This window comes from Spermophilus citellus (assembly GCF_964194105.1).
Source record: "Spermophilus citellus genome assembly, chromosome: 13".
Taxonomy (NCBI): Eukaryota; Metazoa; Chordata; class Mammalia; order Rodentia; family Sciuridae; genus Spermophilus; species Spermophilus citellus.
The window spans coordinates 62,613,550-62,685,638 of record NC_138193.1 but is presented as its reverse complement, the minus strand read 5'-3'; the positions used below and the strand labels follow the sequence as shown (position 1 = coordinate 62,685,638).

Sequence of the window (72,089 nt, the reverse complement as noted above, 5' to 3'; positions counted from 1 at the left end):
CCTGCTGCCTCAGCCTTTGAGTAGCTGGGATTATAGGTGTGTACCACCACACTAACTTGTTTTTAAACCAATTTTCGAATTCTCTTGTTATCTTTCAATTCTATCCCCAAAACATTATACCTCAAGAGACCCTGCCACTGATTCAGGAGAACTTAATCTTTTGTTAATTAAGTTAAGACAGGAAACGCTGTGGGAATCTGGATGCTAATCCAGGTTGAACCCAAAGAAATGCCAGGGCGATGGGTAGCCCATGGTAGATGGTAGATCATGTGTACTTCTGGGTGTCAAACCTGCCAGACATGTAACTCATAGGTATCGCAGTCACACCTCCACCTGCCCACACAAGACCTTTTTCCTCTCTCACCCTCTTTCCTTCTGCCTTGGTGGCACATGTCACACACATACACACATGCACACATACCCTCAGTGTTGTGCTTTCCTTTGTTAACTCTTTCAGTAAAGCTTTGGTTTTATAGCTTGATATGTTTCAGTTAAATTCTAGTCCCTTTGGGTCATTGAACTAGTAGAGATTTTCCTCTACATCCAATTCTTGGTTCTTCTGATGGAAGCCTGAGAAGAAACAACAAACATGAACAAAGAGACAAAGGGCAAGAACCAGTCCCGAGGCCCATTTTATTATATAACAACAACAAAACTGGAGGCTGAGATGACTTGTTCTTTTTGACATTAATAACAGTCTGGAGGAAGTTTTGGTGACACGTCAGGGATTAATACTGCTAGCTCTCTAGATGAGTATCTGCTCTATGAGCACCACTGGTCTTACTGGGATTCCTCAGCCTCCGCCGCTGTGTTTGGCTTGCTTGCCCACATTGTGCAACCAGAGATCAGCTTTGCAATGGCTGATGAAAACCAAGGCCTAAAACTAAGGAGTTCCCACAGGAACTTGAGACTTCCTATTGTCTGAAGTTGCTCACCCCAGAGGAAAAGGGTATTAGATTAAGTGAAAGGTGTTTCTCAGAGATGGCCCCAGAGCTGCTTTTGTTTCCTTGTAGCCTCAGGCTGGGTCTAGTGATCCACTGTGACTAAAGAGAATTAAACAGCACTCTCTCATGAGCTCCAACCAAGCCAGGGCCAGAACACTCATCTAGCCCCTTGTGGAAGATTATTGAGTCATGAGATCCATGGTTGACCTTATTCTCTACTTCTGGAGGCCAGCCACGGCTGACAACCTGGGATTTCCACCTGGGGATTCTGAGGGACAGTCCTGGGGCTTCCATAGAAACTGGCCTTGTAAGTGTTCCCCAGAGCAATTCTGAGTTCTGGGGTCATCTCTGATGCTCCTCTTGTTTGTATGTGGTGCTGAGGATCGAACCCGGGCCGCACGCATGCCAGGCGAGTACGCTACCGCTTGAGCCACATCCCCAGCCCTCTGATGCTCCTCTTGGTTCTCTCAGGGTCCTGGGAACCAATGAACTGAGCTGACTGTGAGATCTTCTTCTCCATGTTGCTGTTAACAACCCAGCCTAGGCTCATTATCTTTCATCTACACTTGAACTGAAGGCAGTTTCCATCTCTTGAGTCAACTCCAGTTCATTGCCTTATGTTGAGAAAGGGTTGAAGTTCAGCAGAAGAGTGAGATTGGCCATTAACAGTGGTTGCTGAGGGCCCAGGAGAACTGCAGCCTGCATTCTTGGTATTTGCTAATCCTGATCTGTCAGCCTCTAATTGGTACTTACCTCTGTTTCTTTCCAGGAAAAGATTAATCTTCTAGAAGCGTTCTTTGAGAACCACCTTATCTATTTCAAGCCCACTCCATTTTAGCAACTTGGACTAATTTTACCTCTGTGATCTATCAAACACATAAATGCACATATATAATTATATATATACATATAATTATGCATAATTATGTGTTATGTGTGTAGATGTGTCTTCTGTCACTCTTTTACCTGTAACCTTAGCCTCTTTGTCCCCTTCATTTTGGTGTCAGACTCACAAACCCCTCTCTGTGGATTAATCTAACCATTTTCCTTATGCAAGGGATCCTGAAGACAGCCAGAAGAATGATCACTCTTGAGGTCTGAGTTCTAAACCACCTGTTTCCTTGGTCCTCAGCACATCAACCCTCTCACAGGCCCCCCATCACATCCTCTCCATCTCCTGTTTCTCCCAGCTGCCATCCTAATTTTTTTTAGAGAGAGAGAGAGAGAGAGAGAGAGAGAGAGAGAGAGAGAGAGAGATTTAATATTTATTTTTTAGTTTTCGGTGGACACAACGTCTTTATTTTATTTGTATGTGGTGCTGAGGATCGAACCCAGCCCACGCATGCCAGGCGAGTGCACTACTGCTTGAGCCACATCCCCAGCCCTGCCATCCTAAATCTTCCCCACTATGTCCCAGTCCCCTCCCCAACCATGACCACCTTCTCTCAGCAGATGATCAAGGTTTCTGTTATAGTCAACACAGGCTACCACAGACTGGAGGAGTTAAACAACGGACATTTGCTTCTCACAGCTTTTGAGGCTGGGAAGTCCTCCACCAAGGGTCCAGCATATTTGGTTCCTGATAAGGTCTCATTCTCTGGCTTCCAGACAGTTGCCTTCTCACCATGTCCTCATGTGGTTGAGCAAAGAGGGCTCTGATTCCTTTTCTTATAAAGGCACCAATCCCATCACGGGGGCTCACCAAACCTAATTACCTCTCAAAGGCTCCACTTCAAAATATGATCATCATCGGGGGAAGCAAACATTCAGTCCTTGGAAGCATCGATTCCATGAACTCCCTCAGCTCCCACCCTCAGAACTGCAGGTGCTTCTATAGCCACATTCACCTTCTGTTACTATCTGGATTCATTGTCTCTGCTCAGCAAAGAATTGAAGAACAGGATACACAGATCACAAGCAAGCATCAGGTTTATTGCAAAAGCGATGGTAACAGACTTCTCTGAAGAGCAGGGGCCCTAGAGCTGGGAGTCTGGTGGGGAAGTTTGGTTTGTTCTTTTTATTGTCTCTAGAATTTCCTTATCTCCTCCTCTGTCCACGCTCTCCTCACTATTATTGATTGGTGCCCCCTGTGTCCATGCCTCTGTTTTAGTTTTTCTATGGAATCCCCTGCTTTGGGGCATGGTGCACAAGTGTTTTTCTGATTGGGTTCCCTGCTTATGTCCATGAGCACTTTTGTCAAGCAGGAAGCTGACCTCATTAGAAGTCCCTCTCCACACTCCTTTGTTCTGGCCCTGCCCCTGACTTCCTCACTCACCATTTCGCCCTGGCTGCCTACCCCCTTTTACATCTCCCTCACTCCCAGGCCTCTTCTCTATTTTCAATGGAAAAGCTGCCTGTCTCCTGCCCAGAGCCAATCTCTCTTGGGCCTTTGCTCTCTCCATTACTGTGTTCTGGATCCAATCTGTGTTCTGGATCCAATCTCTCTTGGGCCTTTGCTCTCTCCATTACTCCTTGTTAACACCCCTGTTACAGCAGGGAAACTTGGTCAGGAATCCCCCTTCTTAAGTAAATAACTCTCTCCTCAACTTGTCCCCTCAGACAGACTCCTGCCCACTGTGCATTTCCTCATGACTCTGTTCACATATGTCTTTTCTGAAGGCTTTGCAGCAGACCCTTCACTTTTCTTGGCTTTCTGGACACCATGTCTTCTCGGTTCTCCTCTTTGCCCTGTGATTAGTGCTCCTCCATCTCCTCCCTTTAAATGATGGAGTGGTCTGGAGATTGAGCCTGGGTCTGTTCCCATGCCAAAGGTTAATCCCATAAGCACCACGGTGTACTCCTGTCCTTTCAGACCTGTTACCAGGTAAGGAGTGGGCATGGGCAGGTACGCCATTGTCACACCTGAGGATTCAGAGGATGGAGAAGGTTAAGAGAGGAAAAAGGATAAACATCCACATTCCACAAGTGCTCCATCTGCACTGCTGCCTCTGTGGCATCCTTTGCTCTGGCCAAAGAATCTGAGGAATGCAAGTTTCCCATTTGAGTGAGGCTTCTGTGTTTAACTGCAAGTATTGTCATGAAAAGGGCACCTGAATACCTGCTTGCAATGACTGCAATGTCTGAGATCACCTGCCTGACCGTCTGGGACCTGGACATATGAGGGACCACCAGGGCCTTGCTCTAAAGAGGGTCTGAAGGAGAAAAAAGACCTTTCTCCAAGATCTGGATTGTGTTCGGACCCTCACATAAAGGAGAAGAGCCAGTAATGATACTTCTTTATGTGATGGAGACTCACTCTGAGTGCAAGGATTGGCTCAGAATTTGCTTGGTTCTGTAGCTGGTCCTGACTGCCCTCTGTCTGCTCAGTTCTCACCCACACCATCCTTCCTCTTAAAAAAAAAAAATGCCTGCCAGAAGACTCACCACTGCATTCCCAATATGCAGCCAGCCAGGGCCAGGGTCTGGCTTCTTACCTACTTAGTAACCACTTAGCCAGAGCTGTGTTCCCCTCCATGAGCAGCAGCTGAATGTCCTCTGTGCCCCATGGGCTGCAAAAGAGTCTCTTGGCTTCTGTGAGTGTGGGTGTGGCTGGGGACTACAGAGGGTTGGGATTCAAAGCTTTCTTTACTCTACTCTGGTTTAACACCTTTCTGGTCCCTGCCTACTCTATCCCTTCTCTCTTTATTCATCTCTGATTCCTTCCATTGTTATTTCTCCCCAGCTTGCTCCTCAAGCCATTGCTCCCATCTACTCTTGGACAAATGTCTGTCAGTATCACACAGCTCTAATGTGCCTCCTTTAATCCCATGTGCCCTTCTAGCTATGTCCCAATTTTCTCTCCTCCAACAAGAAAACTTCTGGAACAATTGTGCTCACCTGTTATTTCCCATTCCTAATTCCATTCATTCCTGTACTCACTGGGACTTGTCTTCTGCCTGCAATGCTCCAAACAGCTCTTCCCCAGTTTGTTGGATGAGACTGGTCCCAAGGTCACCAAATAGAGCTATAGATCTGAGACTAGCACAGTGATGGCTTCCAAGGCCTGCAGGGAAGACCTGGCTCTACGGGGGACAGAAAGCTCAGCCCCTGGCAGTAATAGCTCAAGCAGCCCTCTTGGAGGTCTGGTGAACACTGGCTTCCTGGGAAACCAGGTGGTGCCTGAAAGCAAATACCTCTCTCTAACCATCCTGGACCCTCAATGTCTTCCCCTGGGGCTGATGAGGCCTAGGAAATAAGCTACCCACGGAAGCCCAGAGTTAAAAATCTGAAAATCTCAGTGACCCACTGGAGAAGTTTCACTTCCTTCACAGAACGTGGATCTGGCAATAATAATGCCTTGCTTCATAAGCCACATTCCAATGTGAGAGCCTGGAGACTGTAACCATTCATTTCCACATACAAGTAGTCTCTCCAAGTCCTTTGTCAAGCCAGGGGGTCTCTCAAGTCCTGCCCACACCATCACTGGGGGTCATTTTAGAAGATGTTGTGCCACAGCGAGGCAGATCCCAAGATGTGAAAACGCACTCGGACCCACCATCTGAGAAACCAAAGCGCTCATTTTCTGAAGTGCTTTAGTTGAGTTTGGCCACCATTGGCCTCCTCTGTGACTGAGCCCAGTGTGAAGCTGTGAGTCACCCACTGGGTCAGGGCAGACACAGGAGAGAACAGCAGGGCTTTTTACCAAGCTCAGATTTATTGGTGGAAGGAATGTGGCATCTGGTTGATGCTCCTTGTACCTCGTAATTTTATTTTATTTTTTTGGAGAGTGGGCCTTGGGAAGAAAGGCCACGGTTGTTTTGATGGAAGACGAGTAGTCATAGCCCGGCTCCCAGTCCTCTCAGTGTGAACACTGAGACTTTGTCTCTTTGTCACCACTTGATGCTACAGTTTCTTCCAGAATTTATCCTCTGGGGAGAATCCTTTATTTCCTTTACTTCCCAGCACCCCGTGGCCTTATGGGGTGCAAACAGAAAAGGAAAGACAGGTGCATGAAGAGCTGCCCACCCAAAACGAATGCAACCCAATTCCAGGTGACACAGGGGCCCTTTGGAATGACATTTATTGTTTTTGTTTTCTTCCTTTGAGATTTGTTTTCATTACCCAGTGTTTCCCTAAGTGGATGAAACCTGAAAAGTATGGGCATTACACTTTAATTGGGGCCTGTAGTATTCCAACAATAAAGAATTTCATAGATTTTTTTTTTCAAATATACAATTGGCAGACAAGAAAAAAAAATCTTTTGCTCAGATTTTTTCACATGTTGATGCAGAAGGGCAGGGAATGCCATTGGGTTCCAAATAAAATATGCTTAAATAGGGCCAACTGGTAGACTATTAGTTCTATTCTTTAACTTCCTACAGATTATGGGAACCCTGGTAGGTATCACCATGAACCTCATTCTTGTTATTAAAAGTATCACCCCATGGCACTCTTACTTCCCTTTTTAACTTACTAAGTGGTTTGAAACAAGAAAACTATTCTTTTTTAACAACAGAACCTCCAAAAAATGATTTTTTTAAAAGCCAGAATGTATGTGACATGTTATTACACATTATCCATTTGTGAATTAGAAGACATCAAATGGGAATTAATTTGCCTGCTACAAAGTTAGAGAAACAAATTAAAACCCCCATTTTATATTCAAGATCTAATTAATTTATCAGCTATTTGTCTCATCACTTGGACAAGTAAATTGCCATTTGTAGAAATTATATGGTTTGGGTCAAATTTCATTTTTTATGTAATTTTTAAAAGTCATTTTAGTCAATAGATTTGTAGCTATTTTTTTATCTTCTGTCAGTTTTTATTGTTGTCTTTGGAACTCTGAATGTACTACTGATAATTAAAGTGGGCTTTAAATTGTACAAGTCATTTATCTTAACAATTTATTGCTTAGTATCTACATGTATCTAGAAATTTAGAATTGACTGAAACTTTTAATCTTAGTATGGACTCTTCACTATCATGTGTAATCTATATTTTGTGTCTTGATTTCTGTAATGGGAAAAAGAAAAAGAAAAAATGATTTGATGTGGGCCCAACACCCCAAATGGTCAAAAGTAAACATACCAGGTATAGTGGCACATACCCCCAATTCCAGTGATTTGGGAGGCTGAGGCAGAGGGATTACAAGTTTGAGGTCAGCCTTGGCAACTTAGAGAGACCCTTTCTTAAAATAAAATTTAAAAACTAGTCTGGGGATATAGCTCGGTAGTAAACTATACCTGGGTTAAATACCTAGTACCACTAAATATTTAAAAAAAAAAAGTAAACTCACACTGACATGATCAACCTATAAATGCTTAAAATTTGCCTGGTTCAATTCTTTCCAATTCCTGGAACACACATGAATGCTATATTAAAACACATACACACACTTAAAAATGGTTCTACTCAGAGCCTTGGAGGATAAGTAAGTAATAAAGCTACTAATAATCTGCTCAGAACTTCTGTTTCCTTAAAAGCTCATGAAATACTTCTGACCTATTTATTCCTACCATACCTGCTTATGTTCTAGAATCAGGGCATCAGACTTGTTTTGGTCTGTACATTTTGCTATTGAGGGGAGACTGTTAGTCAGCTTTCTGCTGCTGTGACAAAATACCTGAGAGAAATCAACTGAAAGGAGAAAAGATTTATTTTGGCCCACAGTGTCAGAGGTTTCAGTTGATGGTCGTTGGACTCTGTTGTTTCTGTGCCTGTGGTGAAGTGGAACATCCTTGCAGGGAGCCCACAGTGGAGCAAATCTGTTCATATCACAGTGGTTGGGAAGCAGAGAGAGGAGAGAGGGCAAGGGATCAGGGTCCCAATATACCCTTCAAGGGTATGTCTTAAGTGACCTACCTTTTCCAACTAGGCCCCACCTCTTCAAGTTTCCACCACCTCCCAATAATGCCACTGGCTGGGAACCAAAACTTCAACACAGGAACTTTTGGGCTTATTCTGGATCCAAACTATAACAGAGACTGAGTGAAGTCTGAAACCAGAATTGTCAGATCCTTGTCACTTGGTAAGGTAAACAGACTTCGCATTGCTCCGTAGGATTGCAGACAAAGCACCCAAAGGCAGAAATGCACCGTGAAAACAGCCAGTTGTGGGAATCGATGGATCCCAGTAACGACTTCCTTTCCCCTTATGAACGACTTCTTCAATTCTACTTTTGCTTCTTGGCTGTGTTTCAGTGTTGGCTCCCAGTTCCTGCTTGTTTGACCCCACAGTCTCTAACTCTATCGACTGCTATAATTATCCACTGGGTATATTCTGTTTCTCTGGAGAACTTGAGCTGACACAGCATGGAGGGGAGGTTGGCATTGAACAAATGGGATAGGATATTAATTCTGAAATATTTACTAGTGTTTTATTTTCCTGTTACTTCTCCTTTTTGCCCATTAAGCCAAGCTGCTTGGAACCCAGGACCCATTGCTTTAAGGTAAATGTAGTAGGAAAAACCGAATCTTTCTGGCTTTGGTTTCCCAAATCCTGAGACTCCAGCCAGAGACAAAATATTTGGAAGATGTGAGGTTTGAGGAGAGCAGGATCTCCTCTGGACTTGTGAGGGGATGGCAGGGATACCCAGACCCATGGAAAGGAAGGCTGAGGGGACATGAAGAGATAGAGATGTTGTCAATTCTGAAGATCCAATAGTGGAGGTGACATAGGCCAAGAGAAATCAAGGCCCTGCCTGGCTAGGGAATGGCTATTCAGTGGACCATAAATGACCAGACAGGGATCTGTGGCTCCCCCCAAAGACAAGAAAACCATAAGGAAACTGCCCACCACTTGTGAAGGGGCAAAGAGACCAGGAATTCATCTTGGCTATGATCTCCCTGGCTGGGGGACCAACAATTAGGAGGACAAAGGAGGTCTCAGTGGACCAGCAAGTCAAGATTGGTGGACCCTCGCCAACCCTGTGACATGATACAATTAACCCGTCTAGGAAGGCAGACTACATCAGAGGAGGAAGGAAGGAAACTCCAAGTTGGTTGAGATGAGTTTCCACCCTTCCAAAGAACGGGAACTCAGTGGCTTAGGAACATCATGTGTTGTAGTCACCTGAATTATGACAAGCAGCATATAAGAGTCGGATGGTTTTGGAGAACTGAAACATGGCTATTAGGGTGGTTCCCACGAGAGAAAGGAAGGTAGCCCAAGGTGAGGTGGGCAGGTGGGGAAAGGGGGCCAGGCCTCCAGGGCTCTGTAGTACAGGTCAGAGAATTTAAATTTTAAGTGACATGGGAAGCAGTTGAAGGATTGGAAGAAGTTCTTGTTTTTCAAAACTCATTATTATTTGTGGTTTGAGGAATGGATGGGAGGGGTCCTGCATCCAGACTAGGAGACAGCTAGCTGCGAGTCTATTGCGGTCTCCAGGTGACAGAGGGGTGAATGGATGGATTCTGGGTGTATTTTAGTGATAGAATGAACAGATCTCGCCACTGAGTTGGATGTGGGAGGGGCAGGAAATTGAGGGTCGAAAAGAACTCATAGGTTTCTGTTTGATCAACGGGTGGATGAAAGAAGCCATTAACTGACACAGGGATACCTGGGAAAAAACAATAACCCATGAGGAAATCCAAACTTTCTGAGACTACTGAGAGACACCCAAATGGAATTCAGATCATAAGGGATGAGTGATGTAGAGCTCAGAGAAGAGGCTGGGTTGGAGGTGGTGTCCATGTCGGCATTCACTGCCTTTTGTACCATTTTATTTGCTTTTGCTTCTCTTGACCCTGCCCGCCCCCGCCCCCCAGCAGCTCCCTCAGGGAGGCCTGCTTGCCCCCCCACCAGTGTGAATTAGGGTCTCCACCAGACTGTCTATTTAAATTTTCCCTTCAAAGCACTTAGCATAATTTGATATTAAAGATTAATGCTTACTTGAGTGATGAACCTCAGTCCACACTGGAAGTGCTAGAAAAAAAAAGTCTTTAATTTTCTGTAATGAAATCATTAGGCCTTAAATTTTAGAAAGAGAAGGCAGGGAGAAAAAAAAAAACAGAGCTGAGTACAGATAAATTGCAGTATTTATGGATCAAATTGATGAAAAAAAAAAGCTGCCAAAAGCAACTTAGAAGGAGCTAAGAAGAAAACGGGGTGTTGAGGAGATGAGAGCTGACAGGGCTCTGTCAAGTATGTGAAGACTGGAGCATGTGTTGCAGTCACAACAGGGTAGACCTGGGGTCCTTTGGAAGAGCTGTTTGGAGCATTGCAGGCAGAAGACAAGTCCCAGTGAGTACAGGAATGAATGGAATTAGGAATGGGAAATAACAGGTGAGCACAATTGTTCCAGCAGTTTTCTTGTTGGAGGAGAGAAAATTGGGCCATAGCTAGAAGGGCACATGGGATTAAAGGAGGCACATTAGAGCTGTGTGATACTGACAGACATTTGTCCAAGAGTAGATGGGAGCAATGGCTTGAGGAGCAAGCTGGGGAGAAATAACAATGGGAGGAATCAGAGATTAATAAAGAGAGAAGGGATAGAGTAGGCAGGGACCAGAAAGGTGTTAAACCAGAGTAGAGCAAAGAAAGCTTTGAATCCCAACCCTCTGTAGTCCCCAGCCACACCCACACTCACAGAAGCCAAGAGACTCTTTTGCAGCCCATGGGGCACAGAGGACATCCAGCTGCTGCTCATGGAGGGGAACACAGCTCTGGCTAAGTGGTTACTAAGTAGGTAAAAGCCAGACCCTGGCCCTGGCTGGCTGCATATTGGGAATGCAGTGGTGAGTCTTCTGGCAGGCATTTTTTTTTTTTTTTAAGAGGAAGGATGGTGTGGGTGAGAACTGAGCAGACAGAGGGCAGTCAGGACCAGCTACAGAACCAAGCAAATTCTGAGGAAGCCTGAAGGATGCTGCCCAACCACCCCCACCCATATCCCTTTCCTGTCTCTCTTGCCAACATGGTCTGCAACCAAAGGGGTGGAGTGTGAGTTAACTCATTTTTCTTTCCACTTTTCTCAGTTTTGCCACTCTGGAGTGACAGCCCTGCAGCCACCTGGCTGAATTTGCGTTCCCCCCTGTAGACATTCTGCAGGAGCAAATGGAAGTTGAGCAGGGGTACACTGGAGTTGAGGGACCCAAGCAAGGGGTTAAGGGACAGCCCTGGTACCTCTGTAGGAGGGCCAGGTTGGCTGGCCCATGGAGCTACAATCTGGCTCTGCAAAAGCCCTAAAGAGAGCAATTCGATCATTTTCCTTAGGGACACACATGCATACACACAATTATTTCAGTGTCCTTAGTTGAATGGGGAATTGCTGAACTTGAATCTTGCATTTTTCTCCTCCAAGACTTCCTTTCTTCCCTTCATCCTTACCCCAGAAATGCAAGTTTTATCAAGTTCTCCAGGTGGTTCTGACCCAGGAAGCTTCATAGCACCTACCTGAGAAACACTAAGTAGAAACACTAACTTAGGTTTACAGTTTCCTAGGGATGTATATATTGGAATCTGAATACCTGAAGAATTGAAGCTGGAATAAAAGAGAGTCAGTTGCTGAGGCTGATTGTTTCTGGCCATCGGACCCTACCAAGCATCTCTTCATTATGTAGAGCAAATATTCAGGCTTTTAACTCATGTTGATCCCTTCTTGATTGTTCACTACCTGAGTCACATGGCCACTCCAACCCAGTGACTTGAATCAGAGCTTCTGCTCTGCACTTGGATCTTGGTGGAGGCTGGAAATGTCATACTTAGGTTCTATCCCCCTCCAGGAGTTCCCCAGCCTCCAAGGTGCCCCATTAGCCATTCCTTTCTAGAAATGCTGCTACTTTCCCAGGTGCAACAGAGTAGGTCAGGAGTCCACAAGACCTTTGGGGGCTATTGGTCGGCAGCCCTCCCCATTTAGCATAAACATGTCAAGAGGCTCAGACTTTAGAAAAACAAAAGCCAGAAAGAGAGGTTGTCTGTAACATAAACCATATTTGAAGGTTAAAAAGCATGATCCTCATATAAATACAACACGAACACATGTCAAAGATTGTTTCCAACGCCAATTGAACGAGGGAAACAATAAGACATTAAATAAGACATTAAAACTGGCCCAAAGAGCATTTGGAAATCTAATATAAATATGCAGTTTAATAGAATGTTGGGTTGGCTGCAAAACGAATTAATGTTTAACAGGGAGAGTTATCTGTCTACTGGGAGAAAATTATTTGCATCTCTTCACAGCAAAAATTGGATGCCAACCCCACCTCTACATAGTTGTAAAGTATTTCTTAGTAAATAGAAAGTCAACACTAGCACTGTGCTAAAATAATGAGTATTTTTTTTCTCTTTTGCCTATTTCTAAGGTTTGGAAAATTTTTCTGTCAAAAGGAACTTCAATTGGCCCAGCTATCTTCTTGAGAGGGAAGGAAAATATATGGTAGGAACAAATCTCAAATTAACTTCTCAATAATCCCATCACGGGAAATCCCACATTATTGTGACCTCATCACTATGCTAACAAAGTATCTAAGTCTTTACTCTTTCTTACTTGAAGGACTCCTCCTTTCTACTACAGAAGGGGGATGATCAAGACACAATACTTCTTCCTTCCCACAGAACACACACAAGTAAAGCCTCAACTTTCTGGCCTGAAGTACATTCACAGGTGCTTAGGAACACCACTTGAAAATCCAGAGGACAATGGGAAAGTCCAGCTTTGATCTCAATAGTGTGAGATTTCTCATTACATTGCCAAAACCTGCTCCTTCATGATGGCTTGCAGAATGCCCAATACCCAACTAAACTACAAGCTGGAGGAGAAAAAAGTTGGATATACTGGGGGAAAATCATGACAGTTTGTGCTTTGTTTTTTAGAGGAGGAGACAAAGGTACCCACCCGCACCCGTAAGGAGATTGCTTCCTTGGGTCAATTGCAATGGCTTCTCCCACTTCTGCAGGTAGCAGGTCTCCCTCTCCACATTTGAACCACCAAGAAACTCACTTCCTGAGAGCAGAGTTTGTTTCCTTAGGGCTTCCTGGATGGCAACCCTGAGACTCCATAGTTCTGTTCTCCTGGCTTCACTGCTCTCTGTCTGGTTTCTCTTTGTTTCAAGTGAAAGATATTGTGAAGTCAGGCCTCAGGCAGAGATCCTACCAGAGTGGGAGATTAGAGTTCAGGAGAAAAAAAATCAAGCATCTGCCCTAACTGGATATGTCCCAAGATGGGAGGAAGTTAGGCCTTTCAGAAGAGAAACTGTTACTCATCCTGTCTTTTTGACTGGGAGCCAAAGGTACAGGTGACATTATGGAGTTGAGTTAACCCCCTTGTTCCTGAAACATTGGGCAAGTTTTCCTAGTGCTGCAATTATTACTTTCTCCCTCTGGAATTACAGTTCTAAATCTTTAGCATGCACCAGAATCACCTGCAATGCCTGACTCCTTAGACCTTCTGATTTAGTGGCCCACGAAAGTGCATTTCTAACTATCTCCCATATGTTGTCTATTCTGCTGGTCCACAGACACATTTTGAGTAGCAAGACTCCTTGAGTAGCTTCAGCTTGGGTTCTCAGCCCTGTCTCCACATTAGAAACATCTGGAGAAGCTTTGAAAAACCTCACGTACAGGCCACACTTGACAAATAAAAATGGAATTTCTGGAAATGAAGTCCAGGCACCAATAGTGTTTAAAACTCCCCAAGTGAATGCAACGTGCAATCAAGATTAAGGACGTTTGTTTTAGAAATGGTTCTGAGCCCTACCACATATTTTAAATGCATGCAATACTTTTGCAAAATACCTATTTTTGAGTCTCATGCCTTGCACCTCATATTCTGATCTCTTCAATCTGTTACATACACAAATATCATCATCATCATTATCATCATCATCATTCTCTCTCTCTCTCTCTCTCTCTCTCTCTCTCTCTCTCTCTCTCTCTCTCTCACACACACACACACACACACCTCCTTAAAACTTTCAATAACTTTTTCTTGCCTTTAGGATAAAAACAAAGGTCAATATTTCTGGACATGGGAACCAGGCCCTTTGCATTACAAAAAATGCCTCTGCTTATTCTCAGCCAGGATTAAGAACCATTGCTTTATAAGGCTCTTAGTCACATTCTACCTATTCTTCAACCTTAGCCCTTAAATGTGGTTGCATACTCAGGCACGTAGAAACCTACATTGGGCAGCAGCCTGAGTCCTCATTAGCACCAATTTCTCCCATTTACCTCCCCTGTCTGCCATCCCCACTTTTATTGCTGTCATTGGTGACTCTCAACATTGGTTCTATGGATCCTCCATGGTGTACTACAGGTCAGGCCCCTTCTCTGAGTTCTGATCCTGCCTCACATTCTCCCACACCCTGACTTAACTTTTGTCTCTGCATACTTCCTCTGTCAGCTTTAGCCACTCTCCACCCTCCCAGACTGGCGGCCTGCATAACCTCCCATGCTTGAGGTCAAGTACACAGACCTGCAAATCTTTATTGAGGGTCTCCAAGGTGCCAGGCATGGAACTGAGCATGGGTTGCCATGTGGAGCCAAAACTGATAAGTCTCTCCCTTTGGAGAACGTTACATCTTGGTGTGGAGGACAGACAGTGACCAAACATAAAATGCTACAGAGTGATGTGCTAGTAAGAGGAGAGACATGGACCCCTGGTGTCTATTAGATAGAAGTCTTCCCCAAGGAGGGATGTTTAAGTTAGGATCTAAGAGGGTGGTAGGAGTTACTTAGATGAAGAGGGGAAGATTTGGAGTCCATCCCCAATAAATATGGGCATTAAACTGAATTTCCTCTAGCAAGCAACTATTAGCAATAAGTGAGTTCAGTGGTCTCAAGGGAGAAAAACAAAGTAGACTCAGAATTAGCCCTAGAGAAGCTGAACTGATAGTCAAAGGCTCTGGAAAACATCCTGATTGTATTAGTTCAGTCTTATCTTGGGATGAAGGAAATTTCAGACTTCAGATTTATATCAGGTGTCACAGCAAAGAAGCTATAAAATTTAGGGATGCCACTCAACCCTCCAGGTTGCAGTTTCCTCATTTTTCCAAAGAGGAGTTTATGATAGGTGATCTTTACAGATTCTTTCTGTTCTAAAAATTGCATGAGTCTGCACAACTTAATCTCAGTCATGGGCACATGATAGAAATTGACTCAATTGATGGACTCTAATTTTACTGCCTCAGTGACGGATTCCACTGTAGGCTCATAACCCAAATTAGGTCAACCAGAGACCCCATATCTTAGTCATAACTACTCAGAAAAGTGCTTTCTCTTCCTCTGAGATTGTAAATTGTAATAAGGAACAATAAGTCTAGAGTTGCTCGTTGCTGTGTTGTCATTAAATTCCTTGAGATCAAAGGTCATATAAAAAAAGCAGAAGGACAGTGAGAGATAGACACAGAGAGATGACTGACATTTGAGTACCAGAATATTGAGTTGAATCTAAACCTAAATATCTTCAGATTTTTTTGGATTCTGTGACTGAATTATTCTTGCAGATGCTAGTTTGGTTGGGATGTATATCAATTATATTCTAGAGAGTGTTGACTAGTAGTAACATGGAATTAAAGATAGAGTTGGGGGCAATGGCAAGCCAGAGTTTCATGCAAAAACAGGAACCATGTACAAAAAGTCAGCCAGGAGAGAGAATGAGGAAGACAAACAGCAAAGATTTCATTGAAAGAGAGATGTCATGGTTTCATAGAAAGAGAGACACTGCTGTGGTCTAGATACTTTCTCCTGACACAGCCTTTCAGCATGATGTTACCTCATCTTAAACCCAGAACTATGGAGTTAACCGACAGAGGACTGAACCTCTGAAACTGTGATCCAAAATAAACTTCCTCCTCTACATTGTTCTTGGCAGGTCTTTTGGTCACAGGTATAAAAACGCTGACTAAAACAGAGAAATAATATTTCTACTTTCCAAACTGGCTCCCCCCATTCCTTATAATTCCTGTGGGGGTTGCTGAGGATTGGGACCCAGGGTGCTCTACCACTGAGGTACATCCTCACCCCTTTTTATTTTTTTATTTTGAGACAGGGTTTGTTAGGGTACCCAGGTTCTTCTTGAATTTATGATCCTCCTGCCTTAGCTTCCTGTGTAGTTGGGATTAGACATGTACCACTGTGCCCAGCATGAACCCTATTTTTATTTGGGTTCCTTTAAATGTATTTCAATATCTTATAAAGAGTCCTCATCTAAGACAAGTAGGAAATCAAAACTTCAAAGATTACCACAATACCATAAATCCCATAGGAAACCCCCAACTCGGCTATGAAACTAATTGCAGTGGAAATCACCCAGCACCTGCAGCAGGATTTTCCATTCCTTATTGATGGACTATTTAAATTACCTGGTTTCCAGGAAGGTATTTTCCATCCAAAAATTTCAGAGAGTAGTAAACACTCTTAATTACAGCTGACCTGCAGAAATATCTGAAAGACTGACCTTACAACTAAAGTTAATGACAGAATGGGAAAGTTACTCAGGACTAATGGCTCTCAGTCCTAACAACATCTTATTAATGATAACATTCTTACACCATGCAATCATTCTTTCTGTCACGAAGCCTCCATCTACCCATTGGTTCCCCCAAATATTTATTTAGCTACCTACTAAGTAACAGGAATTGGAGAAACCAAGACAAATGAGGCACAACTGTGTATCTTCCAAGGACAGTGAATACCTCTCACCCGAACTTTTACAGCTTGTAAATATGTATGTGTATTTGTAGGACTCTTTTTTTAATCTCTCTCTCCCACTGTTAATTTTTTTCCATATATGTTAGCCATATTTTTATTGTTACCTTATAAATGTATATTATAGTAGGATTTGTTGTTATATATTCATACACACACATAATATAGTGATATAATTTGACCAATATAATTTTCCAGTCTTTCCCCCTTCCCTCTCCTCCTCCCTTCCCTAATCCCTTTCCTCTACTCTACTGATCCCCCTTCAATTCTTATTACCTGCCCTCCTGCACCTTTCTTTTCCTTTTCCCTCTCTAACTCCCACATATGAGAGAAAAAAATGCAACCCTGGAAGATCTGAGTGTGGCTTTTTCACTTAACCTAATATTCTCAAGTTGCATCCATTTTCCTGCCACCATGTCAGCTTTATGAGGGCAAGAACGATGTCTTTTAAAATTCACTCTTCTTTCCTAGCATCTGGGCAGGTTCCTGGCATAAAATGGGCACTTAATACACATTGGGTGAAAAAAGGATCAGTGAAGGGATTTCAGCCTATTGAAGACTTGTAATCATTTCTCTTAGCTGTATTTTTTTAAACTTAACTCATGTTATATCCTACTCAAAACAAAAAAAAAAAAAAGAGAGAGAGAGAGACCTTCATAGGACCAGCAGATAAATAAACAGAAACATTTTGAAAACTAGGTGACTTATGTTTACCAGAATGGCCCAGAGTGTGGGAAAATTGCAGACTTTATGACAGGTGCCTGAGCTCACAAAACCTGGTAACCAAGAACCCTCCCCATGACATAGATCCTAAGTACCTGGGGACCCTTCCTTTCCTGTCTTGATCTCTAAAGCTACTCAGGAGAGACAATACGGATAAGGCACCTGACTCATTGACCTTGATGAAACATGACAGAAAGCAGAAGTAAGTATGAGAAATGACCATCCCTGCCGAGAAGGATCAGGAAGACAAAGAAAACAAGGGACTCCATGCACAGCTGTGCAGGTTGTGTCCTATATGAGGACTTCTGGCTAAGGACGTAAGAGGAAGTTAAAATCCAGCTAAGATCCGTTTCCAAGCTATGAAGGCTGGCAAGAGGCTGTGTCAAATGTATACAGATGGGCCCAGCAAGGAGACCTTAGGTTCTTAAGAAGACTGACAAAATGATGAGGGGGCACATGGAGAGAACTAGCACTTAGCATCCACACAGAGGAGAGTGTTGTCCACTGTGATGGCCTTATTCGCCGAACCAGTGATGGCTCCCCTCCTGCTCTCACACCCCTTATAGCCTCCTCTGAGCCATTCAGTTCTCAGAGCCATCAGGACTTCCTCCTAGCAAAAGCAGGAGAGCTTTATAAGAGAGCATCTAAGACTTAAGACCAAGGCTGTCACTAAGAGGGAAAGAGCCATCTTACTGCTCTAATGACAAAGGAGGGTAGTATGGCAAATGACCCGGCTGCTGCCCGGGTCTCTGTATGGGGTTCATGAGGCTTTTCTTTTCCCTGAATGTGGATAACCTCTACAGATACTAGAGATAATTCATGCACACAGCCTAATAGAAAAACAATTCAGTAGTTTGAAAAAATATTACCCACATCCACCCCTATTCTGCTCTTCATGGTGCATGGAGACTCCAGGGCTATTTCTAGCTCAAGAGGCAGGGATGCTGATGAGCAGTGGGGTTTCTGCAGCTGATTGCTGATAGGACAGAGCTGTTGCCACCCATGGAGGTGCTAGGGACAGGCAGCTTAGCTGCACATGGCCAGCACATGGAGGGTGGGCGGGAGGACATCTGGCTGGTTCAGGGGGAGGAAAGGGGGATGAAAATGTCTCTGAAACAATATTTTGGAAGCAGTAAATCTGTATGTATTATAGCTCTGTGTGCCTCTAACACCACCTTCCTTCCAGAGCTCTAGGCTTAAAGAGGAGCAAAGAAAGGAAAGAGAAGAAGTCTAGAGGCATCTTCAGCAAGGTCCCTGTGGCTGCTTCTAATATTGCAGGAGCCCGGGTGCAATTTTCTCTGTCTTGACTGAGAATGTGACTGAAAGAACGAATAATCTTTTTTTATTTTTTTATTAGCTACACATGACAAAAGAATGATCTTGGCAATTCATACATTTGAATCACTTGGGGTATAATTTCTCATTTTTCTGATTGTACAGATTGCAGGATCACATTGGTCATACAGTCACCTATATACATACAGCAATCATAAGAGAACGAATAATCTTAAGGAAAGAGAAGAATTGATGTCCATGATAAAATGTCATGGCTTTGATATCAGATGAATTTGAGTTCAATTCCTGCCTCTTCCATTATCAGCAGTGTGACCATAGACAGCTGCTTAATCTCTCTGCACCTCACTTCCTTCATCTGTAAAATAGGGTTAATCCTAGAGAGTCGTATAAGTGATTTTTTTTCCTTCTTTTTGGTTTGGGGAAGCTGGGGTGGGAGTGGGCAGGGGGGTGGCTTTGTGGTTATGTCTCTGTCCATGGTTCTGAACACTTGCTTCTTTTAAACTGGTCATTTCAAAACCTGGGCTACTGCTAACTCTTGCTGTCTTTCATAGGACAGTATTTGTTTTTATTTGTTTTGATATTTGATGTTAATGGAAACCTTGCATTCTTTATACACTTAAAAAATAGTAGCAATGCGATTTATATTTCTGGCACAACAAAAGTCCAAAGTCTTGTTTCTAACAGTTCAAAATATTTTTGCCTTCTAGGATATGTGATATCAGATACTATTCCCTGACAAAGCTGTATCTGAAGCAACGGTAAGACACATCTTTATGGTTCCTGTAATAATTAAGTATGTACATTCTTAACTTTGTGTCTGCCACATAAGTGCAAAGGGAAAAAGTGGCAATTGTGGTAGGTATGTATTTGCAAACACCACATGTAAGTACCAAAATTTCTCAATTACTTTCTAAATAAAATTTAATCTGCCTTTCTGTTGCTATAACTGAATACCACAGATTGGGTAACTTATAAAGAATAAGACATATTTAGCTCACAGTTCTGTAGGCTGGGTGAGCCAAGGTCAAGGGCTTATGTCTGGTGGGGATGGGGGCACAGCAGAGCCCTGATTTTGGCACAAGGTATTGCGTGATAAGAAGGGCATGAAAGACAAAGCCAGACTGGCTTATAGATAACCTATTAATCCACAAATGGTTATCTATTTGTGAGAGCAGAGCCCGTTGACCTAACCACCTTTTAGAGTTCTGACCTCTTAATACCTTACAGTGGAGATTAAATTTTGACATGAGTTTTGGTCAATACAGTCAAACTATAGCAACACCTTACCCTCTACTTTTAGCATCTTATTCCCTATTGAGGCTATAATATACTCCCCATGTCATAGGAAGACCTAAGGGAACTTTCACAGAGCAGAACTTTCTGGACAGCTCCCTGGCCTTTAGCCTACACTGGTCCCCTGTTGATGTACTCAATGTCTGAACACTCAGGGAGGAACTACTCTGCTACTCCCATTCCTTGTTGAGATTCATAGTATTTCCAGTGACTAGAAGCCCAGTTCTTGGCACCCAGCTCCCCTGACCCTAACTCCAACCATCTGGTTTAATATTAAACTATTCTGGGCAATTGAAACATCTACAAAAAGGCAGAAATGCTACTACTCGAGAGCCCATGTGTCTCCTGGAGCCCAAGTCACCATTCTCTTCCCAGGTTTAGGGACCATTTTCCTTTTCCTGGGAGGGAGGAGGTGGAAAAGATTGCTTCTGCCTCTGTCCCTCCAAACACTAAGTAATCTTTCTGCACTGGAGCCATGTCCCTGATTAGTTCATCTTTGTAGTCCATTATCAATTTTATTTTGGGCCAGGATATGTCATCACAGAAATTTAGGACCCTTTTTGTCATATCTTTATTTTGAGAATCACCAACAACCTTAGAGTCTTATTTGGTCTGACCCATGAAAATAAAGATCTAAATCCAAAGAGCAGAAGTTAGCTATCATCCATGGAGAAACAGAACTCCATCTTCCTTCCTTCCTTCCTTGCTTCTTTCTTTCTTTCTTTCTTTCTTTCTTTCTTTCTTTCTTTCTTTCTTTCTTTCTTTCTTTCTTTCGGTGCTGGGGATTGAACACAGACCCTTGTAAGGCAAGCACTCTATCAACTGAGCTATATCCCTGGCCCAGAACTCCATCTTCTTATTCCTTTCTTTTTTTATTTGTTCTTTTTAGGTATACATGACAGTAGAATGTATTTTGACATATTGTATCTACATGGAGCATAATTTATTCTGTTTAGGATCCAATTCTTGTGGTTGTACATGATGTGGAGTTTCACTTCTTGTGTATTCATATATGCATCTTCCTATTCTTTTAGTATTGTCTTCCTGTACCCTTCAAGACAACACAATGTTTAATCTCACTGCTATTCTCTGTGAAATATTCTCTGGTTGCCTTTCTCTGCTAGAGAACTTTTTTCTAAACTCATCCATGAACTATGTTGCCTGTCTGCCATGTGAATAGGGTGAAAGGGTGAATCTGTGGGAGTCTGAGCCTCTCAAGAAAGGAAATATTTTTCCTGGGATTTTTCTGCAAAAGTCAGCCACCAATAGCTGTGGCCCATATGTAAATCACCTGACTTTCTCCAATATGGTTAAATCTGTTTTCTTACTTAGCAGGAGCTTGCTGAAAATTGACAGTGTAGTTGCTAGGTAGAATCCCAATTCTGAAAATTATTTGTAAAAGGTATGCAGTTTTTCCTTTTTTTTCTTTTTTTTATTGTTGGTTGTTCAAAACATTACATAGTTCTTGACATATCATATTTCACATTTTGATTCAAGTGGGTTATGAACTCCCATTTTTACCCCGTATACAGATTGCAGAATCACATCAGTTACACTTCCATTGATTTACATATTGCCATATTAGTGTCTGTTGTATTCTGCTGCCTTTCCTATCCTCTACTATCCCCCCTCCCCTCCCCTCCCCTCCCCTCTTCTCTCTCTACCCCCTCTACTGTAATTCATTTCTCCCCCTTGTATTATTTTTCCCTTTCCCCTCACTTCCTCTTGTATGTAATTTTGTATAACCATGAGGGTCTCCTTCCATTTCCATGCAATTTCCCTTCCCTCTCGCTTTCCCTCCCACCTCTTATCCCTGTTTAATGTTAATCTTCTTCTCATGCTCTTCGTCCCTACTCTGTTCTTAGTTACTCTCCTTATATCAAAGAAGACATTTGGCATTTGTTTTTTAGGGATTGGCTGGCTTCACTTAGCATAATCTGCTCTAATGCCATCCATTTCCCTCCAAATTCTATGATTTTGTCATTTTTTAATGCAGAGTAATACTCCATTGTGTATAGATGCCACATTTTTTTATCCATTCATCTATTGAAGGGCATCTAGGTTGGTTCCACAGTCTTGCTATTGTGAATTGTGCTGCTATGAACATCGATGTAGCAGTGTCCCTGTAGCATGCTCTTTTTAGGTTTTTAGGGAATAGACCGAGAAGGGGAATAGCTGGGTCAAATGGTGGTTCCATTCCCAGCTTTCCAAGAAATCTCCATACTGCTTTCCAAATTGGCTGCACCAATTTGCAGTCCCACCAACAATGAGCAAGTGTACCCTTTTCCCCACATCCTCGCCAGCACTTGTTGTTGTTTGACTTCCTAATGGCTGCCAATCTTACTGGAGTGAGATGGTATCTTAGGGTGGTTTTGATTTGCATTTCTCTGACTGCTAGCGATGCTGAGCATTTTTTCATGTGCTTGTTGGTTGATAGTATGTCCTCCTCTGAGAAGTGTCTGTTCAGGTCCTTGGCCCATCTGTTGATTGGGTTATTTGTTATCTTATTGTCTAATTTTTTGAGTTCTTTGTATACTCTGGATATTAGGGCTCTATCTGAAGTGTGAGGAGTAAAGATTTGTTCCCAGGACGTAGGCTCCCTATTTACCTCTCTTATTGTTTCTTTTGCTGAGAAAAAACTTTTTAGTTTGAGTAAGTCCCATTTGTTGATTCTAGTTATTAACTCTTGTGCTATGGGTGTCCTATTGAGGAATTTGGGGCCCGACCCCACAGTATGTAGATCGGAGCCAACTTTTTCTTCTATCAGACGCTGTGTCTCTGATTTGATATCAAGCTCTTTGATCCATGTTGAGTTAACTTTTGTGCATGGCGAGAGAAAGGGATTCAGTTTCATTTTGATGCATATGGATTTCCAGTTTTCCCAACACCATTTGTTGAAGATGCTATCCTTCCTCCATTGCATGCTTTTAGCCCCTTTATCAAATATAAGAGAGTTGTAGTTTTGTGGATTGGTTTCTGTGTCCTCTATTCTGTACCATTGGTCCACCTGCCTGTTTTGGTACCAGTACCATGCTGCTTTTGTTACTATTGCTCTGTAGTATAGTTTGAAGTCTGGTATTGGTATGCAGTTTTTCTAAAAGGGGTCAAATAAGGCCAGCATGATCAGCATTTGTCTGATAGATTCTGGGATTAATGGACATTTTTGTTTGCTTTGAGGAGGAAAAGGAAGAGAGTAAAGAATTGTGACCCACACCAGAGAGAAGTTCTGCCATTGGTTGTTGCCAAGATGTTTCTGAATTTTTCCATCCATAAAGGAAATGACTAAGGAAATTTATGCAGACTTAGCCATCAGTCCTTTTTAGGTTTATTTCTGCTAGTATTGAATGTCTCTGGAAAGTGATCAGAGAGTTAGTATATTTAAGACTTAGATGTAGCCCTTACTGACAACCTAAATAAGTAAACAATCCCAAAAGAAGAGCAGAATGGGAATTAACCCACATAGACACAGTTAACTATAGAATGGAAATTTATAACATCTTTTCTATCATAAACTTTTATAAAGTGTTTAATTTTGGGGTTAGGTATTCTACAGAAAGCTAGAGTAGTCTTTGTTTATACAAGTGGAAGCCCTTCATTCTTCCAAATATTTAAGAAATTCTTGATAAAATTTAACAAAGATATTTATAATATGTAAGTAAATAAAAACAGGATATTTTCAAATTCCAAAAATGAAAGGAAAACTCAAAGTCAGAGGTGAATAGAAGTTATGCTGTGTGTAAGGCAAGATGTAAATTTATATCATCTGTAAAATGTGAGTACCCAAGCAATGATGCTAATGTTAAAAGCTCGTCTCAATTTTGATGTAAAAAAGAAATTACAGTCAGCCTTTGTATCCATAGATTCTGCATCCATGAATTAAACCAGCCAAGGATTAAAAGCATTTGGAAAAAAAAAGTAGACATGTGCCTTACTTTGTCCAATAAAGGCCCAGGCATATCTTTCAGGAAGGAGAAGGCTGGTGGAATGTATAATGTGTCCAAACATACGGAGAAAAGGTTTAAACAACTGTCAGAGGGTTGGGATTAAATTGGCAATAAATTTATAGAAAACTAAGCAATTGAACAAAGCAAGTATTGATTCCATGGAAAATAAAAATTGCTACAGGAAATGAAAAGTATTCTTTTTTTTAAACATTTTTTTTTTTTAGTTGTAGTGGGACACAATATCTTTATTTTTATGTGGTGCTGAGGATCGAACCTAGGGCCTCACACGTGCACGGCAGGCACCCTTTCACTGAGCCCCAGCTCCAGCCTCATGAAAAGTATTCTTAGTACTCTTTGTGGCTCAGCAGCCCAAAGTGTTTACATGATCATAACAATGTGAACACTGACTATTACCTAATAGGTTTAGGATATGACCATTGGAAGGATAGAGGACAGGGAAGGATGTGTGACTGTGGAAGGGGATGGGAAGGAGACAGAACTAAACCTTATTTTCCATAACATAATATTAGTATAATGCCAACCAAAGTAAACCAGTAAAGAGTTGAGAAACAACTCTACAAATATTATTCAAAGAAATAGCAATAAATCCCAAATAATTAGTTGAAAAAACAGAAGGGAATTTCTTGGGAAGAGAACAGAGGATTCATTGCCTTCTAGGACTGTTTGTCCCTTTAAATGATGAGCATAAAATCAAAACTACTCTAAGATTTCATCTCACTCCAATCAGAATGGCAATTATCAAGAATACAAGCAATATCGAGTGTTGGCGAGGAGGTGGGGGAAAAGGTACACTCATACTGCTGGTGGGACTGCAATTTGGTGCAACCACTATGGAAATCAGTATGGAGGTTCCTCAGAAAGCTTGGAATGAAACCACCATTTGACCCAGTTATCCTGTTCCTCAGCTTAGATCCAAAGCATACTACAGTGATGCAGCCACCTCAATGTTTATAGCAGCTCAATTCACAATAGATAAACTATGGAACTAACCTGGATGCCCTTCAACAGATGAATGGATAAAGAAAATATGGTATATATAAACAAAGTGTGGTATATATACACAATTACTCAGTCTTAAAGAAGAATGAAATAATGGCATTTGCGGGTAAATGGATGGAGCTGGAGAATATTATGCTAAGCGAAATAAGCAAACCCCCCAAACCAAAGGCCAAATATTTTTTTCTGATAAGCAGATGTTGATCCATAATGGGGATGTGGGTAGGGAGAAATGAAAGAATTTTGTATTTTGCAGAGAAGAGTGAGGGGAGGGGAAAGGGTATAGGGATGGGAAGGACAGTGGAATGAGATGGACATTATTACCTTATATACATGTATGATTACAATACCCGTGTGAATTCTGCATCATGTACAGCCAGAAGAAGGAAAAGTTGTGCTCCATCTGTGTACAATGTGTCAAAATGTATTCTACTTTCATGTATAACTAATTAGAACAAATTTTAAAATAAAAGAAAAAAATTAAAAATTAAAAAAATAAATGATGAACATATATAACTTCATTAAAAAAAACAACTGACTGATGAATAATAACAAAATACCAAATAGAAAGTTTAAACACAGGGGCTTGGAGTATAGCTCAAGGGTAGAGTGCATGCCAGGCTTGCACTGGGCCCTGGGTTTGATCCCCAGTACTGCAAAATAAATAAATAAATAAATAAGTAGTCTAAAAACAAACAAAAAAAGTCATTGAAATTAAAGCCCAAGAGATAGACTGAATAGATGAATGGACACAGGTCCCTCTGCAGTTTTTTAGTCTAACCTGTAAAGCAGGGAAAATTAGGATCAGATTAGATAGAGCAAGGGCTAGGCCAGGAAAGTGAGATGCATTGAGCAGAGCGAGGTGATTTGTAAACCCATTACCACTCTTTCTTCCTATATTTTGGATAAATGCCAAGAGGAAAGAGGGAAGCTAGTGATGCTACCTTCTCTCCATCTCTGGAGGGAAACTTGATTTTTGGTGTCACTCTCTACCCTGTTCCACACCCCAAATAGCCATTAACATTAATGCTGTAAGTATTCTCCATGTATTAATGTATGGTGATGTGCTGTATAACAATGTTTCCGCCAATGAGGGACCATATGTATGATGGTGACCCCATAAAGTTATAATAGAGCTGAAAAATTTCTAGTGATAGAAATTGAAGTGGTAACGTCATAGCTTAATGCATTTCAGGTGTTTTTGATGATGTTGATAAACAAACCCACCATACTGCCAGTTGTATAAATATAGCACATATGATTATATACCGTATATGATACTCAATAATGATAATAAACAACTGTGCTCCTTGTTTATGTATTAACTCCATTATACTTTATATTGTTGTTTTAGAGTTAACTTCTTATGCAAAAAAAAAGTTTCATGTAAAATAGTATGCCATATTATGCTGGCTATAGCCTCATGTCTCTTATGTTTATTGTGTTTTGGTAAGCTTTTTGCTGCTGTGACCAAAAGACTTGTGAATAATTTTAGAAGAGAAAAAGTTTATTTCAGGGATCATGGTTTAAGAGATCTCAGTCAATAGACAGCCAGCTCCATTCCTTAAGGCTCAAGTGAGGCAAGACATCATGGTGGAAGAGTGTGGTGGAGGAAAACAACTGGGGACAAGCCACGGGGCAGGGGGCGGGGGGAGCGAGGGGGGGAGAGAGAGAGAGAGAGAGAAAGAGAGAGAGAGAGAGAGAGAGAGAGAGAGAGAGAGAGAGAGAGAGAATGAATATCTCTGCTCAATAAGGAAAAAATATAAACTCCAAATACATTCCTACAGGGACCTACCTCCTCTAGCCATACCCCACCTGCCTATAATACCACTCAGTTAATCCCTATCAGGGGATTAATTCACTGATTGGGTTGAGGCTCTCATAACTCAATCATTTCATCTCTAAACCTCTTGCATTGTCTCATACATGAGCTTTTTGGGGACACCTCATATCTAAATTATAACTCTGTGTCTCTTGATTGCATCAAGAGGCCATGTGGAATGATTGACCTATACCACCTACATTTGTATAAGTATGCTATGTTGTTCACAAAAATACAAAAGCAATAATAAACAATACTTTCCTCAGAATTTTTTTGCTTTCTCCATTGTTATATGATGCATGATTGCATTAACATGTTATCTTCACAATCATATTATGAGGTATTGTTACTACCCCCATAATTAAAACTGAGGAGCATTGAATTAAGGAATTTGCTTGTGGTCACTATAAGCAAATGTGAACCTAGAGCTCACATTCTCAACCACTGTGCTGAGAATCTTGCTGCATGCATACCCCACAATCTGCAATCTTCAGTGAAATAGCAAGGGGTTTATCTTTGAAAATAAGTTAAAAATCCTTCTTATACTATAAATGAGAGTAAACTGAAAGCAGAGTGAATTTGTAAAACAGGGGGATGTGTATTTGTTTATTGATTTTATTTATTTCCTACTTCATTTTCAAAAAATATATGAAGCATCCCCAAAATTGTCACACAGAGTAAGTAAATAAGAACAAAATTTTTTTTGAAATAGTTTAAAGAAGGCAGATAAATAAATATTCCAACTGAATAAACAATTCAAGTTTTCTGTGTCTGAAAATAAAACCCAAATGTGACCTTCTAGGCAATAAGACAAGGAAAGAATTCAAGTCATTGCAAAACTTTTATTTTAGCATAGGAGAGTATATTAATTAGTTTCACATTACTACAATTAAATACCCAAAGCAGATAACTTATAAAGAGAAATGTTCAAGATCAGTTTGCTTTCTGGTGAAGGCAGGAATACATGTAGAAGCAAATAGTCATTTGCCAAACAGGAGCAGAGAGAAGGAGGACAGAAGGAGCTAAGTTTGTTCCTTTATAACAATCCTGTCGAGAGAACTCAAGGGATCTTAATGTGAACTTCCTCCCACCTGCCAATGGACCTCCAACTAGACCTTGCCTCCCATAGATTCCATCAACTTCCAACAGCACCACCCTGGGAAAAGACTTTAATCACAATATTCCCTTGGGAGAACAGTCAGGCCACATCCAAACCATAGCAGAAAGAGCTGATTGAATGTTTATGTGATGTTAAATGCATGATAGAGGAGGAAGAGTAGGTGGAATATCATGTAATTATATATTGAGTCACTGTGATTTTGGAGAAAGTTACCACCTTCATCAATTAGGAAAGTAAATTTGGAAAAGCTTCACATAGTCCCTTTGTCTGCCTTGAAGATGTTTGGCTCCCTTCTTATGCTCATGACATTAAAATCATAGTGCAGATTGCTTTCAAAAGTCATGAGAGCCATCCTTACAATGAATCAAGCATCAAGCAATGTGGGACCAAAACAAAATGGAGGTCTAAGCAGGACTCGATCCCAGGCCTGGAAAATTGAAATGTGAATGTGTTTCTTGTGATCACGAGGCTTACGGGCCACCCCCACCTGCTGTGCTGAGGAATTGATCCTGAGTTAAGCTTTTGTGCTCTAAAATCTAGCTGGGATGGAGGCCAGCCGTGGACTGGCAGCCAAGCCTATCAGACGTCTGAGCTGAGAATAGAGTCCTTAGGGTGCTCCTGAGATCCTGGGTGCTCTTGGAAAGGAGCAGCCACGGAGATGTTTAAGAGAATAGAAGACAGCCAAGCAGTGAACAGTTAAAATGTTTGCATTCTTTGTCACTTCTGGACCTGATAGTTCAGAACCCTTGGATCCTTTCTTTTCTGGGGGAAATTAGCATTGTCCCCTATACTCAAGAAGACTTAGAAACCAAGAGTAAATAATCCTTTGAAGTTACCAAGATGGCAACTGACGGGTACGGGACGTGACTGAATCCGCTTTCAGCATCAGTCCACACTCTCCCCAGCAGCCATCCTATCTCTCAAGCCACAACTGAAATTTTTAAAGGAGTTGTCTGTACTTGCTTCATGCCCCCTTCATTATTCCAGTGAAATTGTTCTTGGCAGAGTAGCCACTGACCTTCTTGTTGACGTGTGGGCCCATCTTTGGTCTCTTTACAGCTGCAAATTTATCCTTTGGAAGCACTCGCTTCTCTTGACTGTCAAAAGCCCCTGGTACCCTGAGTTTTCAGTTTCTGTCCTCCTGATATGAATCTGATGCTCAAGAACCTTTACAAGGGGGAGGGGAGACAAGGTCTGTTTGGTCACCATTATTTCCTGCAGCACCTAGCAAAACGCCTGATAGGCAGAAGGTGATCAATAACTATTTTTACAGGAATGAACAAATGTTAAGTTTTGTTCTTATTTATTTATTTATTTAGAATATTATTTAGTTGTTGATGGACCTTTATTTTACTTATTTGTATATGGTGCTGAGAATTGAACCCAGTGCCTCACACATGCTAGACAAGCGCTCCACCACTGAGCTACAACCCCAGCCCTTGTTCTTATTTATTTAGAATTACTATCCTTATGACTTTTTTAAAAGCATGAGAGGTTTTTTTTTACAGTGTTAGAATATAACTGACAATATAGCAATTTTTAAAAAGAGAAAGAAATAATAGAAACCAAACAGAAGAAATAAGATACACACATACCAGCCTTGGTAGTGAATTAGTTACTGCAACTGACCACTAAATTTAGTGCTGAATATACTGGTAGACAAAGCAAAATGAGAAATACATCGAGTTACATAGTTCTCATTGGCATATAAAAGGAAGCATGCAGGTTTGACTATGGATAAAAGAAGTATTTTCTGGCACTAAGTGTCAATAAGTGTTAATTCAAAGGCTGACCTTTATACAGAAAAGGTATAGATGATTACCTGGGTAGTGTCTTTGTCATTTTAAAAATATATGGTTGTCTTTCCAAATTGTTCTTTAATTAAGACACTAGGATGATACTAACAGAAGTATTTCAAGACATGCCTTAGCTCTTATTAGGGAAATGAATTAGAATTGGGTAGAATAAACTTCTGGGTACCAGGAACCAGAAGATGCACTAACCTTGTGAATTTAAACACCATGACAGAGCTGGGTACATTGGCACATGCCTGTAATATCAGCCGCTCAGGAGGCTAAGACAGGAGGATCCCAAGTTCAAAGCCGGCCTCAGCAAACACAAGGCGCTAAGCAACTCAGAGAGACCCTGTCTCTAAATAAAAATACAAAATAGGGCTGGAAATGTCGCTCAGTGATTGAGTGCCCCTGAGTTCAATCCCAGTACGCACCCCCCAAAAAAATAATCAAATAAACACATGGCTCTGTACTCTTGCTAGAAACCTAAATTTTAGTGGCAGCTGAGGAGGGCTAGCTGTACTAATCTTCACAGGGGAGCACACACAGACATCCTATTTCTCTTTTCCTTCAAAGATTTAACATGATGAGTTCATAAAAGTTCCAACTTAGAAGGGACAATCTGCATTCTAACAGTAAACATGTTCTTGGAAGCCTGTTAAAAGTCCCAACAGGAGGCCAGGGAGGATTTCTGCTTGTTCTTTACTCTCCTGCTAGATTCAGGTTACATCAAAAGAACCAAGACAATAGAAACCATTCTAAAAAAACGAAGCTAAAAGAGATGGGAGGTGGTGGTTAGATTGTTCTTAACTGGATTTAAAATTGACACTCTCCAACATCCAGATTAAAAATGAAGTTTAAATGAGAGTTGAGAGGCAAGATTTTCAGTAAGTAGTTTTGGAGAGAGCTGACAGCATGCGGAGAGGCCCCCAGGACCCTCACTCATAAGGGGTGAATGGAGGACACGTTTCCTTTTCTTTACGATAGAGGAAAACTTGAATGTGCATCACTTTCTGCTTGGAGGCACAGTGGGTTGCATCAGCCTGGAAAAACTAGAAGGGCTGGACAGTGGCCTTAATGGCATGGTGAGGAGAGAGAGTGGGGCTGGGTGAGCTGGTGAAGGACAAAGGGACTGTGTGTGCTGCCCCACTGAGTCATCAGGGGGAAAACAGACCTCAGCCGAGAGAAGCAGAAATGTCCCTGGATTTCCAGGAATGCAAAGGTTATAGAACATTCCTGGGATAAAGATACATGGACTCTTGTCTGGGACCCACAGAGACAGAACCCAGTGATGACAAGGGAGAAGGAGTCTCTCAAGAAGCCAGGATTGAAATACCACTCAAGTCCTGAGAAGGCCCATCCTAGAACTTTCCCGCACCTTCCTCCAGTTCTCCCTCCAACTCCTCCAATGTGAGGAGGGGTGTATGAAGGTCAGAAGTGTACAGGAGAAGGGAGAGAGAGGGACTGATCCCCGCTGCTGCATCCCCACCCTGTCCTCTACAGTTGGCCTGAGCTGGAGCAAAGAGGAGCTTCAATTTTAATTCTGGACCACAGAGTTTGTTTTCCACCAGTCTGGACATTGAATTTCGGAATCAAGTCTAAATTTCATAACTCAAATGACCCGCAGGACTCTTTTAGCTCAGAGAGACCAGAAGAGTCAGAAGGTCTGCCAGAGTTTCCTCTAGGACCGGGGAGGAGTCCGCGGTGCACGTTCAAAGGGATCCTGAAGACAGCAAAGCTTCAGCGTGAGCTGGCACAGCACAGCAGACACGTGAGCAAGTCAGAGCCTGTCCCTGCCCTTGAGCTGTGACAACTGAGAGTGGAGAGTCCACTGAGGGCAAGCTTGGGGATGGAGTCCCTGCAGTGAAGGGGCCCCTTCCCTGGCGTCAGGGGCAGGAAGCCCAGTCACTCTATGGCACCTGGGAGTCTGGGAGCTAGGGTGACAAATATGGACTAGCTCTTGGCAGGAAGGGGCAGGGTGGAGCCAGCACAGCCTTCAGCAAAGGCACGTGGGGATCAAGGTTAGTCAGCCGGGCCAAGAGGAGTCTCCTCCTCCCTCAGATCATGCCACCAGGCACCCTGGGAAGTTAGCTCAGTGGTGTGGTCCAGCTCAGGGAAGAAAGGTGAGTTCAGGAGGAAGAATTAAAAAGGTGTCATTAGAATCTGCAAGTAGATAGAAAGGCACACGTGATACCTGCCCTCACACAGGCAAGAGTGCTCCCAGCAGTTCAGAAGAAAGGCACAGTTCAGACACAAATTTTATTTGTAATATTATTATCATCTTAATTATAATTAGAAGCTACAAGTCAAGTCTTGAAAGACATTTATAGCACATTCTTACTTGTTTAGGTCAGCTTCCCAGAAAGGGGAAAAAATAGACTTGGACATTTAGGCAAGAAATAGATGGGTCCATGTGTCAGGGCTACCGTCTAAAGCACCCCTATTTTAAGGTTGTTCTTTGGGGCTCAGGTATATTAAAGCACTAGCTGGGGGCAAAAAGCTCAACATGGTAGAAAATAGGCTTGCTTTTGTAGCTTTGGAGGGCTCCAAGCCAATTGGAAGCTTCCACCCACTGTGAAGTAATGCAACTGGTAAAATAGCTGGTAAATGATCCATGACTCAGGGCTGCTGATTGACGTGTCTGCAGAGCGGAAAGAGGGGAGGATACTGAAGAAACACCCAAAGGTTCCTGAATGTCCTAGGGCTTAGTTCCTGAGTTGAGGATAGTTCAGCCTCCCTGACCTTTTACCTCTCATCTTCCACCCCTTTTAGAGGGTAGGAGGCATCAGACGGGCCCAAGGACAGGAGTGGGGGAGAAGTGCTACCTCTTGTTTGGCTGCTTTGGGCCTCTCTGGTGAAAACCCCATTAGAGAAGGTTAGGGCTGATGGCTGCAATGAGGTTGCTGCTTTGGTGGGTTCCAGTCATCCATGCTGGAATCTGAGCTGTGCCTTTCTTTCAAAGTGCTCAGAGCACTCTGAGCCGCATGAGGGCCAGTATCACCCATGCATTTCGACCTACTTGCTTGGTGAACAATCCAGAAGCAGCTGTGATTGGCAGAGCTGCTGAAACCAGAGCTTCATGGGTGAAGTGCAACTAGGTTTGCAGGCTTCATGATGGACGAAGACAAGTGTTGCACAACAGCTTATGAAAAACTGGTTTTAGAAAAAGTCTGTGTACCTGTGTCATAGTTGATGAGGGTTTATGAAGATGAAGCTGTGGATCATTTTCCTCCTATTCCCAAAATGTAGGCTTCCGAGCTCCCTTGGCTTCTTAGGTCCCCTGTCATGCCTGGCACTGCCCAGTTCCATACTGGGAACCCATTTCTTGATTTCCTTTTCTTCCCGTTTTCTACATTCTGAATTTACCTCCTTAGTTCCATTCCTGTGGACTCTGGTAGTTTTGAAATCAGCAATTGATATTAATGTGTTTCCTCCTTCATATAACCCTAAGAAGATTCATGGAGATGACCTGAAAGGAGAATAATAGACACATTTGAGGCAAACTCCTTAGGCAGTGTGGGAGACAGTTGGTCATCTCTACAGCACCAGGGACCTATGGAGCTAAAACATCTCAGAGCAAGAGGATTTCCCCCTCCAATATTGCTTTGGGTCTCTCTCTCTTTCTTTATCCTCAGATAAGTTTTCCTCTTTCTAAGACTCTAATCCTGAGATTTGTTATGACTTGCATTTAAAACAAACACAATTTAATTATCCCTCTCTAAGTGCTGTAGCAGTTTTCCCTGGGCAGGAAGAAACCAGGAGTCCATTCCAAAAACTCTAGAAAAGCAAACTCCAGTCTCTCTAGTGATTGCTGTATATTTTTCACTCACAGAGTGGTTTGCTGAAATAAAGAGCATTTTGTTACACTTTCTGGGTAGTTCTGTGCAAAAATTTACAGTGTCAAGAGAACACGGTCATTCGAAGCAAACTGTGCAGCTTCTTATCTGTTTCTTCACAGACGTGAGCGATGGGTTCATGGCAAGCGCGAGCTCCTCCTGCTAAAATGTTCTCCACCCTGCCAGCAGCGAGGACTGCAGTGTGAATGTGCAAATCCTTGCTCTGAGCTGCCCAGACCCACGTTTCATAAATGTCATTTCTTGGGATTCTGTTTTATCTGAGAAACGATGTTTCACCAGCAGCTCTGAGACTGGCCGATGATGCCATACACGTTCTGAACCCTATGGGAAGGAGCCCTTTTCCTTATGACGGACATACTGCTCACTAAGGAGCTTTTTTTTTTTAGGATAAGGTTAAACTCTCACATCACCCTATAAATCTTAAGAAATGAAAAATAAAATTCAGTACTTTTACAAGCTGCTTGATTCTGTCTTCTTTATAACACTTGATGTAACTACTATTATAAAAGAAAGGTTAAAAGCTCTTTTTGCTTTCTAATGATGATACAACATGGGCTCCACAGACACTAAAATATAGAACTAAAAATGTATTACATGTTTAAAACATGAATTTTTATATAGCAGAATGACAATCCTGTACCTCCCCAATTAATGTCGTCAGATTCAAAGTATTTTTAATCATGCAAAGTTAGTATCAGATAAACCTCAAATATAAAATTCTAAGATGAAATCCTTATTACCTTAAAATGGAAAAAAATTGTTTCAAAATCATTACAATACATTATTTATTTGGCAGGATTTGCAATAAAAAACTTAAGCTGGCAGTTAATTTGGTCCCCAAGTATTTATTACCTTAAGAAAGGGCACAGAGAAATGTAACTCATACAACCTTCAATCAAATACTCTACTGTGTTTTTAAATGAGTTTCATCGAGGTTTATACTCAATACAACTATCATATATGTGTACTTGAATAAAATATAGTCTTCCTACTAAATGCAAGATTTAGTCAAATGTGTGGCATTGGTATGGCAGACCATGAATCATGAAACAATGAGGTGCATGTTCATTATAGTTAAAGTTAGGGTTGAGAATGACCTGTTATTGTTCCAATTATAATACTTTCTTGTTTGCCTGGAATCTAAACTGCTAAAAATATCAAGTAACAGAAATGCTTTAGAAACATTCTACTTTTGGTGATCTTATGACAGGACTTATAACTAAGTTGAAAAACAGATGTATGTAACTAACAAAAACAGAAACTTCTAGGCTGCATCTTAATAACTGGGTAGCCTCAACCCCAGATATTTGCAAACGGTAATGATTATTATTCCCAAACGTTATTTTTCCAAAGGATCCCAACCTCCAATCTATCCTTAAATTGATTAGAGATGGCATGCAGGAGGGTTACCACAGAAATGCCTGTCACCTTTCTGTTACCCCAAGTCCAGCTCCTAAAGTTCCATCACTTGAGCAAATGTAAGCAGAAAATATACTTGGACATTGAGCTCAAGGGTTACTATTAGTAACAACAGTGGCAAGCACCTTTCTACAAGTGTTACACATTCTGCCTCAGGAGCACTGATCCATCTCAAACAGAATTTCCAAGCTCCTGTTCTTTATAATGTCTCCAACTATCAGGCTCCCCAGTCCATCTTGGCCCTCTGATCAAATGCAGATTTTCTTACTCTTCCCAGTGACTGTGTACTCTAGATGTGTGAGGAGTAGTTCTCCTTCAATCTGGGAAAGTTAGAGAACATATGAAAGAAACATTTGATTTCTTCCCAGCTTGGCTGTCAGGATTTTGAGAGGTGGCCAGGAGGAAAGATGGTACCATGGGAACTGTAAAACCAAGTGTCATTTGCCTGGATGATGCAGGCCATACAGATCTCTGGGGTGATGCTTATCCCTAAGATTCAAGTGGGGTGGCAGGAACCCATATACCAACTGTGGTGAAAGCTAGCATGCCCCTCCCCGCAATGTCTCTGGGGACTTTCAAGGGGCTTACATGTCTCCTCATCACCCTTGCTTGGATTTTCTTGCTTCTAACCCCCTGTCTTGCCTCCTAGGGTTCCTCTGTTCTCCACGCTTTGTCCCATGTCAGATGCTGCCTTCATTTTCTCCAAAGCCCCATCCACAAGGCTAGGGTGTGCAGCAGCCTTTGAACAAGAGAGAGGTCAATGCACAGCTCAGCCCAGGGACATTAGATGCCACTCTTGAGAAAGCCCAGCCATTACAGCTGCCATGAAAAGCTTCCTGCTAGCCTTATCACCCCGTAGGTCCATCTTGATGCCATTTCCTCAGATCCTTCCTTCCTGCTGTAGGGGCTCATCATTTCCCCCAAATCTTGATTTATTTCTCTTTCCATCCCTTATGCTCCACTAAATTCACCAGCTCAATCAAGGTGCTTCACTAAGCAGAGACCCTTACTCTCGGCCTCTGCCTTTTAGCTGCATAAAGCCCTGACAGAAGCTTTAAAGTCACATGATCAAAATCATAATCATAATAGAACATTTGTTTCCCCTGACCTCTGGCAGAGGCAAGGGGGCAGTATATTGGTTAGGCTAGAAGACAGCTGTGGCCCAGAGTCACAGAGGCCCAAAGTAACAGTGGTTGAAATGAAATGGAATTTTTAGTTTCTCTCACATAGAGATGTCAGAGCTAGAATTAGGGCACTGCTCCATGAGGTCATCCTCAGGGATCCGGGTCCCTTTTATGTTATTGCTGTGCTCTCTCTAAGGTGTTGTTTTCATTGCCTGGTTCCAGATGGCTCACAACCACATTCTGGTCCAGCCAGCAAAAAAGAAATAAAGGCCATGGAGAGGGCAGGACCCTTCCCTTGAGGGCATAACCTGGAAGTCAACCTCCATCACTTACCCTCATACTGTGGGCCAAAACGTATCACATGCCTACAAGAGTCACTGTGGGAAACAGTCTTTATTTTAGGTGACCATGTGTCTAGCTAAAAATTGTAACTACTATAAAAATGCTCTGTCCGGGGTTGGGTGTGTAGCTTAGTAGAGCATTTGCCTAGCATGCACAAGATCCTGGGTTTAATTCCTAGCACTAGGGGAAAAAAAAAAAAAAACCTCACTATAGAATATAGTAGCTTCTAGTCACATGTGGCTATTTAAATTTAAATGAATTACATAAAATTTAAAATTCAGTTTTTCAGTCAGACTAGTCACATTTTGAGTGCTCAATAGCCTCACATGATTCCTGGTGCCATATTGGACAGCGTTGCTATAGAACATTTTCATCATTGTAGAAAGTTCTACTGGGCAGTGCTGCTTTAGAAAAAAAAGAGTGAAATACTGGCCACGTACTCATGTGAGAATTTGAGAATAGTTACAGTCATTGTCACAGGCAATATAAAGATTCATTCTTCTCCCTTCAAGTGTGTGTCTCTTGGAGTCGTGGACTTTCTCCATCCTCCAGTGTGATCTCTGGGCTGTAGCTGCTCCCTTGTTTGAGCATCCCCTGCAGCTGTTCTACAGCCAGTTATCGTGGGCAAAGGATCCAACACATGCCTGGCACATACCAGACAGTCAGTCATTGCCCCTCTTGCCCCGGGAATATACTCGTAGCTCCTCCCTTTTACAGGACTTAGTTAGAGAGACCTGCATCACCTCCCTGAGGATGAGTCATTATTAATGGCCTTCATCACAGAAGAGTAACTAAGGAGACTCAGCCTTTCCAAGGGGAGAGAGGTGTACGTGGGATGGAATCCCAGTTCTTGATCTTTCAGCAAGTGTCTGCTTTGATGCAATGGAGAGTCTGACAGTGAAAAATGAGCTCCTCACATGCCTTTTAAAGAATTCGGGGAAAGAAAATGATCACATTCCCTTGCAGAAGCAAGGAGGCTGTTCTCTCCCACTAACCCAGTTCTCCACCTGCAGGTGTGGTAGTCCTGGACCACATGAGAATGAAAAAATGAAATGGAATTTTTAGTTTTTCTCACATAGAGAGCAGCTCTTGATTCTGAATAACTGCTGGGCCTTGGGAGTCAGAACACTTTGTCTACTTGACCTTTGGCTTCCTGGTTCCTCGTGGCTTTAGATCCCCCTCTATGGTGATGAGGAACTTACATCCGGTTACATTCCAGAGCCCCTTGATGGTGAAGGTTGGAGGTGGTAAGAGAAGGGAAAGAATCCAAAAGGTTCAACATTAGTCCCTCAAGGGAGAACATCTGTGTTTGGGCTCTTGGGCAAGAGGTGAAAAGTATGTATTGCAAATACTTAAACGTTATGAAGTCATACCCGTTTGGGAATAGCTACAAACTATACTACAGATTATACTACAGACTATACTGACTCACCAGAAGAAAGAAATGCATGTACACACCAAAAAATGTGAACATCCCAGAAGGCTCATGGATACACTTAGTTATGTTACTATTTGGCTCCGTGTTCCAAACAGTTATTGTGGTTTCTTAAAGTTTCATGAGAGAACATTATCAGACTTAAAGGAGTTCTCCAGGATCCTAAGCCTGTTAAGGGCCAGAGCTTAACAGAGGCCCATCATGAATAGATGCCACAGTGTGTAGGCTCCATTCTGATTTCTGTGTTTCTGCAGATGGGAGGATGAAAACAACCATATTTACTACAGTCGAGATAATCATACCTGAAGGTTCAAAAATCACTCAGAAGCAAAAAATTTACTCAGGTTTGAAGACAGGGAAATGAAAATGCATGAGAAATGAGAATGCACGAGGCTCAATGACCCAAACTTACTAAAGGGAAAATAACAGCCCTAATTTGAAGTCTCCTTGGGGAAGAGAGGGCTTTGCGACGTTATGAGAGCAGAAGATTATTGCATGGTTGACGAGGGGGCTCCCTGAGGTTTCTTGGCTCCAGTGCAGGGAGTGAGTGTGAGCACAGAGTGGTGTGAACTGTGGCGTGACGCATGAAGCAGGCTGCAAAAGCAATGACTGCATCATCATGACAAGTGCCTTGTCACCTGGGGCTGCCATTTATGATATTTTTAGCTTTTCTTGCTTTTCCAGAGCTCTAGCTCTTGGGCCAGCTGGTGTTCACAGTTTTGTAGTATCTCTATCCCCTTAAATCAGTGGTTCTCATCTCTGGCTGCACATTAGAGCCATCTGGAGACTTTAAAAATACTGCTGCCTGGACCCACCACTTGATTGGTCTGGAGGGGACCCAGGATTCCCTGGCAATGAAAGCTCCCCAGGTGATTCTAGTGCACAGCTGGGGCCGCCCCTCTTATAAAATGTTGCTGGAAACTATTGCAGGTATTCTTGGGATCTGTGGAGAATAATTTATTTTTTTATTTTTTATTTTTATTGGTTGTTCACAACATTACAAAGCTCTTGACATATCATACTTCATACATTAGATTGAAGTGGGTTATGAACCCCCAATTTTACCCCAAATGCAGATTGCAGAATCACGTCAGTTACACATCCACAATTTTACATAATGCCATATTAGTAATTGTTGTATTCTGCTACCTTTCCTATCCCCTACTATCCCCCCTCCTCTCCCCTCCCTTCTTCTCTCTCTACCCCATCTACTGTAATTCATTTCTCTCCTTGTTTATTTTCCCATTCCCCTCACAACCTCTTATATGTAATTTTGTATAGCAATGAGGGTCTCCCTTCATTTCCATGCAATTTTCCTCATCTCTCCCTTTCCCTCCCATCTCATGTCACTGATTAATGTTACTCTTTTCTTCCCACTCTTCCTCCCTGCTCTGTTCATATTTGCTCTCATTATATCAAAGAAGACATTTGGTATTTGTTTTTTAGGGATTGGCTAGCTTCACTAAGCATAATCTGCTCTAGTGCCGTCCATTTCCCTGCAAATTCTATGATTTTGTCATTTTTTATTGCTGCATAGTACTCCATTGTGTATAGATGCCACAATTTTTTTATCCATTCATCTATTGAGGGGCATCTGGGTTGGTTCCACAGTCTAGCAATTGTGAATTGTGCTGTTATGAACATCGATGTGGCAGTATCCCTGTAGCATGCTCTTTTAAGGTCTTCAGGGAATAGTCCGAGAAGGGCAATAGCAGGGTCAAATGGTGGTTCCATTCCCAGCTTTCCCAGGAATCTCCAAACTGCTTTCCAAATTGGCCACACCAATTTGCAGTCCCACCAGCAATGTACAAGTGTACCCTTTTCTCCACATCCTCGCCAGCACTTGTTGTTGTTTGACTTCATAGTGGCTGCCAATCTTACTGGAGTGAGATGGTATCTTAGGGTGGTTTTGATTTGCATTTCTCTGACTGCTAGAGATGGTGAGCATTTTTTCATGTACTTGTTGATTGATTGTATATCCTCCTCTGAGAAGTGTCTGTTCAGGTCCTTGGCCCATCTGTTGATTGGGTTATTTGTTATCTTATTGTCTAATTTTTTGAGTTCTTTGTATACTCTGGATATTAGGGCTCTATCTGAAGTGTGAGGAGTAAAAATTTGTTCCCAGGATGTGGGCTCCCTATTTACCTCTCTTATTGTTTCTCTTGCTGAGAAAAAACTTTTAAGTTTAATTAAGTCCCATTTGTTGATTAACTCTTGTGCTATGGGTGTCCTATTAAGGAATTTGGAGCCCGACCCCACAATCTGTAGATCAGAGCCAACTTTTTCTTCTATCAGATGCAGAGTCTCTGGTTTGATATCAAGCTCCTTGATCCATTTTGAGTTAACTTTTGTGCATGGCGAGAGAAAGGGATTCAGTTTCATTTTGTTGCATATGGATTTCCAGTTTTCCCAACACCATTTGTTGAAGATGCTATCCTTCCTCCATTGCATGCTTTTAGCCCCTTTATCAAATATAAGATAGTTGTAACTTTGTGGATTAGTCTCTATGTCCTCTATTCTAAACCATTGGTCCACCCGCCTGTTTTGGCACCAGTACCATGCTGTTTTTGTCACTATTGCTCTGTAATATAGTTTGAAATCTGGTATCGCTATACCGCCTGATTCACACTTCCTGTTTAGAATTGCTTTTGCTATTCTGGGTCTTTTATTTTTCCATATGAATTTCATGATTGCTTTATCAATTTCTACAAGATATGCCGTTGGGATTTTGATTGGCATTGCATTAAACCTATAGAGAACTTTTGGTAATATCGCCATTTTGATGATGTTAGTTCTGCCTATCCATGAACAGGGTATATTTTTCCATCTTCTAAGATCTTCATCAACTTCTCTCTTTAGGGTTCTGTAGTTTTCATTATATAAATCTTTCACCTCTTTTGTTAGGTTAATTCCCAAGTATTTTATTTTTTCTGAGGATATTGTGAATGGAGTGTTTTTCCTCATTTCCGTTTCAGAAGTTTTGTCACTGATATACAGAAATGCCTTTGATTTATGCGTGTTGATTTTATATCCTGCCACTTTGCTGAATTCATTTATTAGTTCTAGTAGTTTCTTTGTAGACCCTTTTGGGTCTTCTAGGTATAGAATCATGTCATCTGCAAATAGTGATAATTTAAGTTCTTCTTTTCCAATTTTTATGCCTTTAATTTCTTTCGTCTAATTGCTCTGGCCAGTGTTTCGAGAACTATATTGAATAGAAGTGGAGATAGAGGGCATCCCTGTCTTGTTCCGGATTTTAGAGGGAATGCCTTCAACTTTTGTCCATTCAGAATGATGCTAGCCTGAGGCTTAGCATAGATAGCTTTTACAATGTCAAGGTAAGTTCCTGTTATCCCTAATTTTTCTAATGTTTTGAACATAAAGGGATGCTGTACTTTGTCAAATGCTTTCTCTGCATCTATCGAGATGATCGTATGGTTCTTATCTTTAAGTCTATTGATGTGGTGAATCACATTTATTGATTTCCGTATGTTGAACCATCCTTGCATCCCAGGGATGAATCCTACTTGATCATGGTGCACAATTTTTTTGATGTGTTTTTGTATTCGATTCGCCAGAATTTTATTGAGGATTTTTTGCATCTAGGTTCATTAGAGATATTGGTCTGTAGTTTTCTTTCTTTGAGGTGTCTTTGTCTGGTTTCGGAATCAGGGTGATGTTGGCCTCATAGAATGAATTTGGAAGAGCTCCCTCTTTTTCTATTTCCTGAAATAACTTGAAAAGTATTGGTATTAATTCTTCTTTAAAGGTTTTGTAAAACTCCGCTGTATACCCATCCGGTCCTGGGCTTTTCTTGGTTGGTAGTCTTTTGATGGCTTCTTCAATTTCATCCATTGATATTGGTCTGTTCAAATTGTGTGTACCCTCCTGACTCAGTCTGGGTAAATCATATGACTTAAGAAATTTATCGATGTCTTCACTATCTTCTATTTTGTTGGAATATAGGTTTTCAAAATAATTTCTAATTGTCTTCTGTATTTCTGTAGCATCTGTCGTGATATTGCCTTTTTCATCTCGTATGTTAGTAATTTGAGTTCTCTCTCTTCTTCTCTTCGTTAGCATGGCTAAAGGTCTGTCGATCTTATTTATTTTTTCGAAGAACCAACTTTTAGTTTTGTTAATTTTTTCAATAGTTTCTTTTGTTTCAATTTCATTGATTTCCGCTCTGATTTTAATTATTTCTAGCCTTCTGCTACATTTGCTGTTGTTTTGCTCTTCCTTTTCTAGGGCTTTGAGATGAAGTGTGAGCTCATTTATTTGTTGGTTTTTTCTTTTTTTGAGGAATGACCACCAGGCGATGAATTTTCCTCTTAAAACTGCTTTCATTGTGTCCCATAGATTCCGATATGTTGTGTCTGTATTTTCATTTATCTCTAAGAATTTTTTTATTTCCTCCTTTATGTCTTCTGTAACCCATTGATCATTCAGAAACATATTGTTCATTTTCCATGTGATGTAGGATTTTTCCTTCCTTCTTTTATCATTGATTTCCAGTTTCATTCCATTATGATCAGATAAAATGCATGGTATTATCTCCACCCCTTTATATTTACTGAGGGTTGCCCTATGGCATAATATATGGTCTATTTTTGAGAAGGATCCATGTGCTGCTGAGAAAAAAGTATATCCATTTGATGATGGTTGATATATTCTATATATGTCAGTTAAGTCTAGGTTACTGATTGTGATATTGAGTTCTATAGTTTCTTTATTCAATTTTTGTTTGGAGGATCTGTCCAATGGTGAGAGAGGTGTGTTGAAGTCACCCATAATTATTGTGTTGTGGTCTATTTGATTCTTGAACTTGAGGAGAATTTGTTTTATGAATGTCGCAGCACCATTGTTTGGTGCATAAATATTGATAATTGTTATGTCTTGTTGGTGAATGGTTCCTTTTAACAATATATAATGACCTTCTTTATCCCTTTTGATTAACTTAGTCTTGAAGTCGATTTTATTCGATATGAGGATGGCCACCCCTGCTTGCTTACGAGAACTGTGTGCGTGGTATATTTTTTCCCATCCTTTCACCTTCAGCCTGTGTATGCCTTTTCCAATCAGATGTGTCTCCTGGAGGCAGCATATTGTTGGATTTGTTTTTTTAATCCATGATACCAGCCTATGTCGCTTTATTGGAGAGTTTAAGCCATTAACATTCAGAGTTACTATTGATATATGGCTTGAACTTCCATCCATGTTTGATTGTTTATCTTTTTTTAAAAAAAAAATTTAGTTTGTTTCTCCGTGATTATCTTTCCCGTCGCCCTCTGTCTTTACTGAGGCACTTCCCACTGATGGTTTTGGTTATTGTTTTTCATTTCTTCCTCGTGTAGTGTTTTGCTCAAAATGCTTTGCAATGCTGGTTTTCTGGCTGCAAATTCTTTAACTTTTGTTTATCATGAAAGATCTTTATTTCGTTGTCATACCTGAAGCTTAATTTTGCTGGATACAGAATTCTTGGTTGGCATCCATTGTCTTTCAGAGTTTGAAATACATTGTTCCATGACCTTCTTGCTTTCAGTGTCTGCGATGAAAAATCCGTTGTTAACCGTATTGGTTTACCCCTAAATGTAATCTGTCTCCTTTCTCTTGTAGCTTTTAATATTTTCTCTTTGTTCTGTATATTGGATATCTTCATAACAATGTGTCTTGGCGTTGGTCTACTGTGATTTTGTGTGCTCGGTGTCCTGTATGCATCTTCAATTTGTATATCTGTTTCCTTTTTTATTTCTGGAAAGTTTTCTGTAATTATTTCATTCAGCAGGTTTCTCATTCCCTTGGTTTGAATCTCTGTACCTTCTTCTATCCCGATGACTCATAAGTTTGGTTTCTTCATGTTATCCCATAACTCTTGGATGTTTTTCTCGTGATTTTTTACCAGCCTTTCTGAGTTGGCTAGACTCTTTTCAAGATGGTATATTTTGTCTTCATTATCTGACGTTCTGGCTTCTACTTGCTCCACTCTGTTAGTGATACTCTCAATTGAGTTTTTAATTTGGTTTATCGTTTCCTTCATTTCTAGAATTATTGTTTGATTATTTTTTATAATCTCTATCTCCTGATAAAGATGCTTAACTTCTTCTTTTAGCTGTTTATGTAATTCATTCTCAATGTGTTCTTTCGCTGCTTGAATTTGCTGTCTTGTATCCTCTTTAAGGTTCCATTCCATCTGTCTAAGGTGTTCCTTGAGGTCTTTATATGACCATTTTTCTGATGACTCTAGGTCCTCCTGAATATTTAGGCTGTCCTGCATTGTTTGTACTCCTTTTCTTCCTTGCTTCTTGAAGCTGCTCATGTTGCTTCTTGTTCTGTTTGACTGCTGAGTTACTGTTTACTCCTATAAATTTATTTGATGCTTGGGAGGAAAGGTATTAGAAGGGAAGGGAAGAAGTCACTAAAGAGAATGAGAGTAGGCAGATAGAATTCAAGGAAGGGGGGATAAGAAAAATGAAAAGACAAAAGAAAGAAATAGGAACTAAAAAAAAGAAAAAAAAATTAAAAAATAATAATAATAATTAAAAAAAATTAAAATTAAAATTAGAAGAGAAAGAAGAAGAAAAAAAACAAGATAGAAAAATGAGGATGAAAGAAAAACCCAAATCAAAAAAAAAAAAAAAACTAATAAATGCCGTCTTAGAGTTTGATTAACTTCTCTTCCACTAGGTGGCGCTGTGCCCACCAGGTCAAGTCTCTCCTGTCAGTACGCGGGAACCAATCACTGTGCAGCAGCTCCTCCCAGACTGGGCGAGTCTCCAATCCTGAGTGCCTAGGGCCTCCTCTTGTGTCCAATCACTTCCACTTTTCCTCTAGCCAGGCCCCTCTCACCACAATACTGGCTACAGGCCAGGTCTGCTGCTCCCGGGAGCCCTGTTTTCATGAACGACTGGGCTCACTCCTCCAGTTTGCCATTCCCTCAGACCCTAAGTTTGTAGAGCTTGGGGCTGAGAATCCTCAGTGAATTTTACTTGCCCTCTGGTAGCCACTCCCCCGTAGCTGGTGCAAGAGACCTCAGCAGTCAGCCCTGGCGGGAGTGGCAGTTCCACGCTGTGGGTCCCGCCCCACCTCTGACTCCCTCGGGCTGACTGTAGCACTCACGGGAGAGCTGGGAGGGGCCCTTAAGGTTTCCCCGATGTGTGGAGAGGGAAAGCTAGGGGGTTACACACCTGTAGCAGCAGGCTTCAATGAAGTTATCTCCTCCGCCGCAGCCCTGCGACGCCAGCCCTCCGCCACAGTGGTGTCCCCGCAAACGGCGACAGTTCGCCTCCCCCTGCCGGGCGACCAACGCAACGGGCGGGTCCCCACTGTCTCTCCCAAGCCCTGCCTGGAACCTGCGGCCACTACCCAGGAAGGCCCGGCAGGCATCCACCTCCGTAGGATGGGAAGGGCTGACCAGCCGCCTCAGCTGGATGGATTAATGCAGAGTCACAGCTGTCTGTCTCAGCTTTTCAGACTCGGCGGCGCGGGGCTCGGAGCACGGAGAGGCTTACTCACTTCCCGCCGCCATCTTCCTCTTCTCGCTATCTCGGGATGATGGCGGGGCTCTCCCTCCGCTCCCTCCGGTGTGTCTCAGCCTCGGGCTCCCGTGCCTCTCTCCGCCCGCCTCCACTGCCAGCGCTGCCCCGGTCGCTCTCTCCGCCCCCGGCGTTCCTGGCTTCTGGCCGCACCGCAGCCGTGTCTCTCCGGCTCGTGGCTCCGGCGGCGCCCGGGGCCGGGGAGGCGACAGCCCCTCTCCGGCAAGTACCGCAGTCCCCGGGCCCCGAGTCCCGGCGGCCACAAACTGACACTTTTAATAAACCTACCAATTCCCGGCAGGACCCCCTTCACGGAATTTTGCTAGAAGTTCCTCAGTAGGTAGACTGCCGCTGTTCCAAAGGGTCTTTCTGATCCCGTTACTGTGGAGACATTAGAATCGCTGCTTCCTCGTCGGCGGCCATCTCGCTCCCTGTGGAGAATAATTTAAATACTTAATAATTAGAGGGAAGCCAAAGGACTGCTCTTGTGACAAACATAGCAGCCTAAGAATTAGGAAAATTGCTATCAAAGAAGGTTGACTAGGAAAATGGGTTTGTGGGTCTGATGTTGTCCTCCTTTCAGTCATTAACTAACACTCTGATCTGCTTCATTAATGAAACTGAACTCCTATTAAATACTTAGTAAAATAGGATTTTCCAGAGAGAATTAATCAAGAATGATTTTCTTGACATTCCAGTTAGGTGATGGGTTAAACAATGCATGATGTAAAAATTCAGAGATAAAAAAGACTGAGGGAGATCCAAGGAAAGGGTGGGTTGCTGGCAGTGTGGAGGTTGGCATTACCACTATGCATATTGTTTGGTGATGAAACTACATGATTTTGCACTTTGATAGAGTTTACTACTGTTCCAATGAGTTGTAAGTTAAGTGACACCTTTCTTTTGACTTGATGATTCAAGTCCAGGAAAGCAGACAGAGGGTTAAGGGTGACCCTGGAGATTATTTGGTCACATGCTCAGAGCAGTTGATGAGATGGAAGTCTGAGCTTGGGATCTCCAGAAGCATGCTCCACAACAAGGGTTCAAGAGCAAGTAGTTCATTTGGAAGGTGATCACAGGAAACACCAGAAGGAGACAAGAAAGGAAATAAGTCAACAAAGGGTATATTATCAAACAGTTGCCACTGAGGACAGACCTTACAGTCACCCTAACTGAGATGTGGGGAAACAGGTCCAGCTACAGGTCCACAAAACAGCAGGATTGAGGGCTGCTTCCAGGGCATTAACCCTTCTGTTCTAGCTGCCAAACCTAATGTGCTCCTCACATAAAGATTAAGGTTCAAAGAAAGAGTGTCAGGTGTATGGAATAAGCTGCCTTTGGAGTATAAAAGGGAAAGTGGAGGGAATAGAGGAAAGACACCAACAGTGTCTGCCCAGAGGATGAATCCATCCATCCATCAGGATAATTATCAAGTGGCATCACATATAATTCAGAATAAAGGCTGGTCACATGCTTGCAAAAACTTTTACAGATTCCTGTACAGTGGCCCTACAGAGAAAAACCCAGAGTAATGTCATTTCTCACATTTTTTTTCACCTGCCTGTGAATCTCCCAGCCCATCCTGCCTTTAAATTTAGGAGGAAATGTCTTCTTGGACTCTCCATAAATTTATCTTCCATTTATCTACCATTTTCCAGTCCCACCTCAAAGTTCAAAACTCAGTTACAGGTTGGCAGGTAGGACCCCATTGGGTCTGACCCACCAGAAGTAAAAGGAGAAAACTCACTGAAATGTGGTTAGATTCACTGTCATTAAAGGAAAAGGGAATTGTCTGTCCTAGTCCCCTGAGTCTCCTGACATTCATGGTTTTATTCCTCAATAAAACCATGTTCTAGAGACTGGAAGAAGGCTTGTTGGGCCAGAGATCAGAGAGTCTCCTGACATTCTCACTATTATGAAGTCCAATGTCCCTGTTACTGGAGTCCTCAGCTGGGTCCTCTGCAACCAGTCAAAAGTATGTATTCTCTAACAGCTTATTCTAATAATCAAATGCATATTTCCAATAGTCAAAGAGATTCTCCCCAGTGAGAAGCCAGAGTTGGGACAGAATCTGGGGTGCTGTGGTTTGATTGTCCTTTCCCAAACTTATCTATGTTATTTAACGGCCACTGTAACAGTATTTAGAGGTGGGTCTTTAAGAGGTGATTAGACAATGAGGGTTCTGGGTTAGTGTTGTTATCACTGGAGTGGGTTAGTTATTGTGGGAGTAGGTTCCTTATAAAAGTTTGGACCCCTTATGTCTCTCTCACCCTCTCTTTGCCCTTCCAACATGAGATGACCCAGCAAGAAAGCTCTCACCAGATACAAGTCCCTAGATCTTGGACTTCCCAGTCTCTGAAACTGTGACAAATACCCATTACCCAGTTTGTGGTATTCTGTTCCAGCAGTACTATGGTTTACATGTGATTTGTCCCCTAAGGGTTCATGTGTGGGGAGTCTGGTCCCCTTTAAAAGGTGGAGCCTAAGGAAAGTGGTTAGATCATGGGGAGCCAGGAGCTTCTTCCTGTGGAAAGGATTAATGTAGATCTCCAGGGACCCCAGCTAGTTTTTGAGGAGATGAAATACTGTAAAGTGGGTTTGCCCCATGCCCTTGCTCCCGACCGGACTGCACATGGGTGCTTCCATTTCCTTTTCTCTGCCACATTGTGACATAGCCAGAGGGCTGGTGCCATGCTGTTTGGACCTTCTGATCACCAGAATCCTGAGCTCCATCAATCTCTCTTTTTAAAGTACACAGCCTCGGGGATTTTTTCATCTACAACAGAAAATGGGTTAATAAAAACAACATCAAATGACCTGAGACACAGGGTCACGGCAGGGACAGAAGCAGAATTGTCTGAGTTAGGTGAGATTTGAAGGCAGTCATCTTGTGTGGGAATTCCCTGACGTGATCACAAAGAGACAAATCTATGGAATCTTCAGATTCTGAAAAGTAGTACTTTGTAAAACTAAATCATCTCACTCCATCCCTGGCCTTTTTTTTAAGTTGGCAGAGTTTGAGGTGAAGCAGGAGTCAGGGGAGGATGTGGCGGGGGAGGAGGGCAGGCGCCATCTGGCACCTAGAACCAGGACTGCTGTATCTGCACTGCCTACTTGTCTCAGGAAGTACCGTCCATCAGATCAGCAAGGCATCTCCTCTTTGCTCAAAATTCACTTGCATCTTCTCTCTGCTTCTCAAATTCAAAAGTTAACAACCCATTGCAGTGTTGGGGGGGGGGCAAAAAAGACCTTTGAACCATAACATGATCTCTTTTTGTTAACTTCAAAATGCCTGCAAAAGCTTTCAGTTTCCAGTGCTTCTTTAAATACTTTCAATAAAGATATACATTAAATACTGTACATTTCCTTCCAACTTGTGATTTTTAGAGGCAGAACTCATACAGCCTTGGAGACTTACCCAGTTCTGACAGATCTTAAAAGTCACTTTTATGGCCTTTTATGATTACAAAAATTAGAACCAGAGATAAAGAAGACTGTGAGAGTTCCTCATGGTCAGGGTGAGGGCTATGAACAACACAAATGAGGAATGAAAGATTTCCATATTATTCCTCAATAAAACCATGTTCTAGAGACTGGAGGAAGGCTTGTTGGGCCAGGGATCAGAGAGTGACAGATGAGGCAGTTAGATCAGGCTGTGCCTGTCAGTCAGGCTAAGGCTCTGGAAAACTGAGGAGGGTGTTAAACATGGTTTCTATGCATGGAGGAGTGGTGAGGTGGTTGCAGTTGGAGGGTGGATTGGGCAGAAGAAGCATTATTGAGGTGTGTCACCTCTGTCAGTGGGCTAGTGCATTGTCCTGGCCGGTGCAGGCAGAGGCTTGCGTGAGGCTGGCACGAGTCTGAAAGTGTTTGCCTCCAAATTCTCCTTCAGCTATAAGCAGAGCCTCATTGTTGCTGCTGCTGGCTTTGAACACTGTTCACCGCGCCCACCCAAGTGCATCAGCTTCTGGAGAGAGCTTCCCGGGCTCCAGTGTCCACAGGCCTGGGAATTGAAGTTTTAATTGAAGCTTGTCCATGTAATTCAGATGAATATCCACATTTTTCCCCATGTTATCCACAAAAATGTTGATAAGACAGTGTTGAACCCTGGAACAAGTTCCAGGTGATAATTAAATTCCACCATCTTAATCAAATGGCTCCACCTTATGAGTCTTCATTTCACCATCTGGAAAATGAACATGATCTTTTTCTTCTTATGTTTTCAATGTAGAGAAGGCATCTAGATTTTTTTTTTTTAACTTGGTGTTTTGTCCCCTTTTCTCTTTTGGCTATATTAGTTAAGTGAGGTTCTTTTGTTGTTGGTACCAGGGATTGAACCCAAGGACACTTAACTACTGAGCCACTTCCCCAGCCCTTTTTATTTTATTTTATTTTATTTTTTTGAGACAGGGTCTTGTCATGAGCCGTCCATGGGTTGCATGTGGGTCACCATGCACAGAAGCCTAGTAGATAGAAACATATAGGTGTCTGGGAATGACCAGTGGACATTTTCTCTGGTCAATTGCCAGTGTGAATTTCTGTTGTACTCTGCCATGGCCTACACAGCACCTGAGATGAGTGTGACCTACCAAGATGTCAATCAACCTGTTGACTGCAAGACATCACAAAGCAAGACTCTGCCCTTGAAACCTCATCCTGTCTTTGATGGACCCCTTAAATAAACCACAGGGGCCATCTTTTCTTTGTCTGATCCCAGCACCCATGTGGACTAGATCTATCAGGGGCTATATTTTGTAAATATATCTCTGGCCATTATGTTTTGTTATTCACTAATTACTTGAGACTCTAAGTTTTAGGGTGGCTTACACCCTCCTGTGCAGGAAGGAGAACCCCCCCCCCCAATTAGATGCTGGCCATCACTCCTGTTAGGGTCTCCACTAAGTTGCCTACAGCCTCGCTAAGTTGCTGAGGCTGGCTTTGAACCTGTCATCCTCTTGCCTTAGTCTCCCAAATTGCTGGGATTACTGGCATGCACCACTACAGCAAGCGAAGTGAGGGCTTTTTAATAGCACTGATTCCTCCTGTTTTACTGAGGAGGGGTGCTCCTCCTTCTCCTAGGTCCCCAGTGGTCCCCGCCACCCTGTTCCAGGCAGTGGCTCCAGTGGTCACCATTACTAGTCCGCACTAGCTGCTGCCTTTGTCTACATATCAGCTTACATCTGCTGCATGGCAGGCTCTGAACTAAACTCTATTCACATAAAATGATCCTTACTGCCTCCTGACCATAAGTAATGTATCAAGTCATGTGGCCAGGAAAACCAGAGAGCTGCTTTGGAACCCATTAACTACTTATTCCTTCATTGTTTGTAGGAAAGAGGAGTTTTCTTCCTCCCTGAATTGTGACCCCCAAAGCTAGTGCAGACTTTATTCCCACCCTCTACCTGTCCTCTTATTCTCTGCAGCACAGAGAGTTGACCATTAGGCTTAAATTTCACCTCAACTCTCTCTTCTAGAGAAACCAGGGACCATCAAGGAAAGGCGACTCCTGGGTGAATATAAAGATCCAGATTTAGCCAGGTGCAGTGGCACACACCTGTAATCCCAGCTGCTTGGGAGGCTGAGGCAGGAGGATGCAAGTTCAAAGCCAGCCTTAGCAATTTAGTGAGGCACTAAGCAACTCAGCAAGACCCTGTCTCTAAATAATATACAAAATAGGGCTGGGGATGTGGTTCAATGGTTGAGCGCAACTGGGTTCAAGTCCAGTACCAAAAAAAATTAATAAAAATAAAAATAAAAGGATCCAGACTTGACCCTCTTCCCTATTTTAAGTATTGGAAGTCCTTACAAGGTTTTGAACTTCCTGAGGTCCAGGACAGCCTCTTATTCATCATTGTATGAATGGCACAAAGTAGGTATTTAGTTAAGTCTATTGATGAATGAAGTATTGGCAAGATGACCAAGAGGGAGAAGTATTTATCAATCTAATGCTGGCTTCTGACCCTGCTTTGAATTAGCGGCAATAACATGCTAACTTTAAAGTTGTGTGGTGCTTTAGGTTTAAATATACATCAACACACAATGTTCATCCTGCAAGATGATTTTTATCTCTATTAGAAGAAAGATATTGGGGCTACTTGTCACTGAGATAGGTATTTTCACTATAGAAATCCTACTTTCCTTGTTGGTAAAATGGAGATGAAGACAGCAGTATCCTTGTAAGATTATCCTGAGGATTCAGTGAGATTCAGCATAGGAAATGCCAGGCACATAGCAAGTGCTCAGTAAATACTGATTCTTGCTAGTGGTCACAGAGCTGATGAACCCTGACTTGTCTGACTTTACTCAATTTTTTTTTTGCCAAACCTGTGAAGTCTGTGGTCATCACATTTTTTATTAAAGACACAGATGGCAGAATATTGTGGAAGAATTGATGATAATATTTATCTAAAGAGTTGGCATTTGCATTGATGAAACCAGAAGTAGTTGCTTTGACAAATTTGCATCTTTATTTCAGGCCTAGGAAAGATGATCCCTTCTGCCTAGAACTAGTCACTGTACTATCCAACACAGTGACCCTGGCCAGGAGTCTCCAAGAGATCCAATGTTTACCTGCAGCATCACTTGAGAATGCAATATCATTCATTTATTCAGTAAACATGTATTGGGCACCTACTGTATGCTGGCTTCTGTGCTTGGAGTCGGTATGTTAGAGTGAGCAGGGAGTCCGAGTCCTGCATGAAGTTGGTCATCAAGTAGGAACATGGGAGGGACTGGTCTTAGCCTTGGGGAATCTCAGAACTCAAGGTGACACACTTCTGAAGGGATGGGGGAAACTACATAGGCAGATGATGACCAGAATCTCTTATGATCCATTTTCTCTTGGTAGTAAAGTAATAAGCAAGTCTTAAAGCCCATTTTTTTTTTCTTGGAGAAAATAAAGACAAGAAATGGTTACAGAATCAAGCCAGAATGAAGGGATCTTTTTTTTCATGGGGTTCCAGGACCCATGAAAACACCTTAAAATGATAGAGGGCCTCTTGTTCTGAGGGAGAATCCAAGGCGTTATCCTCATCTAATCTTACTATATAATCTTTCAAGTTCTATCTAAAACAAAGAACATTATGTTTTAGTCTAGATGGGACTGGAAGAAAGTCCCTTTGATGTTCCATGATGAGACCTCTCTCCCTTCAAAGTAGATTCACAGAGAGATGGTGGCTTAATAGATCTAAAACATCTAGAATTAACAAGAGGACGTTCATGGCTTAGCCTCAAAACTACTGATACAGAGATAACCTGAGTAAACCATTGAGGTCCTCTTCCTAAGCAGTCATCTGCTTACTTCCGAAGAAAAAGCATCTTCACATCTACTTCCTGTTTTCTTGAGTGTCCCAAGCCCAGCACTGGAGTGCCAGAAAAGACCCACGTGTAATTTGTGTCTTTGCTTTTCATTCTAAGACTTTTCATTTGCAGGACCTGCCTTATAGAATCCTCTTGGGGATCAAATGAGATCCTCTATGTAAAGGACTAGCCTCAACACCCAGGATATTTCAAAAGCTTGAACTTTGCTTGTCACTTGAGGTGGATGTCCAGCTTTGATCCGCATGGTACTCATATCTCCTTTGGAGAACCAGTCTCCCTTCCATTCTTCATAAACTTGATGGGCATGGAATCCATGGGCTGATCATGGTACCTTTTGTTTTTTTAATATTTATTTTTTAGTTGTAGGTAGACATCATATCTTTATTTCATTTTTATGTGATGCTGAGGTTTGAACCCAGTGCCTCATGTGTGCTAGGCGAGCACTCTACCACTGAGCCACAACCCCAGCCCCTGATCATGGTACCTTTGACCTGAACAGAGCCCAAGAGTTAATATACAAAGAGGTGCAGAGATGAGAGCAGATGGACACAGAGAGGTCCTGACATACTCAGACCAACTGAATCCCTAAATCCAAGGTTCCTATAGTTCCTTTTTCAATTCTGTGAGTAATCATGGTTCAAGCCACAAAGGTGAGCCAAAAGTTCCTTAATTTGCTTAAGCAGTTTGAGTTTGGGTTTCTATAACTGACGGTTAGGATCACAGGGATGTGAGGTCATGACGCCGTAAGCCCACACAGAGGATGGGGTAGGACAACACCCTTTCAGGTGCTTACAACTGAGACGTGAGACTGTTCTCTGTGTACCACTGGGTCTTAGTCACTGACATTTAAACAGACTTTGGCACATCTTTCATCCGCCTCTCGCGTGCCCATGGTGAGTTACCACCGAAAGTAACACTTCCTTCTGAATCTCAAAGACAAGAAGTCAAGTGTGCACTTGGTGCTACGTTTTAGTGACAGGAACCTCTTACTTGTTCATATAGAGAAGGACACCCATGCAGGTCAGAGGCCACCCAGGCCAGTGGCTGGAAGGACTGCGGAGTGGCCACAATGGGTGATAAAGTTGCATTGAGAGAGGTCCTGTGGGGTGTGGGTGAAGCTATTAGACTTGGCTACTGACTCCAAGGAGCTCCACCAGTGGGGTGGGGGTGGGGGACTAGAGAAAGGGAGAAAGAGGGAAGAAAATTCATGGGCTGGGGGAGAAGGAAACACTGCAGGTTTAACTCTCTGCTGTGAGACATTGGAGGGACAGATCAACCTTTGGGCCACATGAACTGGCAGGGAGAGTGGGCTCTCCCCTGGCCTTGGAGCATGAGTGGGATTCCAAGAAGTGGAGAGCAGAGTTGGAGTTCGGGTAGCTATAGGTAAAGGCAAGCAGGAGCTTATGAAGGCTGCACGGTCAAAGAGAGCAAGCCAAACAGAGAGTTTAGCAGTTAGGAGGAGAGTGGGGTCAGAGTGTTTTTGCAAATATGTTCAGTTTGTTGACAAGGGTACATTTAAGGTGGACTTTGACTAGCTGGTGGATCCCTTTTGTAGAAATTCAGTGATATGGGCTAGTGTGGTTCTGGACTAGCAGCACCTGTGAACTTGTTAGAAAGGCAGATTCTTGAGTCCATCCCACATCTGTTGATTTGTGACCCCACTGACTGGGTTTTACCAAGTCCTCTGTGTAATTGCTATGCTGGGCCGAATGCAGCCAGTGTGCAGAGGGGAGCAGGCAGGTGCTGGATGTTGTCTGAGTACGGCCTCCTCAACTACAGATTTTAGAATTAAGACTTTTTTTTTCCATTTTGAGAAGGTTCTGAAAGCTTTTGGATAAGAGCCATTCATTCATTCAGCTAATGTTTACTAAGCACTTGCCATGCTGGGTACCCGGATCCAACAGTAAACATGTCCACATTTGTTCAGGGCAGCTTTAAAGCAAGGGCTTATCTAGAGACAAAATTTCCATTGTCTGATTTTTTTTGTCTGCTTTTTAAATTTTTTCTTTTTTTTCCCTCTAACTTACTAATGGAACATACACTTATTATGCTCTCCAGAAACAACACTGCTGCTGGTCTCTGGCATCAGAAGTTTTGCAGTTCAGCATCTACTAGTTTCTAACACTAGTGGTGTGACTCAATGAAGGGAGATCAGTACACACACACATACACACAAAAAAAAAAGAGTAAGAGAATTTTCTTTCAAGGTCTGTGCCACTTGCTGGAGAGTTGCTGTTTCAACAAGGTGTTCCTAAGATGGACTCCCAGCCTTTGACTTTTGCCATGTGGGAATCACTTAGCTTGAGATGTTTCTGTTTACTTAACAGTTTCTGGAAGCTGTGGGCTGGGAGGGTGGGGGTGAGTGAGAGAACAGGGGTGGAGGAGAAAGGCTGTGGAAGGGTTCTCCCCAGTTCCCAGGGAGAGGTTTCAGCTCTAATGAAATTAGACTGTGATTTCAAAGATGGCCCAGTCTTTTAATCCAAATTTAATTAAATAGACTAACATGCTTTTTTGGAAGGTTGGATGTACTTAGGACTACTTTAGCCCTCTTTCTGGTTTGGACAAGGGCCAAAAATGAGGAGGATGGAGTGCCTTCTAGGTGCCCATCTCAGGCCACACATCTCCTCTGGGTTCTGGGCAGGCTGAGGTGGATGGGCATTGCCCTCTGCTGGGACATATCAGGACAAATGAGTTGAGGCCAGGAATGGTTACATCAGGTAGCAGAGGACAGGATTTAGAGGAGTCCTCAGGCTATCCAGTTTGAGCTTTGGCTCCTTGGCCTGAGAAATACAGAGATGAATTTCTGATCTGCCCCAAACCCTGTCTCCCATATCAGGACCCTTTTCATGACCTCTGAAGATGCCAACTCCTCCATAATTTCAATCAAGCAATGATTCATTTCTTTCTCTGAATGGGTCTCTAGCTGGCACCAGATTTGAACACATAGTGGAAAAGAACTGAAGGAAGAAGCTGAGAAATTTCTGCCTGTCCAGCATTGTGGATGCCGCAAGTCCTCTGCCATTTCCCTGTCATTGTTGAGCGTGTGACAGCAGCCTTTCTGACTGATGAAGACCCTCTCCTCTTTGTTTCCAGGAAGGTCAAAGGAGACCAGCATTTCAGAGAGCAAGAACCACCTTAACATACCAGTAGGCAGCCCCATCAACTGTACCACAGATCTTATTTTAAACTAATTCCATTACCAAGGGGTGGGTGGGAGTGAGGAGAGGGGGTAATTATAATGGGGGAAATTTTTTTTAAAGCTCTAGTTTCGAAAATTTCAGACTTAATTTAGCAAATTTCAATTACAGAGGGAGTTACTGAGCTGAAGATCATTTGTATTGTATATTTAATTATCACTTCATTTAAATCTGAGATCACCAATGGAAATTCTTGGGCATGTGTACTCAGAATAAGTGATTGATCCTAACGAGGTCTTTGTTCTTCCGGACTCTCATTCTGGAGCCTCATGAAGCTATTTCCTCCCTAGTGAAGAGGCAAAGAATTTGCCCAGCTGGGTGGAGACACCTTAAATTAGAAGTGGAGCCTGTAAAGAAACCAAGAGGTTTTCAACTGGCTGTACCACCAGGAAGAGAGGGTGCCACACTCGGGCTTTATACCTGGTAGTTCTTCCTCAGCCTTTTATTGCTCTCCCATGACTGTACTAGCTTTGTTGTTATGGATGACTCCCTTCCTGTGGCCCCAGCCAGCTACAGAGGAAATAGCCTTTTGGGGGCCTTTCCCTTGCAAATAATGGATGCCGCCATAGCACTTCCTGCTTCTGCTTTTCCTGCTGCCTCTAAAGAAAGTGCACCCAGTAGTCCTGGCCCCTCGGTCTTTATTGGAAAAGCTGTTTTTCCAAGATCAGTTAACTCTTTAAAAAAGAAAGGAAGGAAGGAAGGAAGGAAGGAAGGAAGGAAGGAAGGAAGGAAGGAAGGAAGGAAGGAAGAAAAGGCAATAATGACTCTACAAGAACTGGAAGATCGTGTGTGTGTGTGTGTGTGTGTGTGTGTGTGTGTACATGCACATGATGTTAGGATACATTTTGCACGAGACAGACTTCTTTGGAGGAAAAGGAAAGGCAGGAAGGCAAAATGAAAAAAGACTCTCCTACCTAAATCCTGCAGTGCCCACTGTGACTCATCATATCTCACAACTACCTCACACCCTGAGGGCTTTACAAAGCATTGGTTCATCTGCAGCAGCCCTTCCTTATCTTCGGGGACACATTCCAGGAACCCCAGTGGGTGCCTAAAACTGCCAATAGTACCAGACCTTATGAATACTACACATTTCCTATACATGCATACCTATTGATAAAGTTTAATTTATAAGAGATTACCAACTCCTAATAAACCAGAATAATTGTGACAATGTACTGTAATAAAATATATTTGAGACTTGTGAATTATTTGTTTCTGGAATTTTCCATTTGATATTTTCAAACTGCAGTTGACCATGGGTAACTAAAAGTACAGAAAGCAAAGCTGCAGATAGGGGGAGGGCTACTGTATTCGCTTATAGGTAAGAGAACTGCCTCTTTCTGCAACTAAGGAAACTGAGGTTCAAAAGAGGTAAAGTGACTTGCCCAAAGTCACTGAACTGGGTAGGGACAGCCTGGGGACTGGAGTCCAAGTCTCCCACTCCTGTGCTCCTTATATAATCTCAAATCTCCTCCCACAGTCTGCCAGCAGCCTGAACCTTTGCCCCATTCATGCAGGTTGGGGTTTGGATGCCACCACAGTGTGTCACCTCATTTAAACTTTATTTCCGAATCTGTATATTTAAGTAACACTTTGTTTCAGAGGAATCCAGAGACTGGCCTTACTTAACCTTCTTCTGGAGGTGTGTCTGTTTGGTGGAGCTTGGTGAGAGAGCTGGGAGGGAGGGTAGGGAGGAGCCAGCAGGGAATTTCCCCAGTTTTCCACCGGATGAGGCCAAGTCTCAGGAGTCAGACAAATCCATGATTCTCCTGGCATTCTGTACATTTGCCAAATCCTGGGTCTTTGCTCTCGTTATTCTTCTGGGGTGGTTTCCAAGTATGGAGGAGTGCAGGCTGAGGAAGTGTCTGTGTTGAGGATGGCACAGGACAGATAATGTGAAGAAGGAGGGTGCTGACACTGGAGTCTACCCTGAGGGGTCATTGTGACTGGCTCAGAGCAGGAAGCGTCCTCCAAGCTAAAGGGCTATTCGTCTCCTCCAGAACCTCTTGGGTATTGTGACTTCCTCCGCAACAGCCCAATAATGTTTTGAAGCTGAATAACTCTGAGTTCAAATCTCACCTTTGCTTAGCTGAAAGATCTTGGGAAATCACATAACCCCTCCCAAGAATCAGTTTTCTCATGTATAAAACGGAAATACTAAGATCCACTCTCTGGGATGTTTAGGGGTCTTAATGAATGACATAAAGCAAAGAGCAGATGGTGGCTCTGATTAGAGGGTTAAGGGGCAGCCAGGAAGTGAGAGGTCAGGAAAGGGAAGTAGGTTGCTTGTCCTGCAAAGACAATTACAAGGACCAGGAGTGGGTTTAGCCATGAAGCAGCTTGCAAGATGCAGCAGCCCATATGCTGGCTCTGGGGAACTCGTTTGAAAAGCATAAAAGCCACATAAAATAGCACCAGTATTTTTTTTTCCTTGTGTGAGCAAAAATATTCACGCAGACAAACCTAAGCAGATCTTCTGTGACTAAGGCTTTAAATATTACTTGTGAGTCACCCAGCTTTCTTCCAAGAGAAAAACTCCCCCATCCCCTTACCCAACACCCCCGTCTGTGACACATTAGGATTAGAGCTTTTCAGCTTCTCCCACCAAACCCCCAGCCCCTTGTCGTGGGCAGGAGGACAGCCCTGTGCTCAGAGAATGTGCTTCTCTATTTCAGTCCCTCTTGCAGTTAAAGTCAATTTCAAAGAGAGAGAGGGACCCACGCCAAGTTGCAATCAGACGCTAGGTGGCGCTAGACCCCACGTTATTCAGTCAACTCGCGCATTGCATGCACCCTTTTCGGGGGGCTAGAGGGGCAGGAAATGTTTCTAGAGCGAAGTCCTCTCCTTCCCAGAGAGGGGGGCAATTTTCACTATATACTACCACCGTAAAGCAACACCAGAAGATCGAGTAGTCTCTCAAGAGCCCCCCGCTTTGCTGCTAAGGGGGACCCCTTTCCGGGAGTGGCTGGAGAAGGAGGATCCCAGACCTGATGTTGGAGACCCCAATCCTTTGCTGAGCTATAAATAATGCTAGAAACAAGTAGCCCTTTTCAGCTTCTGCTCTGCCCAAGGGCAGGAAGGAAAAAAAAAAACAACAACACTTTCTTCCTTAGGAGGAGATGGGGGGTGGGGGGAGGCAGATCCTAGAAGCTCCTTTGTGAGAACAGCCAAGCCCAGATCTTTCATCCCCTCTAGGGTAGAGCTGAGACCTGACCTGACCTCTGGCCTTTTCATTCCAGGCCCAGCCCCGCCTGTGGTAAAACTGGAGCTTCTGTGCTCCCCTGGTGTTAAGTTGTAGGTTCTTTTCCTGTCTCCAGGAATTTGGGCTGAGATTGCCATTAAATACCTGTTTGATCCCATTGTCCTACAAGCACAGCTTCATATAGACCCAGGGCTCCCTGTTTCTGTGATTCCAAAACCTTTATGAACAGTAACAGTAATAGATAGTCATAAGGCAATTTCCAGTTTTCTGAACATGCTGAGCGTTCTTCACACCTGGAGAGGCAGGCGAGCTGCCTTTTCTGTTCGAAGATAAAGTGACTGACACCCCCAGGTCTCACTAATGTTGTCATTTTGAAATTATGATGATCATTGTTGCTTATTATAATCATCATTGTTTTGTTCTCTTCATTGTGCAAGAGTCCAAACAGAACACATGTTGAGAGACAGCTTTTGGCTAATGGGTAATGTGAACATGGGTGTCCATCGGTAGGTACCATCTGGGTAAAGAAAAGCTCTGCACACTTCCACCATGAGGACACAGCCAGAGGATGGCTGTCTGTGAACCAGGACAACCCCTTGCAAGACACTATTGGGGTTCAGAACATGATATCTCTGAATAATCATATACTGATTATTTTAAATTAGATGCTTACAAAGCAGCAGATGCTAAAAGGGACTTTAATAATCCCTTATCTGCTTAATGACTGTACCACCAAAGCAAAAAACAATTTCCTAAGGTCCCTTCTTTGAGTTTGTATGAACTAAACTCATATCTACTGGGAGGAAGATTAAAGAATGTAACCACACCTGGACAAACTATTACAATTCTGTTACAAACTATTGTCTGTCTCTTAGGCCCATTCAATTCCTAACGAAAGTTATTTTCATTCACTTAAAATTATTTACTACTTCTCAAAACTGTCACCTTATCCATCTCCCTCTCTCCTGTACTCCTATGAGAAGGGTATATAAACATTTGGACATCACTCGGTTATTGGGTAACTACACTCCTGTGATTGTCCCATGCACATTAACAAATTCATATACCTTCTTATCCTATGAATCCGCCAATAGTCAGTCCATCCCAGAGGATCTTCAGAGGCTGAAGGAGGAGCTTTCCCTTTGCCCCTGTAATACAGAATCTGGCAGCACCTTTAACTCAGACTTCCAGCTTCCAGAACTATTGGAAATAAAATGTGTATGTTAAGTAGCCTGGTCTATGATTTCTATGTTACAGCAGCTTGAGTGGACTAAGACAAAAATTGGATTGCTCTGTGAGGTTGCAAAGCCATTTAAGCCCCTAAAGAGCTTATGGTACAATGTAGTTGAGGCAGGCACAACATATAGGAATAAAAAGAAAAAGAAGTCACTCAAAGAAGTCCTAGCAGCAGTCCAGAAACCCAGCACCCTAACCTGGTTGTAGGCAGGCTCCCTAAAAATTAATGAGGAGGGAAGGAGTTGCTGGGGGATGGGAGAAGGTGAGTGGAAGGGACCAGGGAGGTATTCCTATTGCATTTGGCTGGAATTCACTGTGTGCATAAGATGGGGTTTCCCCTAGGTCTTACCATGCTCTGGATGTCTTGCTGGGGCAAAAATGTAATTAAGGACCCAGAGAGGGTGGGTGACGGTAGTGCCCATGGGATGTGCCCAAGGGATGTGCCCAAGTGGAATGTTGCCAGGGACTGTCCTGAATATTGTTGAGCTCACCGCAGGTCCAGCCTGTGTTGTGGCCCAGAAGGTCAGAGAAAAGTCAGCAAGGAGCAAGCAGATGGACTCTTTACCCTGTAGCCTGCATCCCCACAGGATCTATTCCCCAGGTCCTCGGACGTTAGGTCCAGTTCTAAGCTCACCACCTACACTGCCAGTGAGGCATCCAATCTCAGCTACTCTGCTCTGGACTGTCCCCCACCACTTAAGTCCTCACCAACACCACATGGATCTTATAAAAAATAAACAAAATTATTCTGATAGGAAATAAATGCAGATGAAAGAGTGCATACAAAGAAGTTGAACGAAAGGATTTATATTTAAAAGAATGCCCCTCCCCCCACCCCTGTTTCCGGCCTCCCAGGTTCTTTCTCCAGAGGAAACCACTGGTCCCATCCTCTTCTCTCCCTCCCCGATCACATCTCTTCTAATTATTGTCCACTTGTTTTCCAGAATTTTGTTTTTCTGTTTTTGCTCCTTATTGTTCTTAGCAGATGCAAAATGCAAACTCCAGAGCCCAGCCTGGAAGCCCTTTCTGAGCAGGCCTCTGAGACATCTCCAGCCTCATCACTCCACAAAGCCAGGCCCAACCCCTTGCAGTCACCTAAAACTGTGCTCCTTTACCACTCTGTATTTTTTAAAAATATTTTTTAGCTTCCTTTTTTTTTGAGTTACACACACACACACACACACACACACACACACACACACACATTGTTCCTTTCCTCCCTGTTCTATGTTTACCAATCTCGTTGCCCCAAAGGTAACTACTATCTACTAATTTCTTGTATTTCCTTCGTAATAATTTTATGCATATTAAATACAAATAAATCCTCCCCTTTTTGCCCAAATAGTAACATGCAATCTACACTTTCTAGTTCCACTCTTTCTAAGTCTAGAAACCTTTCCATAGCAAATGGTAAAAAACTTTTTCACTGTTTGTTTGTTTGTTTGTTTTGTAGATGTTATTCAACTGCCTGGATATATTCTAATCCAGCATACTTTTTCTGTAAAGGAGCAGACTATAAATATTTTAGGATTTGTGGGATCATGGAGTCTCTATAGAAACTAGACTCAGTTGCAAAAGAAGCCAGAGAAAATGTGAAAAAAAAAAAGGAGCATGGCTGTGTTCCAATAAAACTTCATTTATTTATGGACACTGATAGACTTTAAAGTACATGAGTCACAAATATAATTCTCCATTTTATATTTTCAACCATTGAAAAATGTTAAAAAACTATTCCTAGCTTGAAATCCCATGAAAACAGGCAGAGGGCCAGATTTGGCCCTCTGGTGGTAGTTTGCTGACTCCTAATTTATTTAGCTCTATTAACGAGTATTTAAATTGTTTCTAATCTTTTGTTGCAATGTATAATCTAGTATATATGTGCGTTCAATTGTATCTATTTGTGGGACAAGCTCCAAGAAGTGGGAATGCTGGGCCAGAAGCCTTGTGCAATTGTTATTCTGATAAACATTACTAAATTGCCTTCCTATGGGCTGTGCTAGTTGATACACCCACCAATACATGTAGGAATGTCTGTATCCCTACAGGTAACTCCTGTGCTCAGATTTGTGTTATTACCAATTTGAAAGATGAAAAAAAAAAAACAAGGCATTTCAATCCTTTTAATTGCCATTTTTCTTATGAAGTTGCTGAACATCTTTTTATGTATTTAGTAACCACTTAATATTTCTTTTTCTCTCCCCTGTCCCTCCCTCCCCTCCTCCCCTCCTTCTTTCCTTCCTTCCTTCCTTTCTTGATCCTTGAGTTAGCTTTTCAAACCCTTTGTTCATATTTTTATTGGTCTTTCCTTTAAAGATTATTTATACATCTTTATAATTTAAGATTTGTCCTTTGTTCACTGAATCAAGTATGTTCTTTCCAGGTTTTTATTTGTCTTTTAACTTTGCTGATTCAGGTTTGCTTATTTGCTTGTTTGACATGTACAAGCTTAACTTTAAAAAAATTTTTATTAGCTGAATTTATCACTTTGTCATTTTATAGTTTATGGTTTTGAGTCATAACCTAGAAGATTTTTCCCACTTTAAGATTATGAAAGAATTCTCCTATGATTTCTCTTGGTGCCTCTGTGGTTTTATTGTTTACACTTACCTGTTTAATCCATTCAGAATTTATTTTGGTAAAAGGTATTGAGGTATGGCTACTACCTGAATACTTTTTTAGATTAGTACCCAGGAATCTCAACACCATTTGTTGAATAATCACTGGATTTGAAGGGTTCAATCCCTAATACCACAAATACACCCCACACCACAAACAAAGTACAGGGTTTCTTAGCCTTGATCCTATTGGTTTTTTGTATCAGACATAATTTTTTGTTGTGGGTATGTCCTGTGCATTGTAGAATGTATAGCAGCATCTCTGGCCTCTACCCAACACACACACACACACACACACACACAAGCACACATAAATAACAGCAAAAGAGCCTCCAGATATTTCCAAATGTCCCCTGGGGGCCGGGATCACTTCTGTTGGTCTGGCATCAACCTGGCTCTTCCTTTTCCACAGCTTCCTATTTATTCTTGTTTATTCCATTAACTTATGTTTGCACATACTGTTCCTGTAGCTGTAATATCTTCCCCTATGCACTTTCCCATCAGAGATCAGCTCAGTTATTATCTCTCACAAAGCCTCCTGGACCACCCTACTCCATCCTGGTCTCCCCCCCATCCAGGAACTGACCCCTTATTCTCAGTAGAAATGAGCCCTTTGCTTCTCTCACCCCTGACCAGGAGCATCCTTCATGTCTCCATCTCTAGCCTCTGACACTGAACCACGCACAGAGCAGGTGCCCCATCAATCATTAGACAATGGAGAAGTAGACACTTCTTATTCCCACATCCCATGAACAACCAGAAGTTTGATCAAAGAAGGCACGTTTAAGGATGGGATGCAGGCTGTCACCCAGAGTGACTCCCTGGTGCTGAGAAGAAATAGGAGCTGGGTAGGTTCTGATATGAGTCTGGCATCTACCATGTACCAGGCATGGAGTGGATGAGATGTGTGCAGTCTCCTGATTAAATACTCTGCTGACCACAGCTCCTGGGAAGCACTCAGCTGTAAGGGAAAGAAGGACAGCTGGGGAGAACCAAAGGACTGCAGAGGGTTCTCGGGGAAGCAGAAAAATAGAGTTGAAAGCATGAGCCCCAGAATCCAAAAACTTACATCAAATTTCTTTCTACTCTATTCATTTAGCAGGTACTTACCCTCTGTGTGCCTTGGTTTCTCCAAAGTGGATTGGAGGGCTCCTGTAAGAATGCAAGGTGTTCAAACTGTACTGAGATAGTAAACATTCAACACCTGGTGGGTTATTTGTATCATTTTCTAACCTCAGATTGCCCAAGAATTTTCCAGATAAGTATAGGTATAAATGTCTCTGAGGCCACTATAGATCCAGAGTGGGGTTGTTTTCTTAGTGGGGGTGGGCAGGAGAGCCTGAGCAGGGACCTCCTCCAGGTGCAGAGGTGCCCCCTTGAGAACAAGGGGCTCCCCCAGTTTCCTCACCAGAGAATCCTAGAGGAGAACAAGATGAAATCAGTACCCTGAGGTACAGGCCTGACTGTGTCTGCAAGAGAATGAAAGTATCTGGGGGTCTCTTTGCCACCAACTGAATTTTCTAAGCTGAGAAGAGCCCAACATCACTGTGGGCCACACAACCAGAAAGCACCAGGCACACGGTAAGAGGTGTCCCTCAAAAGAATTATTGCCAAAAGCATTTGCTGAAGATTTTAAATCAAGAGAATGTTTTTGATTAAACACATAGAAGAAAATAATAGTATTAAGTAACATCTGTTGAACACTTACAGGCCAGTCACAGTGTGCTAACTGGTTTATATGCAGCTACATGTCCACTCACTCATCTCCCTTCTCAGATCAGGTCTTTGCCTGATCATGGGGTAGGGTGGAGTTGCTGTATCCAGCACTAATTCCCTCATTAACTCTATCCCAGAGTGTCTCTAACCCAAAGGCTAGGCCAAATATGCATCCTCCTGTCTTCCATACCTCACTCTGGGTGAGTTCATTTGGGAGCATGAATCAGACAGAAATCAGTCTATCAAAACTAGAATGCAGACTCTAGCAGACTCTAGTCTCGGTTTTCAGGGGCTCATCTGCCTAACCTGCAGCCATACCCCAGCAGCTTGTAGCACCCTGCTGAGAATACCTGCTCCCAGAGACAGAAAAGGGGTTAGGGTGTAGCTCAGTGGTAGAGCATTTGACCAGCGTCCCCTAGGCCCTGGGTTGGATTCCCAGCACTACAGGAAACAAAACAAAACAAAAAATAGACTCCAATCAAAAAAGAGCACATACTTCTCATCTCCATTTCCTCTGATGCCTGCTTGGAAGTCCAGGGATGCTGAGCAGATGTTGCTGATGGTTTTCCCTGGACTTGGCTGCGTTTCTAGGCCCAAGCCAAGCAGTTGGGTAATTAGGGTTTCTCCTTTCAGAGGTTCTTCTAAGAAGAGAAAATGGTCAGCCTCAACGATTTTCTTTCCATCCCAATCATCGTCCAGGCTGCCTATCAGCTTTTGCTCAAAATCTATAACACGTTCATGGGTCTTTTGATCCCCCAGCCGTTACCTACCTCACACTGTCTACACTTTTTCTTTTCTTTCTTTCTTTCTTTCTTTTTTTTTTTTTTGGTACTGAGGATTGAACTCAGGGGTGCTTAACCACTGAGCCACATCTCCAGCCCTTTTTATTTTTTATTTTGAGACAGGGTCTCACTAATTTGCTTAAGGCCCTGCTAACTTACTGAGGCTGGTCTTGAACTTGTTATCTTCCTACCTCAACCTCTTGAGTCACTGGGATTACAGGTGTGCATTACCACACCCAACCACAGTCTATATTTAATGGCTCACAATATCCTCCCCCTAAGTGTCTGTGTTAGTCAGCTTTTTGTCTCAGTGACAAATACCTGAGAAAAACAATTTAGAGGAGGAAAGATTTATTTTGGCTCGTAGTTTTAGAGGTTTCAGTCCAAGGTTGGCAGGCTCCAGTGCTGAGGGATCTGAGGTGAGGCAGAACAGCATGGGAGAAGGGTGTGGGAATTAGCAGAGCAAAGCTGTTCACCTTAGGGCAGCTGGGAAGAAGTTGGAAGCCAAGGATAAGAAATACCCACCCTTATGGTATATTAAGAACTATGTAATGTTTTGAACAACCAACAATAAAATTAAAAAAAAAAAAAAAAGAAATACCCACCCATGGCAAACCCCCAGTGACTGACTGCCTCCGGCCATGACCCATCTCCTACAGCTTCTACTGCTGCCCAGTAATCCGTTCAGCTATCAATGGATCAATCCATTGATGAGCCCTCAAGATCCAACCACTTCTCCAAAGCCCCACCTCTGCACATTGCTGCTTTGGGGACTAAGCCTTTCAACATGTGAGCCTTTGGGACATTCCAGATCCAAACCATAGCACTGTCCTCACCAAATTGCTGTAACCACCGTGTTCACCTGTGGCATACTGAGTGAAATTCAAACTCCTCCTGTCTTTTTCCTGAAACACTCTCATGACCATCAAATACTTCTTATTTTTTCCAGCAAAATCTTTGTTTTATTTATTCAAATTTATGTATTAAGTTGAGGAAATGCTGAGTTGAAAGGGTTAAAGTGTTTTTTTTTTTAATTAGTTGACTGCAGGACTTTTTTTTCTTTGTACATTGTGATTCTCTACAAAGGGATGTGGGGAAGATCCATTTTTCCTCCAGGGGATTTGACATGGAAACAGAGCATCTCTTAAGACCAGTGGTCCATGGAACGTATCTCAGAAAACTGCCCCAAAGGAACCCCTTGATCATCTGTAGTGCTGTTATATTTCAGCCTTGCCATAACTGCCCTTCCACTTGGAAGGCTTTCCTTTGGCCTTTTTCTTATTCTAGTTTCCCTGTAGCCCCAAACCAGGATACACACATAGCATTTTAATTTTATATCTATGTGTGATTATTAATTTATATTTCTCCCAGTTCATAAGGGCAGATGGCATCTTTTTTTTTTTCTTACCACTTAACCCGGTGATAAGAACCCACAATGCCTATAGTAGATAGGTACTCAGTATATTTTTTTGAGTGAATGAGGAGTAGTAAAATCCTGTAGATAATGTTAATATTTATGTGTCAGTAAAGTTCTAAGCATATTGCAAGTACTGCATTTAATTTTTTAATCCTCATAACATCCTGTGTGGTAAGAACTATTACCTCTATTTTATACATGATAAAATTTAACCTATGATCCCCTAGCTAGTAAGAGTCAGAATTTGAACCCAAGGAAGTCTGGCACCAGAGTCTACATTCTTAACTACTACATTATTCTGACTATTTTCCTGTTTTAGTAAATTCACAAATTTCATTTGGTCCTAGTTTGCTGTTATATATGCCATGTACCTCTTATTCACAACAAATTGAATTTGACATATCGGAAAATTTATTTGGAAAAAAAAAGTTTGATCTACCTAGTAGCACCTTAATTATATATCCAACCTGAGTTTTACTGAAAATAAATTATAAATGTTAATCAAAATTTGGTGGCAAATCCTATAAATATACACTATAGAGTGCAGGTTGAAAACCATAGGTCTTCTGATAAAAACAATTTAGTGCTGCATCCTCAAGGAACTTTTTTTTTTTTTTTTTTTGCTGATGTATGAAGAAAATTTAGAATCATTCTTAAATCATAAATAAATCAGTGCAAATTGATTTCCTCTGAGCTATAGTGCTCTTGGAATATGAAGAATCTGGGTCTAGGGCATCTGCCCATAGCATCTGGTGTGAATTGAGTGCACAGGACATTCTCCACATGCAAGGAGATATTAAGAGCTACAGGACACAGGAGAGGCAAGCCAGGCTACTGCAGTCACACAGAAATGTCAAATGCTATAAAACATCAAGAAAGCCATAGGATGCTCTAGGAAGTTCCAGGGCAGCAGCCCAAGTCTTCAAAGAAAGACAGCACACCCAAAAGGGCTTAGCTAGAAAGACTGTAATGAAGCAATTGTTTATCAAGAGGAGGGCAGAGTATAATCCTAGCTAGCAACAGGGGGAAGCCATGATCATCCCTGAGCCCAAAGGGGGTAAAGGGAGAAAATGGCTTTACTCCAGCCCAGTGAATGCTGCAGAAAAGGGCCAACCTCACAGAACTATGGCCACAGAGGACCCAGACGCTGCCAGGGCCTTGGCCAATCAGGGAAAGAGGAAGATATAAATATTGAAGCCTTCTTCTCCTGTCCTCTGATCCTTGCAGGCTATAGCGAATCCCAGTGACCAAATCCACCCGGAAGAAGAACAGGGCAGAAAAGTCTAGACAATAGATCTAGGGAGGGGGTAGCCTGCAGCAAATGGAATATATTCAACACGCCCAGTAAGTTGGGGTTTCTGAGACGGGAGGGAGAGGCAGAGCCTGAACTCAGACAGAATCTGGTGGGAGTCATCCCAAGGGAATCCCTGAATCTCCATCTACATGCCAACTCCCCCACTGTCCAGTGCTTTGGGTGGACTGACCTTGGGGATCAACAAACCTTGGCAAAGGTGCTAAACCAAATCTCCAGAGCACAGGATGTTTCCAGGGATGGCAGACTGCTTCTATCTAGAAAAGTGACTACATGCAGGGGATCTAAGAGAGCCCTTGGTTTATGTGCCCAATATTTTCTAAGGAGACGGAGTCCTCAGAGCATCTTTCAAGACCAGAATCCAGTCATCCTTGAAGCCAGTGAATCCCTTGTATTCCCTAGTCTTGTGAACCAACAAAGGAAGGAGTCTTTCTTCTGGTGGCATCTATGGCAATTTCTGAATCCCCTTACTGACCCCAGTTCCAGCCTGAGAAGCTCAGCTCCTGGTCATGACTCTGTAGCACCATCAGCAGTTATAAGGGCGCCTCCAGCCAAAAAATAGCACTGACAATACTCACCTCACCATTTTCCTCTCCTTACTACTTACAGGTTGCCCTGTGTTATGGTCCAGACCTGGATGTGGTGTTCCCCAGAAGCTCCTGTGTTTCTGCAGGAATATTCAAAGATGATGTGATTGAATTGTGAAAGCTGTGACCTAATCAGTCCATTCTAGTTTGATTGGACTGGGTGGCAATGATAGGCAGGTGGGGCATGGCTGGAGGAGGTGGATCACAGGAGGTCTAACCTGGAAGGGTGCATCTTCTTTGTGCCACCCTGCTTCCTGACCCCGCCATGAGCTGAGCAGCTTTCTTCTTCTTGGCCCTTTCCCAATGATGTGGTGCCTCATTTTGGCCCGGAGCAATGGAGTTGGCCATCTATGGACTAAATCTCTGAAACCATGAGCTCAGAATAAACTTTTCTTCCTCTAAATTGTTTTTGTTGGTTGTTTTGGTCACAGTGACCAAAACATTTTTTGGTTCTTTCAGCCTTTCCAACACATTTGAAACACTGTTTAAAACATTTTACCTTGATTCTTATTTGCCTGACAGGAATCCTGATGTAGTACCATATTGTATGCTTCCTAATTCATCCATAATTTCAGATGAGAATGAAGTTCCTTCTCTCGGTGCTGACCATGTAATGTGTATCCATACATAATTAATGATTGTTTGAGCTAAAAATGGGACAATCCCTGTCACAGAGGCATCTATAATATTGATGGTACATTACATAGCAATATCCCCAAAGCAGTTTTAGAATCATATTTAAATTAACATGATTGAGACTACTCATTCCAACTTGAGAGCATAAAGGATGACAGAATATCCTTTAGTGATATTGACCCAGATAGGCTTTCTAAAAGAGCAGGAATCTCAGGCTTTGGATCTATTTCCACATGTAATGGACATTTCCTTACCAAATCTCTGTTTTGAGGACAGAGTGATAAGGTAAACTTATAAGGAATACCAAGGTGAAGTTAAAATGTAGTTGACTCCATGTCAGAGAGCTGCATCCATTCATTGAAGGAGGACCTGCAGTGCAAGTGGAGTGCACAGCTCTGCCACCTGGGGACATTCAGCACTTTACTGGGTTATATTATTTTTGTGTGTGTGTGATTTATAGTCTACACACTTAGGCAATGGCTTGCACTTAAAATGTACATTTGCTCACATTTAAAATTTTTCAATACCTGAGAAGTATGGACTGTGCATTACTTAGGATTCTTCAGTCAGTCTTTCAAGGAAGCAGACCCAGCTGGAGGCCAACCAGCCTCCTTGAGGCCTCTTGCTCCTTTCTGCTTTCTAACTGTGGAGACTTTAGATCATCTGGGCACCAGACTTTCTATCTGGCCTCAGAGGAGCTGCACTTTGATGGCAGCCCTAAGCACGGACGACTTTAGGATTGGTAGTGCAAGGATATGCTTGACTTTGACCTTCCAGAGATCCTTGTTCAGCCTGGACAGTGCTTCTGTGATAGGATGGTGATCATCTGCACGTTGCACAGGGATAATTACCAATCTGGGTGACAGCAAAGACACTATTAGTCTTTGACCTTTAGAGATTAAAGGTACTTATTTACATAACAGTGAAAATGTGGAAGTAACCTTAAATGCCTACCCATAGAAGTAAACCAGAGTACATATATTTTTATTGAAAACTATATTACCATTAAAAAAAAATCTAACAGATCTCTGTATATTGGCATGGAAAGATGTGTGGCTAAGTGAGAAAAAGCAGTATCTGAGTAGCAAATATAATTTAATTCTGGGGGATATAAAAATATTTTTTAAAATAAATATTTTAAAAGATGTATACATGTGTGTTTATATTTATGTATGTATATGTTACATGTAAGCAAATAAATAAGCTAGAAATGAGAAGAATATCCAGATTCCTTGAAGTGCTAACTTCCAGAGGCCGTCAGAGTGAAAGGGTTGGTGAAAGGGAGATTTTCCTTATTGGGGGGAGCAGTACACTTCTGAAAACTTGGATCTTTACAATAAGAACATGCAGTCCTGCGCTGCTTAACTACAGGGACACGTTCTGAGAAATGCATCATTAGGCAATTTTGTCATCCTAGAGTGACTTCCCTAAACTAAGAAGGCTACGATGTCTCTAGGCAAAATAATCTTATAGGGTCAGCAATGTCCCCTGGTTCCTTATTGACCAAAGTGTTGTTAGGCAGTGCATGACTATATTCACATATCAGATAATAAACTTCTTACTCCCCACCCCCCAAAAAATGAGAGCGAGCGAGAGCTACAGAAAGCAAGAGAGACAAAGAAAAAAAGAAAAAGAACTATTATTAATGCCAAGAAAGGGAGGGAAACAGGGGAAGGCAGACAATGAAAGGGCTCTTTCATTTCTCACTCTATTGACTTCTTGTATTTGAATTTGTGAATAAGAATGCTCCATGTACCTCATGTGTCGCTATTTTTTTATCATGCAAAGCTTCATGAATACATCAATGTATTCAACAGCGAATATTTTTTGACTCTTTACTTGCTGCTAAACACGGCGCTGTGCACTTGATCTCCTATAATCCCTATAATCTGTGAGTCACTTATTAGGATCCCATTTTATCCAAAAGGAATCTGGAGCCCAAAGACTGGTGAGGTAGACTGCCCAACTGTACATTGGGCTAACAAATAGCAGGGCTAAGATTTGACCAGGTCCACCTGATTGCAAAGCCCATACTCACACCTGCCACACTGCATGCTGGGTATGGGAGCAGGAACCTGAAGGGACGGGTATTTGCTGCTTTCATGGAAATGGAAACTAGACAAAATGGAAAACACGAGGAAAAGAACAGATTGAAGAAAATAAGTGGAAACCCATTTAAGGGAAAGAAATGCTCAGATATAAAACCCTAGTAAAGTTGAGTGGCACTAAAAATCCAGTCAGAGATGGCTTGGTGAGTTAGAACACCCGTGAACATTTTTTTATTTGGTTTGGCACACCCAGAAGCATCATGTCACACTGCAGCTCTGTCCAGATAACTCTAATAATAGCCAGATGGAATGCTGGGGTTGGAGGGAATGGTGAGAGGTCACTGAGTCTGTCCCCTGCCTGCAGAAGAGAGTAAGTGTTCTCCTTATGGGAAAACCGAGTCATGGAGGAACTTAAATTACTAGATCAAAGTTGCTTCTCCCCCCACTCCAAGTCAGCAAAGGAGTTGGAACCATGTGCGAGAGTCCAGGGCACCAACAGTCACATGAGTCAGCATGTGGAAAATTATATTCAGCCTGCAGCTCCTTACAAAGGAAACAACCGCCCACCCCTCTTCTCCAGCTGTAACACATCTGGTGTGTGTGGAGGGGGGACATCAGCTGGGGAAATGAAGAGTCACTGATGCCCCTTCTCCCCGTATGCTGTGGAGGAGGAATGGGACCCGTCAGAGTCTAAGGGGGCTGGAAGGAGTTGGTCTAAGTCTTTCCGTTAGCCTTCTTGTCAGGCTGCCACTCCATTAGCAGGCCCCATCAG

The 72,089-nt window shown here is 42.4% G+C and overlaps 1 long non-coding RNA gene across 1 annotated transcript; it reads right to left on the bottom strand.

The window, feature by feature from the left end:
* Positions 1–29,275: 29,275 nt before the first annotated feature.
* On the bottom strand, positions 29,276–65,319 carry LOC308632697. The gene is made up of 5 exons (XR_014018633.1): positions 65,032–65,319; positions 64,053–64,236; positions 63,930–63,971; positions 60,036–60,168; positions 29,276–33,009 (listed from the first exon to the last, which is right to left on the bottom strand). It is a non-coding gene; the product is annotated as an uncharacterized lncRNA (long non-coding RNA).
* Between the last annotated feature and the right edge of the window lie 6,770 nt (positions 65,320–72,089).